This window comes from Zingiber officinale, chromosome 3A, assembly GCF_018446385.1.
Source record: "Zingiber officinale cultivar Zhangliang chromosome 3A, Zo_v1.1, whole genome shotgun sequence".
NCBI classification, from domain to species: Eukaryota; Viridiplantae; Streptophyta; class Magnoliopsida; order Zingiberales; family Zingiberaceae; genus Zingiber; species Zingiber officinale.
Window position 1 is genome coordinate 118,791,276 of NC_055990.1, and position 72,089 is coordinate 118,863,364.

General features: G+C 36.7%; 1 protein-coding gene across 3 annotated transcripts; it reads right to left on the bottom strand.

Moving 5' to 3' along the window:
* Positions 1-16,311: 16,311 nt before the first annotated feature.
* Positions 16,312-29,257, bottom strand: LOC122052356 (O-fucosyltransferase 6-like). Of its 3 annotated transcripts, none has more exons than XM_042613837.1 (11): positions 28,801-29,257; positions 28,668-28,733; positions 28,459-28,549; positions 28,287-28,360; positions 26,763-26,851; positions 26,411-26,594; positions 18,126-18,307; positions 17,852-17,954; positions 17,425-17,756; positions 16,770-17,344; positions 16,312-16,654 (listed from the first exon to the last, which is right to left on the bottom strand). In XM_042613837.1, exons 1-10 carry the CDS (start codon positions 29,005-29,007, stop codon positions 16,918-16,920), a joined length of 1,755 nt encoding a protein of 584 aa, XP_042469771.1. In that variant the 5' UTR covers positions 29,008-29,257; the 3' UTR covers positions 16,312-16,654; positions 16,770-16,917. The 3 variants fall into 3 exon arrangements, with proteins under 3 accessions (XP_042469771.1, XP_042469770.1, XP_042469769.1); XM_042613836.1 differs by having other exon boundaries at positions 28,287-28,363; positions 28,668-28,730; positions 28,801-29,256; XM_042613835.1 differs by having other exon boundaries at positions 28,287-28,363; positions 28,801-29,256.
* Positions 29,258-72,089: the final 42,832 nt, after the last annotated feature.

Here is a 72,089-nt window from a genome sequence, read left to right on the forward strand (position 1 = left end):
CAAAAACATTGCAAAACTAGCAAGAAATCTTGGAAATAGATGATTGAGAAGAGTTTAGATTATACCTCGGAGGCATAGCTAGGATTAAAGGAGGAAGAGATGGGTTGAAGGCACCTTGGTTGGGAAGAATCGGACGAAGTTATGTTTCGGCAGAACACGAACAAAAGGAAGAGGTTCTGTTCGTGACAAAAGGATGAGTGAAGGCGCCTTTGGAGGCGCCTTAATGATTCCTTAAGGCGCCTTAGATAGGCGGCGGGAAATTTCCCGCCGCTGTTGAGGACGCCTCCCACGTGTGGGAGGCGCCTTCATTCAGGCGCCACGTGTCCCTTTTTAATAATTTTTTTTTAATTAAGTTTAATTAGTTTTAAGTTAACACATATTTTAGGTTAATTAAATTTTGACAAAAATAATTTTAAGTTAATTTGTGAAAAATAATTTTAATTAAATTGATTTTAAAAAATAAGTTAATTAATTTTGAAATTAAGTTTTAAAATAATTTTGAAATTCAGTTTTAGAATAATTTTGAAATTAAGTTTTAAAATCATTTTGAAATTAAGTTTTAGAATAATTTTGAAATTAAGTTTTAAAATCATTTTGAAATTAAATTTTAAAATCATTTTGAAATTAAGTTTTAAAATCATTTTGAAATTAAGTTTTTGAAATTAAGTTTTAAAATCATTTTGAAATTAAGTTTTAAAATCATTTTGAAATTAAGTTTTAAAAATAATTTTAAGTTAATTAATTTTGAAAATAATTTTAAGTTAATTAATTTTGAAAATAATTTTAAGTTAATTAATTTTGAAAATAATTTTAAGTTAATTAATTTTGATTGGTTTAATTTAGTTGAATTAACTTGATTTAAGTTTAAGTCAATTTTAGTTTTAATTTCTTAGTCATCTCACCCGATCTAAATTTTCAATCAGGGAACCCTATAATTGTTGTGAGATAAATTATGGTTGAATTTTAGGATCTGGTTTAACTTTGTGTTAGATTCAGGTTTAGCTTTGGATTCAACAAGTAAGCATTCTTTGGATAAACTTCTGGGCTATGGTGAGTTACAAGGAACTCATTAAAGTAACCATACCTTCGAGGTTTCCCAAATAGTCCTACCCATTGAACTTAATACTAAACCTTGGTCTAACTAGTTAGGATCCATTTAAGGGTAGCTTCGGTCAGTTCCACTTGGCCAAATGCACCAGGTCGAAGCCATATCTTCCTAGACATGCAATGCCCAAACTTCCCTAACGTACTATCATCTAAAAACTTCACCAGTACTGTGGGTCAAGTTAAACCTAGCCCGTTTTAATCTAACCTTAATTACCTTGCCGAGTAATCTACTCTTGTTTTACCCATTCCGGATAGATTAAGTTCAGTTACCCAGTCGGGTAGTTCAGTTGGGGGTGCCAGCTATTCTGGATCCTCCATCTATATTTTATTTGATTTGAATTCGAATTATTTTGAATTTTTAAGTGAATTTTTAATTTGAATTTCTAATTCTAATTTTTGAATTTTGATTTAATTTCGAATTTTGAATTTATGATTTGAATTTTAATTTAATTTCGAATTTTGAATTTGTAATTTGAATTTTGAATTTTTGAATTTTAATTTCAAATTTTGAGTTTGTAATTTGAATTTTGAATTTTTTTTAATTTTAATTTTATTTCAAATTTTGAGTTTGTAATTTGAATTTTGAATTTTTTGAATTTTAATTTTATTTCGAATTTTGATTTTGTAATTTGAATTTTGAATTTTGAATTTTTGAATTTTAATTTTATTTCGAATTTTGAGTTTGTAATTTGAATTTTGAATTTTTGAATTTTAATTTTATTTCGAATTTTGAGTTTGTAATTTGAATTTTGAATTTTAATTTAATTTCGAATTTTGAGTTTGTAATTTGAATTTTGAATTTTAATTTTATGTCAAATTTTGATTTAAAATTTGAATTGTTTTCGTGTTTACTCCCCCTGGATCATAGCCTCGATATGGTCTATCGAGGTAGTGTATTTGATCCTTCGGGACCCAGTATTGGCCAAGTCCAACTTGATTGACCAATTTGGACTTAGGGACCCATGCTTGGTTTACCTTTCTATTTGGTTTGTTTATTAAGGATAAATAAGATTTATATTTCTTTTTAGTTTTATATCCTAGCTCAATTCTATTGTAAACAGCTCTTTGTGTCCCAAGAATTAGGTCAAGATTCTTGGAGCCTAAAGAAAACCGTTCTAAGGTATTTTTTAAATCCTTGACCTGATTTTTCAAACTTGAATTTTCTTCCTCAAATTTTTGAACATGAGTAGAATTTTCAGTCTGAACTTGATCAGGTAAGGATTTAGAGTTAGTCACTTCTTTAAGGACAGCTACTTCCTTTAGAAGTGACTTAATCTTAAGGTTTGACTTAGCTAACTTGCGTAATAAATAATTGACTAAATTATTAAGTCTAGGAATACTTACAGTGGAGTCTGGCCCTTCGAAAACGGATGCGGATCTGTGGCTTCGCTCGGACTCGGCCTCTGACTCACTCTCGCTCTCGGATTCATCGATCTGGTCCCGGGACATCAATGCGAGTAAACTCGTCTGATCGAGTTCGTCGTCGTCATCCTCCGAAGAAGATTCGTCCCACATCGCCTTCAGGGCCTTCTTTCTTCTTTGCTTTTTTGTTTCCTTTTGGTTGGGGCAGTTGGCTTTGATGTGCCCCTTCTGGTTGCATCCGTAGCAGGTTACTTCAAATTTTACCTTAGAACTCGGTTGGGCCTCCTTGGATTGTACTGCCTTCTTTAGGTCTTTCTTGTTGAAGCCCTTCTTCTTCTTGTAGAGCTTCTTCACGAGGTTCACGAGTTCGGTTGTCAGTTCGTCTTCTTCATCTTCTGAGTCAGGTTCATTTTTCGACTCCGGTTCAGTTCTTCGTCGTGATCTCGGATCGCGGGTTCGACTGGTACCTGCAACCAAAGCAATACCCTTCTCGGTTGGCTGTGCATTAGTCTGTTCATGAAGTTCAAATTCAATAAATAATTCATCTAACTTTAAAGAAGACAAATCCTTGGAGACTTTGTAAGCATCTACCATTGATGCCCACAATGTACTCCTTGGAAATGAGTTAAGAGCGTACCTTATTATATCCCTATTTTCTACCTTGTGCTCGATTCCGTGAAGGGAGCTAAGGATATCTTGAATTCGCGCGTGTAGCTGGCTTGCTGTCTCATTTTCCTGTATTTTTAAGTTATACAATTTATTGAATAGTAAATCACGCTTACTTACTTTGGTATCGGAGGTCCCTTCGTGAAGCTCGATCAACTTCTCCCATAGCTCCTTGGCACTTGAGAATGGACTGACACGGTTTAGCTCCTCCTTCGTTAGTCCGCACTGGAGGGTACAAGTTGCTCTGGCGTTTGCCTCCACCTTCTTGATTAATGCAGGCTCCCAATCTTCGCAGGGTGTAGGATTGCCATCTTTATCTGTTGGCAGATCCAAACCAGTCTTGACGATCATCCAGGTTTCGAACTGGATCTTCAGGAAGTTCTCCATTCTGCCCTTCCAGTAACCAAAGTCCTCTCCGGTGAAGAGCGGGGGACGGACAGTGCTATAACCCTCTTGTTGGGCCATTTTAGATTAACTACGAAGAAAATAAATGACAAGAAAATTCCAGGACTTGGTTGTGGATTAGTAGTGCGGGAAGTATTTAAAAATAGAACACGAACTCGGGTGGTGTTGCACCAACCTCGACCAAAAACCGATTCAAGAAAAGAATTAGAATATAGCTATAAAGCTAAATTCTAATTGACTCCGAAAATCTGAAACTGCCACGAAAAAATTGTTTTGAATGGTGGTTGCACCAATTCAAAACGATCCCGCTCTGATACCAATTGTTGGATCGAGAAGCGCTAGAGGGGGGGTGAATAGCGCTCACGGCTATTTCGTTCGATTATCAGAATCGTAAAACGTTTGTTGGGTAATTAAAGCAGCGGAATAAAAAACAAACACACAAGAACACGGTCGTTTACTTCGTTCGGAGCCTAGATCGACTCCTACTCGAAGGCCCGCGATCCTTGATCGCTTTCGGTGGGCAACAACTATAAGCACGATTATTACAAACTAAGTATTACAATAAGTGCAATAAATAAATCTATACCAACGACGGAAAATGAAATCTCGGAGCTCTAGGTCGTCGGGCACGAGTAGCAGCACTTCGAAGCGTCTTTTGGAGCAGCACGTGAATGAGAGAAGGCTTGGAATTGTTGATCTGAGGTGCTGCTCGAACCCTGCTTTTAAAGCATGCTGGAGGTGCCTCCAAGCTCGTCCGAGGCGCCTCCAATTCGCCCGAGTCGCATGCGTGGATCAGTGACGAACTGGTCGAAACCTATCTGCTAGAAGGCGCCTTCATGGGTCTACAAGGCGCCTTACAAGGCGCCTCCATAACCCTCCGAGGCGCCTTCAGCCCTGTTTCGCGGCCAGCTCAGCTTTTGCACCCGAGGCGCCTCCAAGCTCCATGGAGGCGCCTCGAACACTGTTCATCCAAGGGAAGACTTCATTATTTTGTACCTGCAAGACATGTTAGTCACAAACAATATCCTGAAACACAAAGTTAGCACATAAAGTCATAAATAAGGTAACAAAATATTATCGATAATCATCAGACTATCCGGGTTTGACTTTGGATTTTTATCCGAAAATCCTAGGTCGACCCGACGCCTACTGTTCCCTCTACGGGGAACGCGTCCTCACCTACTCCACTCAGGAGATTTACCTGTTGCCAGTGCGATCCTCCAGATCGACTGGACTTTTGCTCAACACTCGATGCTTCCGGACTTTCTGCTGGACATCCGCTTCCCGGTTAGTCCAGTCTTTCACCTGGTTCACGACACCAGGACTTTCCACCTAGGGTTACCATCCCCTAGGACTTTTGCCTGAAGCCATCGACCTACCAAGACTTGCCGCATAGGGTTACCACCCCCTAGGGTTTTCTCTTTGCCTAACCGCAGCTAGGACTTTCCTCAAATACTCAAGCAGACTTGTTAGATCACAAAACACCTTAACTTCGAATCATTTGCCATTATCAAAACACAAGTTCGATCGTCGGATGCTTCCCTCACCAACAGATACCATACCAACAAATGCAAGGACTGTATTATACTCCGGTGTACATAGAGCTTTCATAAGGAGGTAAAGATTAGAACTTTAGCTCATGGATATACTACCTCACTTAGCTAAGTCTTAAACCTTGTGTCAATCTTGAGATCTGGGACATATATATTTTTATATATATTTTCCCTCAGAAGACACTGCTAAGACACACCTCTCCACAAATTTTCATGATTTTTAGAGGTCTGTAGATTTCTTAGTGAGTTTCTGAGACTAATTCCAGAATAAGGCTAACAAGCGTACCAGTCGACTGGTTCAGATACCAGTCGACTGGAAACAGTAAGTTTTGTGAACAGAGATCTTCTGTGAGTTTATGTTTTGGGCACCAGTCGACTGATATATACATTAGTCGATTGGTAATCGTGTTTTTATAACTTTCCACGCGATAGGCGGCCCGACGGAAACCCTAGTTCCACCAGTCGCCTGTCATCGCCCGCATTCCAGAGGCATTCCTCACCACCTCCAGTCACCTCCGGTCTCCTAAAACTCGTCTCCTTCCTCGATCTACTCTCTCCTTCCCTCATTGTCGACTTTGGATTTCTTGGTTGCCTCTCGACGCCATTGGCGATCACTCAACTACGACTGTGCTTTCTTCGTTTCTCCTTTGATTTCGGTAGCTATGGAAGGAAGGTAACTCTTCTCCCACATATTTCTCAAGCTTAGTTGTGATTTACCCCTAATATTTCTTTGTTTGTGTCTCTTTTGTTACACGTCCCTGCTTGGCTGCCTATTTCCCACATATGCATTGCATTTCCATGATTAGGGTTAGGCAAAAACGTAGAGTTGGCGAGGGAACTTCCCGGTAGTCCACCCTGATTCCTTTAGTGGATCGGTTTCATTCCGAATCCGAACGGCAACGTTTCACCAATACTAACTTTTCTATGATCAATTGTCGATATCTTAACCAAACCTATTTTAATGAAATCGTTCCTGATATCATGGAGACCATTCTGTACTTTAGTTTAGATAGGTTGGTTTATTGCATGCATACCATAAATTTGGATCTGTGCAGGGAATTCTACAATAACCTGTATCCCAGTGCCAGCACAGGTCATGCATGGGTGTCTCACATTGGTGGGGTGGACATTAAGTTCACTCCTAGCATCCTTCAGTCGTCCTTAGGATGTAGGGGTTCTAATTGCATATTTACATGCTTTCCTACTGTCATTGAGCCTTTTACTGATTCATTTTCTCATCTGTTTGTCGAGATGATCCATCAGTATTACTTTAATGATCCTAGGTCTCCTCTAAGGCATATCTTTGATGCCACATGTATGTCTACCCGTAATAACTGTTAGAATGTATACTAAAAGTCTAGCTTTTGGTATAAATATTTATCTAGAAATAAGAATCACATTGGTCAAATGTCTACATTTATGATAAATGTAGTTGTTCAATTAATTTATATTATAGATAACATGGTGTGTGGTGTCACACACAAAGGATCATGTTATCAGTACCTTATAAATTATAAACAGTAGCTCACGACCAAGATGGAAAGGAACAAATCATTGGAAGGTCGTAGTGTAATTAGGTATTAGTTTATCTTAACTATATAATTACACTAGTACACTTAGAGTGTATTGAGTAGGACCATTAGAGGTCGTTTCTTTTTATATTGACTTTATAAAGGAACAAAGACCTCAGTTATTATGGAAGTGTGCGCTTTTAATCCTAATATAATAACAAGCACATATATTTGATATTTATTTCTTTAATTTATCAATGGGTGAGATTTAGTTGATTAATCAATAAGCCCGATAAGTTGGGAAATGATATCACTTATAGTGTGTGTTGTTGATTATAGAAGGAAACTGTGTCCTAGTAATCTAGGTTGAGAATGTCCCCAAGAGGAGCTCATAAGGATTGTCATGTTAAACCCTGCAGGTGGACTTAGTCCGACATGATGATGAAGTTGAGTGGTACTACTCTTGGAGCTAGATATTAATTAAGTGAGTTGTCAGTAACTTACTTAATTAGTGGACATTTGTTATCTTAAACACAGGGAGACTAACACACTCATAATAAGAAGGAGCCCAAAATGTAATTTGGGATTGGTGCGGTAGTTCAATAATAGTTCTTTAGTGGAATGAATTATTATTGATGAAATTAAGTTGTGTGTTCGGGGCGAACACGGGATGCTTAATTTCATCGGAAGACCAAAACCAATTCCTCCTCTCGGTCCCTATCGTAGCCTCATGTATATAGAGATTTATACCCACCACATACCCACCTTCTTACCCATCCAATGGGGCCGGCCAAGCTAGCTTGGAACCCAAGCTAGGGCCGGCCAAGACCAAGTGGATGAGCCAAGTTGGTGGCCGGCCAAAGCTTGGGTCCCAAGCTTAGGTGGCCGGCCACTAGAGTATTAAAAGGATTTTTATTAAAATTATTTCTTATGTGGATATCAAGGTTTTTAAAAGAGAGTTTAAAAATTAAAAATTTCCTTTTATAGCTTTCTACAAAAGATTAAGAGAAGAGATTAATATCTTTCCTTATTTGTAGATTAAAAGGATGATTTTAATTTTTGGTAAAAACTTTCCTTATTTGTAAATCATCTACATGTTTAAAAGAGAGTTTAAAATTTGAAATCTTTCCTTATTTGTTGATTAAAAGGTGGATTTTAAATTTTAAAAAAACTTTCCTTTTTAACTATATTCATGATTTAAAAGAGAGTTTAAAAATTAAATATTCTCTTTTATAAGTTTCTATAAAAGATTAAGAAAAGATTTGATATCTTTCCTTATTTGTAGATTAAAAGAGATTTTAATTTTTAGAAATAACTTTCTTTTTATCCACATGTTTAAAAGAAAGATTTTAATTTATTAAATTTCCTTTTTATAAACCAATCATGAAGGGATAAAAATTATTAGAGAAATTTAATTTTAAAATTTCCGGAAACAAATTAGGAAGATTTTAATTCTTGATTGAATTAAATTTTCTTTGCTTAGTTTATTGTGGCCGGCCATGTTGATTAATAAAAGAGAAATTGATTTTATATCAATTAAATTTATTTTTCATGGCAAAAGAATTAAGGAAGTTTTTATTAAAATTTCCTTATTTGCCAAGACCAAGGATTATAAAAGAGGAGGTAGAGGTGCCTTCAAGACAAGAACTCTATTCTATTTTTCTCCCTCTTTTTCTTCCTTGGTGTGGCCGGCCATCCTCTCCTCCTCTCTTCTCTTTGATGGCCGAACCTCATCCTTCTTGTGGAGATTTATATGGTGGCCGGTGATAACCATGATTTTACTGCATTATTTTGATTCATATATGCATGGTTTGATGTTGATTTCATAGGTTAAAATCATGGTTACATCACATTTTATGCATTATGTGTATTTTTGGACCTAATTACAAATTATCTTATTTTTTGTGTTATTTGATGCTAATATTTGATTCTTATTTTGTAGGAATCAAAGGATCTTGGATTTGGATCTATTTGGACCGAAATTGGGCTCGAATCGGAGTTCAAACGAGAAGATCAAGCTTTGAAGCATTATGGGTCGTTTATCAAGAATAGGAGAGATATGAACCATCCGTTGAAGATCTGGCCGATCCAACCTAATGGAGAGCAGATCTGAGCCATTGATGAAGATCCAGAAGTTTTGATCCAAATCTGAGTTCATCTAGCTATTGATCCAGCCCGAATTAATATGGACCGTTCATTGAAGACAGGGCAGATCTGGGCCATCCAGTGATGATCTGATCGATCCGACCTAAGGGAGAGTAGATCCAGATCCTAGATCAAGATCAGCACCTTCAGATCGGATTTTGGGCAAACTTTCACCGTTGATTTAGCTCCAAATTGATCCCAGCCGTCGGTTCAGATCTGGAACAGATTCAAAACACATAAGCTACAGTGTTTTCCAGTGTCGATCCTCCACAGCGCAGCTTCGTCCCGGCGCGCGTCTTCTTCCGGATTTCGGCCCCTTTCTCTTCTCCAATCAATCTCCCGAGCTTCTATCTTGGTGGTGAGCTTCTCGGCGGCGACATCCCGATCTTCTGGAGCCATCGGAGAGTGTTCTCTCCGGTGGAATTTGGCTCGCGGCATCTTCCTTTTCCAGCTCAATTTGGCGGTGGTCCTCCAAATCCAAGCTCCGATTCCCATCAGCAACATTCGGAGGTGGTCTTCTAGTGTTCCTGAGCTTCACTCGACGTTCATCCGCGTTCCACAGCCTTCCATCAGATCCAGAGGTAGATTTCCAGATTTTTGGCATTTTCTTGGGTTTAGGGTTGTTTCAGCTCGTCAAGGGTGGTCCGTCGACGTTTTTGAACCTTCCTTGAGCTGATACGCAGCTGAGATGCTCCACTGAGGTCCAAAGTTGGGTGGTCTCGACTTTGGCACTCTTGTGTGACGGCAAGAGTGTGAAGTTTGGTGAGATTGGTTGTGAGTTGGATTGGTTAGGGTTTAGTTCACTTTTATTATTGTTTTGTAACTTAGAACATATTTCTTTTAATGTTCGTTATATTTTTATGCAAGTAGTTAGCATTTCTTTCCTTGTTGAAGCTTAGTTTAAGTTTTATTTGTCCTTGGTTAATTGTTTAGTGTTTAAGTGCTAAATTAGGTTTACATCTTGCTTTAGATCAGATTTATTTGAGTCTCGTAATTTCATCCTTAGTTTGATGTGTGTTGATGGTTTTATCACAACGTAGTGTGACAATGCGTAATGATTTGTTCATTGGCACATAGTTATGTTTCACTCTTCCTTTAGATTAATTTCTTAATTGCTGTGTTTTTCCTTTGTTAGATTTAGATTTAAAGCTTTTAAACCCCCAACTCCATTTTTATATCGAAAACCCCAAAAAATAGGATTAAAAGACAATCTTAAATTACATTCTACCGTTGGTTCCTCGGATCGATCCTGGGCTCGTTACTACAACGTTACTGTGAAATTAAGGGGTTCAGTGGAATTATACATTTGTACAATTTGATTAGCGGATGTGACAGATTCACCTTCATCAGCCGGATCAAGTTTAGAGAAGAAGAAGAAGAAGAAGGAGAGAAAGAAAGCTTTGTTTCTAGCATCCCTTGGAGCATGGTGGTGGTGGCCGAACCTCTTCATCCTAGGAGAAGTTTTGATGGCCGAAACTTGCAAGGAAGAAGAAGGTGCTTGGTGGTTCTCATCTCGGAAGGTCGTTGCCCACACAACGTCCGAGGTTAGAAGAGGAATACGGTAGAAGATCAAGAGGTCTTTCTAAAAGGTATAACTAGTATTTTTCCTTTCCGCATCATACTAGTTATTTTTGGAAATAATACCAAATACAATAGGCATGCGATTCTAGTATTTCGAATTTATTTTCGATGTTGTGTTCTTTTGTTTTTCTTTTTCCTTGTGATTTGATTGTTCTTTTCGGTTGACCTAAAGTTATTTAAGGAAATTAAATATTAGTTTTCCTTAAAAGGCTTTGTCTAGTCGGTGGTGGTTGCTCCCATATCCAAGAAGGTCATGTGCCTCACCACGTCAATACTGGAAGCCAATTTTGAAAATTAATATTTAATAGAATTAATAACCTAGGTGATTTGGATCGAAAGTGTTAAGTTCCACAGGAGATCCAAGTCTAAACCTAAAAGAACAAATATATTAAACTTTGGATCAAACGTGTTAAGTTCTGTAGGCGATCCAAGTTTAATTTAAAAGAACACATGGTAGCTAGGAAAATGTTCAGACCTTTGTACAAAATTTTTGTACAGTGGAATCATTAGGTTTTCCGAGTAGCAACCAACAATAACATCCTATACAAAATTGTTATTGCATGTATCCTCCCTATTGTCACTAGAGGGCAAGCCAAGATTTGGCTACCTCATCTGGTCATGATGTATGCTTTAGAGCATCGAGTCGATATTGACATTGCTCTCCAGATCTTTGAGTCCATCTTAAATTTCTCTAACCCTATCCAGGGCTAGTTATGCATGCCATTCTATCACATCTTGACTTCATTCTTTGCATCTAGAGGTATAGATGTCACTAGAGGCCAGCAACATCAGTTATCTAAGGATTATGATCAGATTGGGTCCCGACAGCTATCTCTAGCAGGGATTGAGAGATGCTAAGGAGTGATGGTCTGGCGCGGTCAGGCTGCAGAGTACTCTGATGATGAGGAGGAGACGGACGTTCTTGCTCCAGCTCTGGCACCAGCTCCTGCTCCTATGACTGTTGAGGATCGGTTGACGCGGTTGGAGGAGACAGTACGTTAGGGCTTTCAGGAGTTTCATTGTTTTCGACAGGATTGGGCCACCTCTCAGCAGCGTCAGATAGAGATGTACGAGATGATGCAGCGCTGAGATCTGGCTTACCAGGCTCCTCCACCTCCTCCTTCTAGTGATGATCTTTAGGCACACTGCCTCAGTTCCAATTAGTGTCGAGATTTGTTTAGCTATTATCTCTCTCCTAGTTATCTCGAACACTATTGCTACTATTCTAGTCTACTATATTTCATGACTCTGCTAGTTGTATGATTGTTGTATGCTTCATATGACATTGTGTGGCTTCTATGCACTGCTGTGGTGCTTTTCATTTGTCTATGGTTATATTTGTCTTTCCTTCTTGATTGTTTTTGTTTGGTTCCTCTATTTCAGGATATGCCTTATTTGTTTGTTTTGAAATTGTTTGCTTTCTATACCTTTTGCTCTTGGAGGATATTTTGGTTTAAGGGGGAGTTTAGATTCTTATTGGCGTATACTTTCTCTATCTTTTTGTTCTGTGTCAAAGGGGGAGCATTATGTGGATGGTTTAAGTTAGATATATCATTATGTCTATGCTTCATGGATATTATCATATTACTATGATTTATAGTTGTTGCATATTTTAAGACCTAACTTAAATAAATTTGCCAAACATCAAAAAGGGGGAGATTGTTGGAGTAATTATGCTCTAGACATTGCTCATTATTGATGTTTGGTTAAGTAAGTTTAAGTTAGACATTATGTGTGATCTAACATAATTATTGAGTACGCATGTATGAAGAAAAGACCAAGTATGAAGACTTGGCAAGGAAAGTCCCGGAGGTGTGACCTCTTGGCAAAAGAAGACTTAGCATGACAAAGCCGAAGGTAGCACTTGAAGGCAAGTGCAAGGATGAGGAGTTGTGGAGACGAAAGCATCCTAAGGGCGCAAGGCTAATAGAAAATGCTTGGAGGCATAAAGTCTAAGCTAAGGAAATAATTTAAGTGTAAAAGTGATGTAAAACTCAAACTATAAAACTGTTGTAATTCTCAAAGCTATAAGGTACCAGTCGGCTGGTACCCACACCAGTCGACTGGTACCAGGTAAACAAAACATACAGAAAGAAAACAACAGGACTGCAACCGAGTACCAGTCGACTAGTACCTGTACCAGTCGACTGGTAAGTGACCGTTGCAGTGTGACGGTAGAAAATCTTACAAAATCTTAAGTGTCATTGAAGCATATCAGTCGACTGAAGTGCACATCAGTCGACTGATGCCGGGAAAACTATAAAAGCAATTCTTGGAGCTTGAAGAAAAGCAAAACTACTATGCTAACAAAAGTGCTCGAAAAGTGACTCCTAAGCTACCAGAATTTTAGTCTCCTCCTTCAAAGCTTAGCTCTCATCTTGTAAAAGAAAGAGACAATCGTGTAAAGGTTTCTCCACCTTCGCTCTTATTTCGAAAAGGAGAAAGTCTTAGTGAATCTTGATCGTGTGGGTGTGTACCTTGGATTAGTCACCTCAAGGAGGTGGAGACCAAGTAAATCAAGGAGCTAGCATTGTTTTCTTAGTATTTCATTATTTCTATTCTACTCTATTTGCTTCCACTAACAAATTGTAGGTGAAAATCAAAGAAAAGTTATTCCCCCCCCCCCCCCCCCCTCTAGCCAAACGCAAAGGTGCTATCAAAGTTGTGGTGTCCTTATAATTTTGTTTTCGTTTTGTCTATTAAACTTTGCCTCTGGGAAATAAGCTCGTCGTATAGTGATTCGGCTGAGTTAGTAGATGGAGTCTGTTGCATGTTGACTGGAATTATGAGCATGTTTTGTATATAAAGACATTTTCCAGGAACAAAACATATCTCAAATTCCTTGCCTGTTTTCCACATTTGTCTAGATAAGTTCTTGTCATTTTATCAATCCTGCCTATAACTCAGCAAGTCCACATCCTAAATCGATATTTGAATAGCTGATTTGTTATGACCTCCTGCAGGCTCCAGGTTTAGATGCATTTTTCGTAGGTTTCGATGATTTCTTATTGCCGCCATGAGTATCTTTTAAGAATGTTCTTGGCTGATTATTTATAAACTTAATGGAAAGGTCAATGAAATTCATTGATTGAATATAAACTATTCTGCGAATTTAAAGCTACATGCATAAGTTTTCCAATGGAAGTTACCAATGTTGGTGTGGTTAGCACTAATGTTCGAACTTAAGTTTTGATGAAATTCGATATTCACCCCCCCCCCTTCTATCGAACGCTTACGATCCAACAACCAAGACAACTCTAAGTTGGTTAAATTATTTGTATTGCATAAGTTTGTATTGCATAAGTTTTATTTCTTAGACTATAAGTTTGTATTACATAAGTTTGTATTGAATAAGTTTTTTCTCTTCCGTTTTGCAGACATTGAGTGTTGTCCTGGAATTCTGGAAATCCTTCTCTCATGTCCAGATATTAGAGTATGCGAAATATTTATTCTCTGGTTACAGTTCATGCAGTACTTACTACAATTCTCTTTTTTTCTTATATTTTATATTTTTCTTTGATAAGTTTTGTTTAATTTTTCTCTTGAAGGTACGTAACTTGGGCAATTCGTGAGGCTTGAGATTTTTTATGCAAGGAGTGAGCTTTGTTAGGTTCTAGATTGCCTTGCTAATGTGTAAAAGTCATATGGAGAACAGTAATGGAAAACATGTGATTTATGGTTTGATACTACTAAGTTTGATGAGTACAACTCATTTTGTATATTTTAGCTGGCATATTTTAGATTGAATGTAGTAAATATTTAGTTTTGTATTGATGGTTTGCTTATATTAAAAAAAGATTGGTTGTTTGTTATTATCATGTTACAACATGAACATTAAAGACAACGGTTAGAAACGTTATAAAAAGTACATAATCACAACGAAATTTTTTTGTGAAAAGTGATAAAAGACAACGATTTTATCCATTGTAAAACATATTAAAATTATATACCACAATGGTTTATAACTGTTGTAAAATTTAAAATCACAACGTTTTAAATTATCTACCACAATGGTTTATATCTATTGTAAAAAGAGTCTACCACAACAGTTTATATCTATTGTCGAAATTATCTACCACATGGTTTTAAAGCGTTGTCATATCGGGTAAAAAAATTTTGAGCATATAAACAACAATGAATAAAAAGCGTTGTTGAATGTCTACAAAGACAACGGATTCAAAATTGTTGTCGTAGGGCAATACATTTTACAACGCTGCCAGTTACAACGGCTTTTTAACCCTATAACAATGGATAATATCCGTTGTCGTTTGTAATTTTTGTTATAGTGTATAAAATTCACTCCTCTAGGTTTTCCAACCTTACCTAGCATTTTGACACCCTTTGACATGCCAAGTCATTCTTTGTTAAGTATTTAATCCTCCGTGACCTACTTGAACTTCATCTCTTACCAAGTATTCAATCTTCTTTGACCTACCTAAACCCTATCAAGACATCCCTTCAAATGTTTGACATTCATGATCTATAAGGACATTACTTCACATACCCAACATATTCTCTATGACTTTTCAAGACTTCCCTTCACATGTCTGGCATATGGTCCGTCATGATCTATCAGGATTTCGTTCAAATGTTCGACATCCTGTCCTCCTCCAAACTTCCACCTATAATGTTGCTTGAACTTCAATTGCTAGATGTATGTCAGTTGTGACTCATTTAGACTTCTTCCTTGTCAACTCCCTATTGTACTCCCAACTATCAAGTATGAAGGCAATCGTGACCCACTTGATCTTTTCTACTATCAAGTAGGTCAATCAACATTAACCTACTTGATATCTCGCTCATCCATCAAACATATTGATCAAATATCAAAATCCAATTTGCATTTGATCAACCTTGACCAAAATTCAATTTCACCAACACACTCATAGCGCGATTGCACTAACACAACCTTATTCCTCCAAGCAACCAAGCTCTTATTCCTCCAAGCATCAAATTCCCCACTCTATTAAGCCAATTTTGATTACATTGTTTTCTAGTTAGGTGAATCAAAGGCTCTTCTTGATGTAGGATCAACATCGGAGTACCCAATCTTCAATGAATCATAACTTTTGATTCAAGACTCAAAATCAAGCTCTGTCAATGCTCACTTGTGCAGAATTCAAAGATCTATAATTACTACCGAGGAACCTATAACGCCAAATTTGGGGCCCAAAAAGCACCGTTTAAACCTTTTTCGGAGCCTCTAGATATATTTTTTACTATTTTTTAGTAATTTTTATTTTTATGATATATAGGATATTTTTGGTTGTCGAGCATTATGGGTTAAGGTTTGACTATGTATGTAAGTGTCATGTTTTGATAATTTCTTTCTGTTATGATTTTTTCTGACAGAATTTCAATTTCTTTACAAGATAAGAATTGAGGTATATATATTAGGATTTTTTTTTTGAGTCTTCCGATCTAGAATTTATATAACACGTGTTTATCTATTTGAAAAATCATGCTCTATTATCAACAAAATATTTTGGGGGGGGGGGGGGGGGGCAAACGACGGATTTCTCTATTTTTAGTAATTTCTCTTCTTAACTTCTCCTCAATTCCATCTTCTCAGTAGTCCACAGGATAATCATTATCTTACCCAGCATCACTTCTTAAGTTATATAAGTCACGGAAAGATGGTCAATCTGATTATTTTTTTTTAATATCTAAAAAAATTTTGTTAGGCCACGATTTGCACACCAATTTTTCGGATAAATTAAGTGACAAGTTACCAAACACTTAGATATTAGTTATTGCTCTGAGTTTTTGAAGTCATCATTCACCCACTGATAATAAATTTCCAACAAAATTAACTATCCGAAACATAATTTTTCTAATAAAAAAAGAATTGATAGAATAATAGAAACGAATAGATATAAAATTTGTATAAGATTTACCCATTATCGATTTTCAACAAGAAAAAGATATTTTTTAAAATATTATTAATTATATACTCCCCAAACATAATACAGTAGAAGAGATATTGACAACAGCACCTTATTGATTGTTTACAAGCAGAAAAAACTGACTTGTGCCAACTAGTAAACACGCATGATTCACAATTACAAGCTTTATCCCTCAACCATCTTGGTAACACCGCCCAATTTCCCACATATTTACCAATAAAATTGTCAAACAAGCAACTATAAACAAAATGTCCCAACTTTAAATCAGATCTGCGGAACAAACAAAAAGAATGTACAAGTAGCTCTGACAATCTGGACAGCTGCAACCACTGTTGTGATTGATCAAGTAGATTAATGGAGTTGTGTAATTCAGACTATCCCGAGCCTTTATGTACAATCAAAATTTTTGTTGCATCTCCTGATAACAAATCATAAAGAACTTGTGTTTAACAAGACATTAAACAATGAGAAATCATGAAAAGGAAATTTAATACATACAAATTCTAGGCTTCAAGATTTTAAATTCTACTGACCTTTTGTCTATCATGAACTCCTTTAACAAGTATGATAAGTGAAATCTTAAAGCATTGCCACTGCAAAATTCTGATCAGAGAGCAAGAGTTAGGAGCAAAGAGAACTTGATAAAAAAGATGTTTCACTTTTGAGCTTCTGGAACCAATTCTAATCTGAAAGTATTTCTTCCAACTCTAGGTCCTCTTGCTTGATCATGGCATCATACTCAGATTCAATTTCGATGGGGGAAACTCTACCTAGAGGTGCATTTTCACCATAGTCAAAGTCTATCCAGTCTAAGTCCTCACTGATGCTTCTGTTCACAGTTCCCTTCCCGCTATAGTTCCCAGCCTCATTCTGAATATCAGAATTAGAATATGTTATTCTCTTGGATCTTTCACAAATGCATACTGAAGGATACTCATGAAATTCGCCTCTGCCAGGTCTAAGCTCGTCTGGCTCTCCCATGAATCCTTTCTGAAATGTGTGTACTTTTGAAGAGAATGTCTCCCAAGTCATTCCGGTTCTGTTTAGAAAGAGGGAATAGAGTTTCTTGGCATTTGGTCTAATGGTCCTCTTGTGACCAAAATATCTCCTGTTGTAAGATGGACATCGAATGTGATTACAAAGTAAAGTGTCCTTTCTGATCAAACCATACGACATAGAGAAATTTACCTTCTACCAGCCAATATCCTGGCCATGTTTCCATTGTTGTTGGTCACAAATACATCACTTCCATCACAGACGATAAAATCAAGTGCAGCCATACGTGATGAATATGATGAGAAAGGTGCCAATTCATCCTTGGTTGCCAAAGTTTCCTTTGAATGAAAATTAGGAAAGAGTGCCTTCAGAGGTGCTAATCTCTCTTCTCCTCCATATATCTCTCCAGAAGCCACATAAATATGCACATCTTTGCCAAAACCTAATGCCCTCAGCATAAGACCTATTTCTTCAGGTGTCAGGGGGCATTTACCATGTCGACGCTCCTTTTCTGGATTGCTTGTCTGCATCACATTTAGGGTGGAACAAGCTTGTACATGAGAATGAAGTAGAGGAATAAAAATTCTTGATAGTCACTATGCCAAAAACAATCACCAACATGTAAGGTTTTCCACCGTTTGCGAATTGCTCCTAACTCTGTTCTTTCCTTTTCTCCTCCACCATAATAACAACCAGAGAAAGCTAGCATATCAGTTTCAAACCTGTAGATCATATGCATGAGATGTGTCACATAATGTTTACATTTAATTTTCTGACACACTTAATGAAATGATCATGTCACTAGCTCCAGAGTTCAATAACATCCAAGAACAAAATGGAAGGATTAATGGCAAGGTAATAATCAAAAATCATATCAACAGGTTCAGTTTTACCTTAAGTGAAGGGCAATAAAGTGGTTGCTTTTTGCCTTCATTCTTTGAATCAGTGAATCACCCATCATTTGTATTTGATCTGTGAATTTTAGTCCGTGATAGTTTACTCTGCATCTCAATTTCTGAAGATCAGTCTCCAACTTGTTTGAGAGCCTGTAGTCGAACTTTGTAAGCCTAACAACCTGCATTTCACAAAAAAGAAGTTGGGCCAGAAAATATAGAAAAACCAAGAAATCACCAAGTTAATATTTAGTCCTGCATTTACTTCTGGGTTTATGTTTTTAACATGACAATATATATATGGTGGAGAGAGAGAGAGAGAGTAAAGATACGTTGATCACCCCCCCAAGGAAGCTGCCCACATGGCAAGCACCAGTCAACGATGCCACGTGGGAAACTGCCCTTAGGCGCGCACACCCAAAGGTGAGCAGCGTATCAAACTATATATACACACACACACACTCAAGTACACTTATATGTACGCTTATTTTATTATATAGGTGAATAGAACATTTAACTTCCACAAATTCCATATGGTATTGAGATCCTCTTTCAGAGTTAAGTTTTCTAAAAGAGGCACTCCCCTTTGAGGAGACCACTAGCCTCTCCTCATCGCTTGATTCTCTCTCTCTGACTTTCTTATACTTCTCTTCCACTCCAATCAAAGTTGTGATCACCTGCTCTCCTAGCCATAGCAGCCATGGGTCACATGCATAGTCATTGAAATGGCATCACCTTATCAACAGTACCATTTAAGAGGCTAGCATATCTTTCCTCCATCTGAATAGCATGACCCCTATGTCTAGTGATGCCAAGGCTGTGTGGTCGATGCCACCCTTTTAAAGAAAAAACTCCTACGGAGATCTTGTGGTCAATAATCAAAGTGTCTGTCCTCTCCCCAAATTTGCAATCCCCACTACACATAGCCCAATTTGATCACAACACAAGGGTCATCCTTTGCAAGCCCATGACCAATGTTAGTCCTCCACCACATGGAGAGGCAAGCTAATCCAACATTAGTCTCCAATGTTTTTACAATGTTGCAAACATGCCATTATACAATTATTGCTCCTTGCAGAAGACCAGAGCCAACTACCAATGGAAGAGGGGCTCCAAAATGAAACTATGGTCATTCTCCCTCTACTGCAGTAACCTCCACTAGGTTTCCAAAGCCTTGTGGAGATGACAAGCAATGCAGAACATCTTTTGCCAATCCAAACTTCTGATCCAAAATCACTACATTGAATATTGCACTAAGTATTTTAATTTAGATAATTTTATTTTCCTAAATGGAATAGATTGTCTAAATTATTATCCTCATGGTTAGCTTCATGTGTAGGACACTTAGTATGGCACAGTCCTTGGCAAATCGGGGGGAATTATGATGATGTGCCTAGGTTCTTGTTTTCCAGAATACTCAAGCCAACTACCCAAGTTTGCACTATTATAGTGAATTAGATAAGGAGGATACTTATAATGCATCGTGATCTCTGCTTGAAGGAGAGATTGTAATGATGCACCTACATCCTTCCTATTGTAATCGCCGACCCACCTAGTGGGATAAGGCTTGTTTGTTGTTGTTGGTAATATTTATTTCTTTATTACCCATAATATAGAATTGGTAGGAACCATTAAGTTGTTTATATCACAATAATCAAGCTACTATAAAACTTCTGACCACTAATGTACATAAAAGATGGAAAGAGAAATTTAATTTTTCCTTTAAGATAATCTAAGCCAACCAAAATAGTATTCATCTCTCTTAGAAGCCTAGGAATTATATGAAACAGGAAGTCAAATCGGTTCAGTCTCTATACTATTAGAAGGTTCCATACTTGAGCATATGCCTAAATAGGCTTCCTCTAATTTATTGTATAGACTCTTTATTGCATTGTAAAGACCATATTTATGTTTTCTAAGTTTGAGGTTGTTAACTTTATGTATGGATTAACCAAAAAAAATGTGATGATATGAGTCGTACAAGGGTTTTTATTGAAAAAATGGCCTCCATTCAGTCTAAACTCAATTTCCAAGGAACCCATATCTATTAGCATGTCTAGAGTACATAATTAGAAATAGAAAAGAGTAGGAGTTTCCTTTATTTCTCAAAGTTTATTATTCTATAATCAAACCCTTTTTTTTTTTAAATACCTATATCTCAAGGACAAAGGACAACAAACATAATCTTCATAGTCACACTGACAAGACAAAGGTCCTAATGGTGGTATAAGAAATATCATAAATTGATTATTTTGCCTATAGATATATGCTAAATAGTACCACCATAAACATAAGTCTTGGATAGCCAAGGAGTATAGTGATTCAAGTAATAGACTTGCTCTTGTCTATTATATTCAATTTGGCTAATGCCATACCTAACATGTGGATGCTTGATAGTGGTGCAACTGGCAATGCTTCTAAAGCATTACAACGATTCATTATCAATAGAAAGCCAAGTTTTGAAACTTGAGTTGATTACATTAGAGGTTATTTAACAAAGAAAACACCTAAAGATGAGAAGTAATGACCAAAATATTTGCTCTTTTAACATCTACGCATGATGCAACAACTATTTTATTTTATCCTTTAATGATTTTTTCTATGTGGTTATCTTAATCCAAATATAAATAAATAAATATTCTCTAAAGAACTTAGTGTTTTCAAACCAACCCCGAGCTACGGTGCAGCAGAAGAGTACTAAGTTGTCACCCAGGCACCCACGGTTTGATTACCAGCTACGACGCATTTGTAAGGATTTTTCCTCCAAATGGGGTGCACAACCACGAGATGTTGGGCTTTTGGCCACCCACCACGAGTGCTTCCCGATTTACCATAGCGGCCGATGGGAAACTTCCGTAGGGATGGGCCAATCGCCCCAGGTTCGGTGTTACCTAGTTCAACATTTTTTAGTGTTTTCAAACCAAAGTACAAAGACGCTAAGAAAGTCATTAGAATTGGACAATCTAATCATCGTGATGACTATTATAATAGAAATTATATAGTTGGGCCATAAATGGCCACTTTGCTAAGCAGTACTATTGTCCACTATATTATATTTGATAGTCTAACACAGGTATATGGCGAAAATGAAAATGAAAAATTGCATACTTAAGGATATCATAAGAACCATTATAAATCAAATCTTCCTCGTTTCCTTTGGGGTGATGCTTCAAATGCACATTCAAGATTGTTTTCCCATAAATTTGTACGGCAAACCCCTTTTGAGTTATGAATGGAAAAAAATAAAATTGAGTAGTTTGGGGGTTCAAGGTTGTCTAATGAAGGATAAGTTGTCATCTATGTCTCAAAGTGCTATGTATGACCTTGTTTACACTTTTGGTCTAGAGCTTCATAGATGAATTCAGTTGAGGTAGTGTTTATGGTACAACTGAAGACCTTTAGATACCTGAAAGTGAACATCTAATTTGTAAATGAAGTCCATCTATATAGATTTTAGCAGGAGCCAATGTTCCAAATAATGGCATATAAATCTTGATCCAAATATAACCATTATTGGTTTTGAAGATAAAACTAATCAATATTTCATGATATAAGTAAATGTGCAGATTTATCTTTCTTGTGTTTGTATGTTGATAATTTTTTATAGCAACGGCATGCAACTCTACATGATTGCAAACTTTTTATTAACACTTGACTCGAAATATTTGATTACACCTCCTTTTTTTTAGGAATTGAGAATCATAAAGATATTATGAAACACTAGGCCTCTTTGTAAAACTTACATTAAGGGTGTTATCGAACAGATCAACATGAAAAATATAAGGTTGGTTATGCATTTCCTATGAAATGCAGTAACTTTAGTCTAAGTCAATGTCCTAGTAATGACTTTGAAAATACTGTTATGAAAACATCCCATATTTCAGTGAGGTTGGAAGTTTAAGACCTAATATTACTTTTGTTGTAAGTTAACTTGGAGGACAAATGTCCACTCATAATACGGAGTTTTGGACTATAACAAATATAGAGTCCAAGTGTCTGAAGAAACTAAAGCTTTTTCATGCTTATTATAGAAAGGTAGAGCTTCAAGGAATGATTGGATACTCATATTCAAATGTCATGATAACATATATTATTCTTTAGATTATGCATATTTGTTAATAGGAGATCAAGTTTTATCAGAAAATGCATGGGAAGAACACAAGCCAAAATGGCTCAACAATATTGTTCCAAGGTTACCTTGTGAATAATTCCAACTCTAAACTACCAAAGCTTTATTGTCACAACAACTTTGTTGTCTTATTGAAAAAGAATATAGGAGATCAAATGGATCCAAATATATTAAAAGTCTTTTATACTTGGAGATTAGTAAAGAAAGAGAAAGAAGTTATTGATGATATAAATTGGTTGCCCAAATAACCAAAGACTGCCAAATGTTTTCTTGTGAGATATGTTTCGAATACAAGCATCAAGGAGTGTAATAAATTAGATACCTAGTGGGAGTTTATTTTAATAAAGCAATCAATAAGTTTTTTAGGATTTAGGAGAACCTTGGCGCAACGGTAAAGTTGATGTCGTGTGACCTGGTGGTAACAGGTTCAAGTCACAAAACAGCCTCTTGCAATGTAGGTAAGACTACGTATAATAGACCCTTCTCTAGGATCTTGTATTGGCGGGAACTTCATACACCAGACTCCCTTTAAATTAGTAAGTTTCTTGGAACCATTCTATGTAATTGTGATGATCTTTATATTTCTATAGGTGTATGTTAATATTTAACAACCATTAGAAATCTTAAGATTAAGAAATTTCACTTAAGCATAATTGGGAATGGCACCTTAGTTTTTAAAGATTTTTCATAAGGTTGTAGATAAATCATAAAGCTGACTTTTCATACAAGTGTAGAAAAATCACACAAGTTTAGAGAGTTGAAGTTTCCTTTGAAAGTTCTACATAAAAAAATAAGGTTGACTTTTAATTTGTTTATAGAAAAGTCATAAAGGTAAATTTGTCATATGTCTCATATACATGGTTTGAAATCTCATGCCAAGCCAAGTGGCACGGTTGAAACATATCCTTCTACTAAATTATCAAAAACCGATACTACTCGTAATGTCTCTTGTGTCATTGTATCAATTATGTCGATAAATATCATGTTATGCCAACACTCAACACCCCTTAGTATGTTATAACATAGGTCAAATAAATTAAGATTGTGTTGTTATATTTTTCTTATCTCCTTCCACCTTCAATTGGGCACTAGCACTACATTGAAATGTTAGCACAATCCCAAAATAATATGCTTCCCTACACATTAAGATTTTAAACCTTGCTCATATAGTTAAAAAGGTCTACAATTTTTTAATAAGATTTTGTTGAGGTTGCAAGGTTGCAAACATAGTCCCACATTGAAAAACACATGGGAAAGATCATGGGTTTATAAAAGAAAGATATCTCCATTGGCATGAGGCCTTTTGGGTAGAGCCCAAGAGCAAAACCATGAGGGCTTAGGCCCAAAGTGGACAATATCATGTAATTGTGGAGATATCTAAATTATTTTCGATCCTACAATTGGTATCAGAGCCCGGACTGCCAGAAGGTTTAACCGCCGACTGTGCACAAGAGCTATGGTCTGATTGAGCTATGTGGGTATAATATTGACCTCGAACAAAGAAAGTGGAGGCTCCTATGTTGGGATCAAGAGGACCAGACACCAGGCAGGAAGTCCTAGTTATGGCTAGGCATAGAAGTCCTAGTAGGTCGGATGGACCGAGGGGCAGGAAGACCTGGTGGGTCGAGGATCGGATGTAGGAAGTCTGTGGTCCTTTGTTTGAGGGGGGATTGTTGGGATTGCAAGCTTGCAAACATAGTCCCACATTGAAAAACACATGGGAAAGATCATGGATTTATAAAAGAAAGATATCTCCATTAGCATGAGGCCTTTTGGGTAGAGCCAAGAGAAAAACCATGAGGGCTTAGGCCCAAAGTGGACAATATCATGTAATTGTGGAGATATCTAAATTCTTTTCGATCTTACAGATTTTAGAGAAAACAAAGAAAAGTCATGAAAGAATCTCTTAAATAGTTGTAGAGAGATATCTAAACTTCTCAAAAAGTTCTAGATAGATTATAAAGTTGATTTTCAAAATAATTAATAAAAAGGCATAAAGATAAATCTATCATATTAGACTAAATTGTTAAGATGTTTCATATTAGTTATACATGTCTTTTTGATCACATAAGGTTTGTTTTTCAAACTAGCATGAGTATTCACTTATGTATGAGGTTATTAAGTAATATTGCACAAGTGGAAGAATGTTGAAAATTTTCCATCATTGTGTCTAATATTAGTTAATAATTGACTTTGGTTTTAACTAAAACAAAGCTAATAAATTGAACCCAAAGTGTTAAGGAATATATCATTGTGTACACAGCAACTTATAACCCTTTATCCAGGGAGTTGTTTAGGATTTTGTATGTACATGAAGGCTTGGTCCTCTCCCTCTCAATATGTTGTGTACTTGATCCATAAAAGGCAATCAAAGGAGAAAGGAGGAAGAAGAAAACCAAGATATGACGAAAAAGGTAAGGTACGTTTGTAGCTTTCATAAATTAATTCTTAGTCTAGATCTTATATGGTGATCTTTAGAAGAGAAATTTTTTCCTATAATTAGTTCCTAAGATCTACCTCAATCATTACCTCATGGTGTCGATTTGATGATTGTGTGTTGATCTGAGGTTCAAGGGAAGAACACTTGTTTTATCCATCAACTTTTTCTAGAGTTTTTCTTATCTATGGTCAAAGGAATTGTTGGTTGCACACTCAATGAACTCAAGTTTTTTTTTACTTACTTGTTAGTGTTCTTTTCTCTTCCATTAATATCATGTCTAATCCATGGTTTGAGCTATATGAGAGCTTTGATTGATGACTAGAACAATACAATTTTTATACCATATCGTGTATATGATTTTGATTTTTTAAAAAATATAAAATATATTAATTAAAAATATATTTAAAAATAAAAATTTTAACCTAAATATTAAAAAAATACAAAAATATATATTATTTTTAAAAAAAGAAAAATAACTATGGGATCGCGGTGCCCTCACGACCCCATGGAAATCTCAACAGGATTCTGATAGTCCCCACGACTTAGCGAAGGTCTTCATGGGATTGCTGCACCTCCGCGACCCCATAGAGGTTGTCGTGGGTTTGCGGCTACTTGTGGTATCAATGCTAGTGCCAAGCGGCAAACAGAACGACAAATTCCCTCTGTACCGCCCAGAACAGTATGAAATTTTAAAACATGGTCTAATCTATATTTTCTTTATCAAAGTCTATATTTCTAGTGTATGTAATGAGATACACATAAATAATACCTATCTTCTTATTTGAAGGGAAGTGTTGGTGGTATTAGATTAATAGGGATATTGGTCTACTGGGTTTAGTTTCACATTAGTACTTCTAACTTATTATTTTATCATAAGTGTATGACTTTATATATACCCATATCATAGCTATTTCATTATGAAGGCAATACAATAATTCCTTTCTCCAAATCCTATAATGATAAAAGCATTGATTAAATAATGCTTGTGTCAATATTAGTAAATCCATTTCTGATGTTGTACTTGTATCACATACTCCTGCTCAAATAATCAATAACAAGAGTCATGTGATAGCACAACTAATAATCTATGTGGTTCTGCATAGACTATATGATATTCCAAGTTCAACAAAACTAAAATAAGAAATAAGTTCTTGAAACCTAGGTAAATTGCATTCTAACTTAAGTTCCCTTCACACAACAATTCTGGTCTTTAAATCAACTAGAATCCATGAAAATTAGAGTGGTTGTCAAAGTTTCTTAGTTCTATAATAAACATTGGGATGATAGCGTTGCAGCATACTTCCTTTTTACATATATGCTCACTATTGTTTTAAATATTCTTAACAAGTTCTAATTGAAATTAAAGTGGTGTTATCTTGATGAATGTAACTGTTATTCAACTTTTCGTGCCTGGGAGGTCATATATGAGCGTCTTCCAATTAGCAATTCAATTAACAAGTTAAGAAAAGAGAATTGTAAAGTATAAATAAGACTTTATGTGTGAACACATCAATCTAGTTTAGTTTTGAGAATTTTGACTAGGAATCCTTCTAATTAATGCGAAGTTACCTTTCTAAGATCATAGTTATGTACCTGATTTTGTTTCTAAAAATTGATCATAGGTGAATGGTTAATTTAACAAAAAGGTAAATGAAATGCATGCATCAGTTCTTTAAAAAAACAAAAGGGGAAAACTCTTAACCAAAATTAACTCACATGCTTCTTCATAAGAACAGGCAGCACTCGATTCTCATAGCATCTTGCATTGCATTTTCTCGGAACACGCATGATCTGGGGTCGAGTGACTTTACCACCAATTTCAGGGAGCTCCTTGATGATCTTGACATCCTTGTCCAGAGACGCAATGAACCATTCAACATTAAAGATGTTACTAAAGTCACTGTAACATGAGATCACAGGAGAAAAAAATGTTTTAACATTTGGTTTCAAGGCACTTGATTGATTCATTTAATTAATATCTTGTGATCCTTAATTTATTAATAGCTAACCCTATGTAGAATAAAAGAGATAACATTTCCTTTTGGCAAAGAGATTATTTGATTCAAACCTAGCATCTTTCCAGAAAGATTTCTGATCAAGTACAGGAACAACAAGAGTAGCATTCAAAATTCGAGCTGCAACTACAGCATCAGTTATCTGCAAAAAGAACCACAGAAAATATCAACAATAATCTTATGCAATGATTTCACTATTGTGCATTGGAAACTAGAAAATCTAAGTCCATAGGAAAACTAGCAATCTAGGGACAAGAAAAGTATAACTAGAAACATTATAACTAGAACATCACATTTATCACACAATGGCAGTTGACAATCATTTATACCTACAACAACAACTAAGCTTTATCCTATTAAGTGAGGTTGGCTAATTGTCAACTATACCTACCTGAATAAAATTCTGAAAAAGACACCTATTTCAGATTTTGCTCTAAAAAGACCCCTTTTCAAAAATTACCACCTAGACCGCTTATTTCTAAAATGCCCTCCACCCTCCAACCCTTATACAAAACCAAGTTTTGACCAAAATTTGGTAGAATGCCAAAAAAAGGTAAAAAGATTTTTTAATAAAAAAATGATGCATCTTATAATGATTTAGAAACCTAATGTGATTTCCTAGAATTATACACTATGTTTTGGCATTCAAGAATTGATTTAAACTTGGTTAATGTCAAAATAGAGCTGCATATCGAAAAGTCGAGTAATGGTGCTTTTGAGATGATATTATTATAGCATTTGGCAAATATTTTTTGTCAAATCTAGAAAGAAAACCATACAAAAAACAATGCATTTAAAAAAATAATATAATTGGTACAACAGATGCTGAATTTACAAGTGCAAAGGGGAAAATCATGCATCCATCCAAAATCATTATTAGAGAGAAGGTAGAAAGTTTTGATATGCATCTAGAGCATAATTTCCTCTCATGAAATATAAGAATCATATGGATATAGCTGCTTCCTAGGAAACAATTATTCAACTGGAAGGACTCATATTGATAAAACAGAAAGGGGATTCTGAAACAGGCTAGTTACTAAGTAAATACCAGTTAGCATATGCATTAGATTATGTGAGATAGAGAAAGGTGGAGATTTAAGCCGGTCTAATTACATTCAATTTTATATACATTATTATTTGATTAGATATGAAAATAGACAATATCCTCAATAAAGCATTAAAAAAGATGATTAAGAGAGGGCACCAAACTTCAACATTAATGTGACAGGAGATCTTTCAAACCACACAGTAGAATATAGCCATCTCCAATATAAAATAAGTCAATATGATCATCCATTTCCTTCCACTTCAGTGTGATTGACTATTCAATCTCCTCATGAAGTTGTCCAGGGTTTCATAGATAATAGAGCTCAATTTGTTGTTAGTGAAGCTTTCCAATTTCCAATTTCTTTGACCCAAACAAAACATCATTTCTGCTAATATTTATGGATTCACGGCATTAAACTTCATCGGTACTAATAATAAACAACTCTACGAATGTAAAATGTACAGAAAAGATGAACCAATCAATAAAGACTCGAGAGCTGCTATAAAGAAAAGAGGTAATATTAGCTCACCCCAGTTCTTTGTTGATTTAACCCTCCGCTTGTTGCTATCATCAAATATCTATTTGGAACAGTATTGGCTTCAGCTGCTGCAGAAGTGGGGGGGGGATATTACAACTCCAGATTCAATTCATCAAGCTTATAGAAGTCAAAAAGGAATAATGAAAAAGAAACCAAATCATACTTGCAAACCCACTGCTCGCATGGCTGCATCCATAGAAATCTTTAGACAGCTTTGAACCCCAAAGATTGCCCACCGGGCTCTCTCCTCCACTCTAAAAATCCACATCATTCAAACAAGTAAAAAAAAATAGTATCTTGGGAGAAAACCAGTCATCCAATTCTCAATCAATAATCTTCAGGTTCAGGATAAGAAATACAAGAGAGACGCACTGGAATAAGAAAGACATCGACATCGCCGGCGTCGGTCCCTAGCATCTCCATCTTATCCTTTAGCTGCTGATCAATAAATAATCAGGAATACCAACGAGAAAGCCAACAAAATGACATCTTTAGACAGCGTTACCAAAATGGAGGAGGGCTTCCGGCGAGGCAGGAGGTGGCGGATGGGCACCGGGTCCGGCGAAGTTCGGTCGGCGAGGGGAGCCGACGAGAGGAAGGAGTGGAAGGAAAGGACGACGAGTAGCAGAAGAACCGCAGCAGAGAGCGCCGCCTGCACAGGCACCGCCGGCACCACCCGCCGCTCCTGCCGTCGCCGCCTTTGCAATCCCATTAGCTCTATTCTCTTCCTCTCTTTCCGATCACTCAATTCTGCCTCTTCTTCCACAAAAATCTCTTTCCATTCTCATCACGCAAGAGCATCGGACAATGCTTGGAAGAACGACGAAGCCAATAGAAAAAGGAGAAGGTAGAGGTGCTAAAACACTTAAAATTGAATTTTGAAATGTATTCGAGAATAAAAAAACGAATTTCCAAGCGGAGATTAGAATACTACTGCTTGCGAGCAAACTTTGAAGAAGACAAAAGAATATTTAAAACGAAGAAGAAGACGTGAGCAAGTACATTTCAAAGGTGCCATTTGTTTTTGTATTTATCAATTAAATGAGCTACTTAATTTTTTTTTTGTAGAACAGAAACAGTTAACTTTGCTACTTAATTTTTTTGTATTTATCAATTAGATGAGCTATTTCTTTTTGGGTGGCGAATTAAGGCTTTTCTTTTTTTCTGTTATTGATTTGGTTTTGAAAACTAATCTGCTGGCTTTAAACAAAGATCATTTGTTAATGTTGTCTTTGTTTAATTAGATTAGTTGGGAAGGATAAGATTAGGTGGGGAATTCATGTGGTCTTTATATCCCCTTGCTTATAATTAGGGAAAGAAATAAGAAAATGATAATTTACCATCATACCTCTCTTTTCTTCCCTTCTTCTAAAAAATGATTATATTCATCCTAGATATTCCTCAAGTCTATCTTAATATTATATAAATATAAATAAATTACGAGATCAACTTATAACCAATCGTTAAATAACTAGCAATTATAAAAAAATTTCCCGACAACATATACTCGAATTACTAGTGCTTTTTTTCTCCTAGTTTCTTGATTATAAGACTTAAATTATTTCACTAAACAAGAGCTTCCAATTATATTTTTATTAATATGAAGGTCAACATCATTGCTTCGACAGTCGCTGATTTGCAAATGAATATGTATTTTAAATATCAACATCAAATAGGTGTAAGTTGATTTATGAGATAGTTTGAGGCCAAATATTTTATTAAAATATTTTTTTTACTCAAGAAAGTAATAATATTTTACTTAGAAAAAAATATTGAAATAGATAATATCGAATCTAAGTGAGTAATCTGTCTAGTCTCATAAAAATTTTCTATAATTATCAGGATAAATCAGGAAGCAGAAATTCAATATCATCATAAATAGAAATCAAATTACGGAGGTATAAATGACAACTTAACGCTCTTTCTACTACATGATAGCATCAGGAGCAATAATATTTTACTTAATGAACTTATAAGCATATGGTTAAAATCTTTAATTTTAAAGTTGCAAGATGATTTAAAATAAGTTTCCACTTTGAAATTTAACACGGAAAAAAATAGATATAAGATAATTTTTAAGAATGTTTTGGCCAAATTTTTCATGGAAAGGAACTATTTTATATAAGAAAAAACAATGAATCTCCAATGCTTACAAGCTTACAATAATCAAAATTCTTGGACTTTAAAAAATGTAAATTTATCATTCAATTTGATTTTTTTTATTAAAATAAACCTTTTAGAAGTCTAATAAGTTCAATAATGTAAAAAATTCTTTCTTATCAATTCGCCTAATTAGTACCCTCTCCACATAATAATGTATGCGAGCGTGTCCACAGTCGATATATTTTAGAAATTAAAACAAAAGTAAATATAATAATGACAAGAGACCACATTTCCCTGTAACTTTATGTTTATTCCGTAAAGTTTCAGCAAACTTTGTTATTTCTCAACACGGTCCTTCGACTTCAGATATTGTAAGTCTTACTCCCCTCAGAGGACGTTAAGAATTTCATTTTTCAACATAATGTTTTGTTAAGAAAAATCAATGACTCCCTTAAATTGGAATATCAAAAGTCTGAGGGTTAAACAGAGATTTCTTTAAAAAGTCGTTGGCATGAAATCATAAACATCTACCTCTTCGCTGTCAGCATCATTTGCTCAATAATGCTCCCTTCTAAGTAAACGTGATGATGTGATTATGATGATAGATATTTTTAATAAATAAATAAATATATATATATATATATATAAATTGTATTATATTGATATTGTAGTTAGCACATGGCCATGCCCGATTCCCTAAATTTGTAGCGGTTTGGTCTGAGGGAGGCCTGGGATTGGGGTTTGAGTGTAATTAATGTTTTTGAGTTAGTATTAATTAATTAATTAAATTAATGGTTTTGGGCAGAAAAGTAGAAAGCCACAGGTGAATGGATCGGATGTGACCTAGAGATTTGTTGGGAAGTCCTTTTTCTATCTAAAGTAAATATTTTAAGCATGAGTTGGTGTGGGTATCAGATGCATGGGGCCCATGCTTGACCTAGACGTTAAGTTAGGAATCCAGACGGAAAAAGTAGTAATCAATTATATATTTTCATTGTTATAAAAATTAAAATAGTTTTTTTTTATTTTTTATAATACTTTTAATCAAATTTATTATAGGAATTTAAATTAATCTGGATGCTTAATAAATCATTACATTGTTGTTACACGACATCACGTAACGAGTAGGCATGTTGATTCCGTCAAAGACAATCAATGGAGAAATTAAAAGAAAGTTATCTTTTAGTATTTATTTGAATATACAGTGTGCTTTTAAGGATAATATTTTTTATTTTATTTTTTTACCATATTCGATAAATACGTAAGTTAGTCAAATTTTTTAATTCAGTTTTTTACTAAATCATAAGTTTCTAAAATTATTAAATGATAATTTTAAAATTATTAAATTATATATTTATTTTTCATTTTACCTATATCAATATATTGATATTTTAGAACAGTCGGATCGATTTTATTATGTGTTAAAATATTAAAATTGTATTTAAATCAGTCGATTGATTTTTTTCAAAGTCGATTTTAGATAAAATCGATTGATAGACTAAACGATCTCAGATTGATATGAAACTAGTTCTTATGTGTTCGACTATCTCTCCTGATTATAGTCATGCACTCCAATGTCAATTTGAAATTTGGTACATCAACCGATTTTACCTAAAATTGGTTGATTGACTAAACCTCGGATTGACATGAAATAAATTTCTATATGTTCGTCTACCTCTTTTGATTATATTCATATCTTTAAACGTCAATTTGACCTAATATTGAGAGTAATGATTTTTTTAATAAGAATATATTTAAAAAATTCAATTCATGTTTAAAAAAATCATTGTTCTCAATATATTGGGTCAAATTGATGTCTAAGGGCATGGATATAATCAAGAGAAATAGCCGAACACATAGAATCTAATTTCATGTTAATTCAAGATTGTTTGATCTATTAGTCAATTTTACCCAAAATCGGCTAATGGACCAAATAACCTTAGATTGACATAAAACTAGTTTCTAGGTGTTCATCTACCTCTCATAATTATATTCATATTCTCAAACCTTAATTTGACTCAATATATTAAGAACAATGATTTTTTGAACATAAAAATATTTTAAAAATTCTATTCATATTTAAAAAAATCTAGCTAATGGACAAAACAGCCTCAGATTGACATGAAACTAGTTCCTATGAGTTCGGCTAGTTCTCGTAATTATATCTATACCCTCAAATATTAATTTGACATAATATACTGAGAGCAATGATTTTTTAAACATGAATTAAATTTTTAATCATATTTACGTTCAAAAAAATATTGATCTCAATATATTGAGTCAAAATAATATTTAAGGGCATGTATATAACCAAGAGAACTAGCCGAATACATAGGATCTAGTTTCATGTTAATCAGAGGTCGTTTGGTCCATCAACCGATTTTGCTCAAAAACGATTGATGGATCAAATGACCTTGAATTGACATGAAACTAATTTTTATATGTTCGTCTACTTCTCCTAATTATATTCATGGTCTCAAACCTTAATTTAACTCAATATACTAAGAGCAATACTTTTTTTGAACACAAATTAAATTTTTTAAATACATCCATGTTCAAAAAATCATTGCTCTCAATATATTGAATCAAATTGATATGTTAAGGGCATGGATATAATCAAGAGAACTAGCCAAATACATAAATCTAGTTTCATATCAATTCAAGGTTGTTTGGTCCATCAACCACTTTTTTTATCAAAGTTAATTTTAGATAAAACTGGCTGATAGATCAAACGACCTCAGATTGATATGAAACTAGATTCTATATATTCGGCTAGTTCTTCTTATTCTACCATGCCCTCAAATATCAATTTGATCTAATATATTGAGAGCAATGATTTTTTAAATATAAATTAAATTTTTTAAATATATTCATGTTTAAAAATTATTACTCTCAATATATTGGGTTAACTTGACATTTGAGGGCATAGATATAATCAAAAGAACTAATTAAACACATAAAATCTAGTTTCATGTGAATCTGAAGTCATTTGATTCATTAGTCGATTTTGGACAAAATCGACCGATGGATTAAATAACCTTGGATTGATATGAAACTAGATCATATGAGTTTGGCTAATTCTCCTTATTATATTCATGCTCTTAAATATTAATTTAATCCAATATATTGAGAGCAATGATTTTTTAAACATGAATATATTTAAAAAAATTAGTTTGTATTCAAAAAATTATTACTTTTAATATATTTGGTCAAATTGATATTTAAGGGCATGGATATAATTAGGAGAACTAGCAGAACATATAAAATCTAGTTTCATGTCAAACTTAGGTTGTTTGATCCATCAGCTAGATTTTTTGAACATGAATTAAATTTATTCAAACATATTCGTGTTTAAAAAATAATTGCTCTTAATTTATTGAGTCAAATTGATGTTTGAGGGCATGGATATAATCAAGAGAGGTAGAGGAACATGTTAGAATTAGTTTCATGGTAATCCGAGGTTATTTGGTAAATCAGCTAGTTTTAGGCAAAATTGCTTGATGTACTAAACGTCAAATTGATGTTTGAGTGCATCGATATAATCAAGAGAGATAGACGAATATATAGGAACTAATTTCATGTCAATCTGAGGTTATTTAGTCTATAAATAAATTTTACCTAAAATTGACTTTGATTAAAAACAAAAAGTAGCAAATCAGTTGACTGATTTTAAAAATTAGTCGACTAATTTGCTTAAAATTTTGACATTTCGACATAGAGCCAAATTGAATTGATTGCTCTAAAATATCAGTTGAGTAATAAGGGTAAAATAGGAAATAGGTACATGATTTGGTAATTTTAAAATTACCCTATACGATTTGATAATTTTGAAAACTTACGTACGTGATTTAGCTTGATTTTCTTTTTATAAACTTGAGCTTGAGTCATGTATAAGGATGATAATTTCCTCCTAACCCGACAGAGGATACAATATTTGATCCTAATGGAGGAGGGTAAGGACGGACTATCGATATCCAATATCTGACCCGATATATATATATATATATATATATATATATATATATGATATCCTGGTCGCCCTCATAGGTCTGGGCGCCTGGAGGCCCCACCGAGGTGCCCCAATTCATTTTTGAAGGTCTGGGCACCCGAGCACCTGGACCTATGAGGGTCATCCAGGAGTATGCAAGGTAACTTTTTCTTTATATATATATATATATATATATATATATATATATATATATATATATATATATATATGGAAATTTTATTTTCCCAAAACTTACTAACTATTTTTCTTTTACGTTAAGAGTAGACTATATAGATGTTTAATTTATTTTTTAAATTAAATATATATTTTTTAATATGATGTTAATTCTAATATGCTTTTGTTAAATGATGATAGTTGGATGGAAATAAAAAAATTATTAGTATGGAAGATATCCGATCATTTTATGGGTATGAGTATGAGGATGAATATTTGATACTCGATACATACGGAGACGGAGGATATGAAATCCAATCTGAACTCGATTCATTGTCATCCCTATTCATTTATAAGTTAATTATCGAGCTTTCAATTCAAGTTTGTTCGATTATTTGAAATGTTTACATTTTAAGTTTGTTTGATTGGTTATTGAACTTGATAATATAATTTTTTTTGTTCATTTTAAAAGTTTCTTTGTTTATTTAGCATGTTGACAAGAATTTTATTGATGAACATGATTCACAAATAGTATTTACAAATATTGTTCATGAATATTATTTAAAAATATTATTCACAAATGTTATTCACAAACATGAACGAGTTGAACACATAGGTATTCAAACTTGTTCATTTTTTAATAAGTTGTTCAAGTTTATTTATTTAATTAATCTTGTGCATATTGAATTAACATAAATAAGCTCATACCAAGCGGAACATTAAGTTTGTTCATGAATGTTCAGTTTATTTACAACCCTATATATTATGGTTATATTTGTTGGTGTAATTGTCTCTAGGGTTTTGATGGTTTAGTTTGAACAATATGTTTAAGGTAATTTGATCAAGGGTGACCAAATAACTTGATCATGGTTGATCAAGTCAAGTGAAGAGTGTAAGATCGTTGTGCTGGGGTTGAATAGCGCTCATAACTTTTCATGTTCATTTAAACTTGGAGTAAAACGTAGGGAAAATAGAAAGTAAAAGCAAACACAACACTAACACAACCAAGTTTTACTTGGTTTGGAGCGGCTGATATTGTGACTCGTCTAGATATTACATTTTTAATCAGTATTGCAAATCAGTATATGGATTTCTAGCAATTAATCAATGGGTTGCTATAGGATAAATTTTATACTATTTGAAAGGAGCGGCTGGATGAGGTAGCTTGTATAACAATCATGACCATATTAACATTGAGTGTTTTTCAAATGTTGATAGGGTAAGATCCAAGGATGATCAAAGATCCACATTTGGTTATTACGTCTTTGTTAGAGAAAATCTAGTTTTTTGAAAAATTAAGAAGAAGAATATTATCTTACATTCGAGTGCAAAATCAAAATATAAATCTATGACAAAAGTTGTGTGAGATAATGTGGATATGTCAACTTTTAACTAAAATAGGTCTTAAAACTTCACTACTAACCAAATTATGGTGTGATAGCCAAGTGATTCGGCATATTTCTTCCAACCTCACATTTCATGAGTGAACAAAGCATATTGAAACTGATTGTCATTTTGTTTGTGAAAAGTTTCAAGAAAATTTGATCTCTATAGGGTATGTGAAAAATAGGAGAATAGTGGGGAGATATTTTCATAAAAGCTTTAAATGATGTTAAGGTCAATTATCTTTGTAATAAGTTGTTAGGATGTATACTAAAAGCCTAGCTTTTGGTATAAACATTTATCTAGAAATAAGAATTACATTGGTCAAATGTCTATATTTATGATAAATGTAGTTGTTCAATTAATTTATATTGTAGATAACATGGTGTGTGGTGTCACACACAGAGGATCATGTTATCAGTACCTTATAAATTATAAACAGTAGCTCACGACCAAGATGGAAAGGAACAAACCATTGGAAGGTTGTAGTGTAATTAGGTATTAGTTTATCTTAACTATATAATTACACTAGTACACTTAGAGTGTATTGAGTAGAACCATTAGAGGTCGTTTCTTTTATACTGACTTTATAAAGGAACAAAGACCTCAGTTATTATGGAAGTGTGTGCTCTTAATCCTAATATAATAGCAAGCACATATATTTGATATTTATTTCTTTAATTTATCAATGGGTGAGATTTAGTTCGATAAATCAATAAGCTCGATAAGTTAGGAAATGATATCACTTATAGTGTATGTTGTTGATTATAGAAGGAAATTGTGTCCTAATAATCTAGGTTGAGAATGTCCCCAAGAGGAGCTTATAAGGATTGTCATGTTAAACCCTGCAGGTGGACTTAGTCCGACATGACGATAAGGTTGAGTGGTACTACTCTTGGACTAAGATATTATTAAATGAGTTGTCAGTAACTCACTTAATTAGTGGACATTCGATATCTTAAACACAGGGAGACTAACACACTCATAATAAGAAGGAGCCCAAAATGTAATTTGTGATTGGTGCAGTAGTTCAATAATAGTTCTCTAGTGGAATGAATTATTATTGATAAAATTAAGTTGTGTGTTCGGGGCGAACACGGGAAGCTTAATTTTATCAGGAGACCAAAACCAATTCCTCCTCTCGGTCCCTATCGTAGCCTCTTGTATATAGAGATTTATACCCACCACATACCCACCTTCTTACCCATCCAATGGGGCCGGCCAAGCTAGCTTGGAACCCAAGCTAGGGTCGGCCAAGACCAAGTGGATGAGCCAAGTTGGTGGCCAGCCAAAGCTTGGGTCCCAAGCTTAGGTGGCCGACCACTAAAAAAATTAAAAAGGATTTTAATTAAAATTATTTCTTATGTAGATATCATGGTTTTAAAAGAGAGTTTAAAAATTAAAAATTTTCTTTTATAGCTTTCTACAAAAGATTAAGAGAAGAGATTAATCTCTTTCCTTATTTGTAGATTAAAAGGATGGTTTTAATTTTTGGTAAAAACTTTCCTTATTTATAAATCATCTACATGTTTAAAAGAGAGTTTAAAATTTGAAATCTTTCCTTATTTGTTGATTAAAAGGTGGATTTTAAATTTTAAGAAAACTTTCCTTTTTAACCATGTTCATGATTTGAAAGAGAGTTTAAAAATTAAATATTCTCTTTTATAAGTTTCTACAAGAGATTAAGAAAAGATTTGATATCTTTCCTTATTTGTAGATTAAAAGAGATTTTAATTTTTAGAGATAACTTTCTTTTTATCCACATGTTTAAAAGAAAGATTTTAATTTATTAAATTTCCTTTTTATTAACCAATCATAAAGGGATAAAAATTATTGGAGTAATTTTTATAAATTTCCGGAAGCAAATAAGGAAGTTTTAATTTGTGTTTAAAATTTTATTTGCTTGGAGATTTTATGGTGTGGTCGGCCATTGTAAATTGAAAAAAAAATATTTTTAATTAAATAAATTTTCCTTTTCAATGGCAAAAGAATTAAGGAAGTTTTTATTAAATTTTCCTTATTTGCCAAGACCAAGGATTATAAAAGAGAGGGTAGAGGAAGCTTCATGGTTAACAACTCTATTATTTTTCTCCCTCTTTTCTTCCTTGGTGTGGCCGACCCTTCCCTTTCTCTTCTCTCCATCTTTGTGGCCGAAACCTTCTTTTCTCTTGGAGATCAACTGGTGGCCGAATCTTAGCTTGGAGAAGAAGGAGAGAAAGCTTGCATCCCTTGGAGCTTGGTTGGTGGAAAAGGATCTTCTTCCTTTGAAAGTCTTGCTTGGCCGAAACTTGAAGGAAAGAAGAAGAAGGTGGTTTGGTGGTTCTCGTCTCGGAAGATCGTTGCCCACATAATGTCCGGGATTAGAAGATGAATACGGTAGAAGATCAAGAGGTCTTTCTAAAAGGTATAACTAGTATTTTTCCTTTCCGCATCATACTAGTTATTTTTGGAAATAATACCAAATACAAGAGGCATGCGATTCTAGTATTTCGAATTTGTTTTCGATGTTGTGTTCTTTGTTTTTTCTTTTCCTTGTGATTTGATTGTTCCTTTTGGTTAACCTAAAGTTATTTTAGGAAATTAAATATTAGCTTTCCTTAAAAGGTTTTGTCTAGTCGGTGGTGGTTGCTCCCATATCTAAGAAGGCCATGTGCCTCGCCACGTCAGTACTGGGAACCAATTATGAAAATTAATATTTAATGGAATTAATAACTTAGGTGATTTGGATCGAACGTGTTAAGTTCCGCAGGAGATCCAAGTCAAAACCTAAAAGAACAAATAGATTAAACTTTGGATCAAACGTGTTAAGTTCCGCAGGATATCCAAGTTTAATTTAAAAGAACACATGGTAGCTAGGAAAAGGTTCAGACCTTTGTACAAAAATTTTTGTACAGTGGAACCATTAGGTTTTCCGAGTAGCAACCAACATAAGTTGGACATGATCAATATCTATGCTCTAGCTTGAGGGAGAGTGTTACACATTATATAAATAGAAAATAGAAAATAAAAAATAGAAAAATATAGGGATATATTTTACCTTGATTGAAGGATTGAAGGATATGATTTACCTTGATCATAGAGATTTGTTTAAGTCTAGATACTTTATATATATGTATGAAATTGTTGAATAAAAAATAATATAATATATTTAATTACTCTAAAATTTCTTAATAGGGGAGAATGGAAGGTAGAGAACCTTCACTCTGAGTTTAACATAAATTTAGAGAATCTTTTTGATATATGATAAAGGGGAAGAATAAAGGTATTAAGTTAGATTATCTTTGTTTATATTGACATAGGATATGAAGTAGTTGGGCTATACTCCTGACTTAAATATATTGTCAAAAATAAAAAAGAAGAGATTATTCGTGCAATCGACCTCTTATTATGGTTGATCAAATTTGGATTCACAACAAAAAAAGTCACGAATAACGACTGAATCTTCCGTCGGTAAATGCGTTTTCCGACGAAATACCGACGGAGTTTTATCTATCAGAAAGAATTGGGTCGGTGGTCAATTTACCGACGGAAACTATATTTAGTCGGAACTTACCGACGGAATTATAAATTCCGTCGGTAAGTATTACCGACAGAAAAGTTTCCCGTCGGAGAAAGGGCAAACGGCGAGTAACGGAGTTTACCGACGGATTCTTATTCCGTCGGCAATCACCGACGGAATTCATAATTCCGTCGGCAATCACCGACGGAATTCATAATTCCGTCGGTATATTTCCGATGGAATTCATAATTCCGTCGGTGATTGCCGACGAAATTATGAATTCCGTCGGTGATTGCCGACGAAATTATGAATTCTGTCGGTGATGTATCGTAATGCCTATTACAAATTCGATAGGTTACCGACGGAATAGTAAATTCCGTCGGCAATCACCGACGGAATTTAATATTCTGTCAGTAATGTATCGTAAACACCTATTGCAATTCGATAGATTGCCGACGGAATGAAGATTTCCGTCGGTAAATACCGACGGAATATTAAATTCCGTCGGTAATATCCAGTAAAAGTTTTGAAATGCCTGCTCTGCATTTCCTAATTATCATATATACAAATTTTATACAATAAAAATCATCACAAACGATGGTAACACAAACTCAAATCATATATAATAACAATCCATACAATAAACAACCAACACAACATACAATATGCTCACAAACAAATAATAAAACTGTCTAAAAAACAATACAAAACATAGTAACAAGTGGTCATATCTCCAAAATTCAAAATATCCAAAACATACTGACAATCAAAAATATCCAAAAGTACTGACAAGTTAACATCAAATACAAAATATCCAAACTTACAATGATACATCACATACACATATATCCAAATATAATCCTGTAAAAGTCAAATATAAAAGATTATAATCAGACTGAATCGATATAAATGTAATATATACCTCAAGAATTGTAATATATAAGTAATTTTGCATGTAATAAAATACCTGGATTATATTGTAGATATCCAATGATAGTACGGTGCTGATTGTATCAATACAGACTCCTGCAAAATGTAATACAATTTAAGATAAATATCTAAATTTGTTAAGAATCTAAAACCTAATAAGAATATGAAATTGTTATGACTACTCTATCTTATAAGAGATAAGGAAACAATTAATCATATTCAAGCATTAGTGGAAAGCAAGATGTATGCAACATGCTCATGGTAGTGTCAGATTTATTTTCAGCATGCATTTGGTATTTGAAATTTGAAAATACACAAGACATAGCAAAAACTTAGAAGTATGTATCTTGATACAATAGTGCTATCGTTAATGAGTAATAATAGCTTTGTTAGCAACTATTATATATACCATAAAGCAATTGAATAAGCTTACTATAAGTTTTAATAGTTGTGTTATAATAAGAGCAATTTAACTTTACAGCTATTTTAGTCAGAGGTGATGGGATTTTCATATCCTTCCTTTACAACAATATGCAAAACTGAAAGTGATATAAATTAAACTCATATGTAAAGTAATAAAAATTTAGGATCGAGATATACATATTCCATATTATACCTATTGTATTTAGAATCTAGCATGAATTTAGTTCTAAATTAAACTCATGCTTTAACTAAAAATGAAACTTAAGTTGTACACTGCACATTAGAGGAACATGAGAAGAAAAATTAAAAATACAATAAATAAACATTAGAATAAGACAAATGACAGAAAAAATACTATGATTTAAAAATATAAACAATTAATCTAAATGGTTATTCAATGGCTATGAGAAATTTTATGATGGAGAAAGTAAACCATATGTTCGGTTCACAATCAAACAACACTAATATTGAATTAATAACAACTAGAATGATTGCACTAAGAAAAAAAGTTAGTTGTAATTGATTGAACATACCTCAGAAAAATATAATCATCAGCAGGGTCTAATGGGTCTCGAGTCTCCTGTGACTTAATACCATGCTCTGACTGGGGATCCTGTGACTGGGGCGGCTGTGATCGGTCCCATCTAGTAATGACTGCTCGCATCTGGGACAATGCCTGCTCCTGAGCAGCCCATCTCTCCTCCCACCTCTGATCCATGGTAGTCATCTGAGTCTTCAATTCTTTATTTTCTTTTCTTAATGACTCCACCTCAGAAGAAGAAGAAGAAGAAGAAGAAGAAGAGGAACTGGCACGACCCCTAGGAGTCCTCAAGCGATCAAATACCACCTTGGCCTGGGAGCCAAGACCGTAGAGGGAGGAGTTCTTTGTCCTTCCACCCACAACATCATAATAAATTTCATTTATTTGCTGGGTGGATAGATCTTGTGACTCCCCTCCCTCTGCTGGTAGCTGAGATGCCTGAGCAACCCTACTTGTCATTTCCTCCTGTGTAGGAAAAAATATACAATTTATATATTGTACACAATTACTAGAGTTAATTAATAATGAATAACGATTAATTATAATAAAGTTAAAAATTCAAACCCCAATGTTCTTCGATCGAAGATCTATGTATGTGCCATCCTTTCTCTTGTGAGTCTTAAGAAAGACCTCCAGGCAAGAGGGTTGTCTTTCTAAAGAACGCTCCTGCATGCACAAATAAGTTGGTTCACAAATATACAAGCTTATTAATAAATAAAAATATAATTTATAAAATATTAAATTCAATTCACCAGATCCATGGCGTGCTCAACAATAGATCGAGATCCTGATGTATGGCGAGCAGATCCAGTACTCGGGTCACATGGCTCTGTATTCCTATTTTCTCGAGCTTTTAGAGCCTTTGACTGCCATCTTTCTGCAGACCAAGTGGTCGTCCATGCACTCTAAATCTCCTCGGATACATAAGCTGGTCTAGTGCCATCCTTTCTCATATAATATAAAAGGTCCTTGTATAACTTGGCACAGTAAATATTCCAAGTCCCTACAAATTTTCCCTCCTGTCCTTCCTCCCATGTATATTTTTTCTGCAAATAGAAGTTAAAAATTTAGTATATTAAAGATTAAATATATTGTACATATTCAACTTACTTACCAGAAATTCATTAAAATAAAAATCTTTAGTCGCATTATCTACATGTCTCCATGTCTCCATGTAGTACCAGCAATGCAGACTCTTTCTTTAAATTTTTTTGTAATATATGTGGATACTCGATGGCCGTCAGGAGTAAATCTGCATAAAAACAATTTTAAAACATAAGCTATATGTTTAAAAAAAGAAAATGAATTAATAATAATTAAAAAATACTTACGTCTCTCCAACAACCCTAAGAACTGTAGATCCACGAAGTGGTGGTGCTGGATGATCTGCCATGAGTATCTACAAAATAGCATACAATAAAGTGAACAAACATGGTAATCAGGCAATAAAACAGGATTGAATCATAACTTACTTAAAGATCAATAATGCTAAAATTTAATCAATGTCAGTCTCTGGAAATAGTTCTACTCAACATCAACAGTTTGTAAGTCGTCGTCGCTATACTCTGTTATGTGAGCAAAATCATCACTGCTAGATGTCTCTACATCATCTAGCTCCTCGCCACTGGCATTAACATCTACAAGTAATTGTGATGTAGAAGGGAGTTGTGAATCAACTGAATGTCTCTCTACTTCATCATTCTGAAATGCATCATGGTTTTGAGCAGTAATGGTGTTCGGCATTTCTATGATCGAACGAGGCTTCATTCGACAAACAGACAATCATTCACTAGCTCTTCTTCTCTTCGTAGGATATTCAAGATAAAAAACTTGACCCGCTTGTATTGTAAAAATAAAAGGTTCAAACTTATTGAACCTTCTATTTGCATTAACCTCAACTAAATTATAATTTGGATGTATTCTGGTACCTGTTCTTGGGGTCGGATCATACCATGAACATTTGAATAACACACACCTTTTTATAGGTAATGCTGGATATTCAATCTCTATAATTTTCTCAAGTCTACCATAGTAATCAAACTCAGTGTTATTTGTGTCGATAGATCCCTTTACACAAACACCAGAATTATAAGTTAATCTCCGTGAATCTCATTGTGTCACATGGAATTTTAGACCATTAACATAGTAACCAGAGTAGACCATTATTTGGCGAAGGGGTCCTAATGCAAGATTCAATATTCTATCATCTTGCACATTTGATATTATGCTGTCTTTCACTTATCAAAAGATGTATGATATAAATTAGCTAGGATCGATCTTAATTTTATGAAGAATTATGAAAATTTTTCTAACTTACATAAATTTGAAATCATAATGCAAATTCAGTCTCTAACTTGTCAGCAACTTGACTTGCACTCATTGATGGATTTTGTAGATATAATTGTTGTTCATACAAGCTGTGAACAACAATGGTTAATTTGAGGCATTTTGGATATTAAGAAAACAAATACAGCAAGATTAAAGTTTGAGTGGGTAAGTTAACTTACTTGATGTATGGTTTGACTTCATCACAATTTAAGAGTATGTATGTTCTTGCAGCATGATATTCTTGTTGAGTTAACCATCTAGAAACAGATGCACCCATTGGTTTACCAACAAATTTGAAAATAGAAAGCATCGATGGGTCAATATTCCGAGTATCATCGGAATTTCTAGGACATTTGTTCCTTCTGGTTTTAACATGATCAGTAAAATAATATGAGCAGAAGGAAGATGCTTCCTCAACCAGATAAGCATTACTTATTGACCCTTCAACTTTTGCTTTATTACCAACATTATTCTTTAATTTTCTCAAAAACCGTTCAAATGGATACATCCATCTGTATTGAACAGGACCTGCTATTCGTGCCTCATATGGTAAATGTACTGACAGATGTTCCATTGAATCAAAAAAACTAGGTGGGAATATGCACTCCAGCTTATTAAATATGAGAGGAATTTCTGTTTCTAGCCGAAGCATATCGGTCATCATAATACACCTCGCTGTCAAATCTCTGAAAAACAGACTTAACTCCGTAAGTGCTTGCCAAACATTATTGGGAAGTAAATCATGAAAAGCTATTGGAATAAGTCTTTGCATGAACACGTGGCAGTCATGACTCTTCATTCCAAACATTTTTAACTTGTTCATATCAACACATCGAGCCATATTCGAAGCATATCCATCTGGAAATTTAATTTCTTTTAACCAACTACATAAAGCTTGTTTACTATCTTTGTCCAATGTATAACACGCTTTCGGAAACTTATTGGTTGTTTCATTCTGATGTAACTCTGGTATGTTGACTAGTTCTTTTAATTCCTCACGTGATTTTGCAGTGTCCTTAGTTCTTCCAGGTACATTCATCATAGTGTTGAAGATATTATCAAAGAAATTTTTCTCAACATGCATCACATCTATATTGTGTCGAATGAGTAGATACTTCCAATAAGGCAACTCCCAGAATATGCTCCTTTTTTTCCAACCACACTTGCACATCCTAACAAGATATTTATTTATCTCATTAGAATTAGGCTGAGATACTGGGAGAAATCCATAACTATCTATTTGTTCAATGATTTCTTCACCTGAAGCATGGACTGCTGGGGGAGGTTTTCTGACTACAACATTCTTTAGAAAATTTTTCTTATTTCGCCTAAAAGGGTGATACAGTGGTAGAAATTTACGATGATTATCAAACCAAGATACCTTCCCACTGCAAGGTAATGAAAATGCATCGGACTCTGTCATGCAATGTGGGCATGCTAATTTACCCGCCATGCTCCATCTCGACAACATTGAGTATGCTGGAAAATCACTGATCGTCCATAATAAGGCAACATGCAATGTAAAATTAGTTTTACTTGCAATATCATAAGTCACCGACCCTACATTCCATAATTCATTCAGCTCAGCAATTAGAGGTTGTATGAAAACATCTATCTTATCTTTTGGATTAGCTGGACCCGGAATAAGCACGGTAAGGAACATAAATTCATCTTTCATGCACATCCATGGCGGTAAGTTGTACGGTGTTAATATAACTGGCCAAGATGAATATTGTTGTTTCGACTGGCCAAATGGTTGAAATCCATCTACAGAAAGTCTCAATCTCACATTACGTGGTTCCATTGCAAAAGAGGGAAACACAGTATCAAGATGTTTCCATGCAGGAGAATCACAGGGATGACACATTATACCTCCATCGTGCTCATGCTCATGCTCATGATGCCACAACATGTGGCCAGCTGTAGCTGCAGATGCATACAAGCATTGCAGTCTAGCAGTTAATGGAAAATAATACATCACTTTCCAAGCAATATTTTTCTTTTTCTTCCCTGGTATGCGAGTACGATGCTTAAAACGCGGGTGAGTACATATTTTACATTCATTCAAATCACTATCTTCATTCCAAAATATCATGCAGTTGTTTATACAACAATCAATCTTCTGTACAGGCAAACCTAAACCTCTGATCAATTTCTTTGTATCATAGAAGCTATCAGTCATTATGTTATCAGCAGGAAGCAACTCTGACATCAATTGACAAATGTCATCGTAACACCTTTCTGAGAAATGATGTTCTGCTTTCATATTCATAACCTTGCAGTAGCTGATAGTTGAGAATGACCAGAAGGAATACCTTCTCACACTTCTCTTTCACTAGCCTGTAACATTTCATATAGTTGCTGATATTCAGGGGTTGGTATTTCATCTATATTTGAATAATCAACTGCATTCATCGCATCTTGAACCATTGATTGCATTGAAATATCAATATTATTTGATGCTTCAGGAGCGGTAACAGTAGTCCCAGAAGACGAACCAGCAGAAGGCCCAATTGGTTCATATAAATAAGCCTCTCCATGACAGTACCAATTGTAGTAATTTGGCACAAAACTATTTCTACATATGCGCATTTTTACAGTATCCTCATCACGAAATGCTCTATTTTGACATTTTTTATGATTGCAGGGGCACCGTAACTCAGCACCATTCATACATTCTGGATGACTTTTAGCAAAGGTCACAAACTGGTCAACTTCAGCAATAAAATCCTCTCTAATAAAACCATTGTCTAATCGATTGTACATCCAAGCTTTGTTCATAGACATTGTTATAACCTAAAGAGAATATAATTTGAAATATTATTAAACTTATATCACTTGAAATAATTTTAAATGCGCACAATTTCATCTCACAATCATCGTATCATATTACAATAAATCTCCTCTACACTAAAGCAAATAAATGAAACTAATATATCTCCGAAATGCAAACTATAAAGTAATGCCTGTTTCGTTCAAAACCAATAGGAAGGGACTTCTTATTGTTGTTGAACAACTAACATATCATATAGCCGAATTCAAAGTGAAAGTTTAAGCATCAATTTCTTTCCAAGCATTAGAACTTTATACAACTAAAGAAAGAAATAAGGGCAGGTTACAATAAAACACTAGAACCAAGGAAGAGAGCTAGTGATCCAGTGATCCATTACATAAGCAGAATCAAATGATATATCGTAGTGCAGTTGAAGATTTGCTACAAGACAACTTTTTGTAATTATAACATTAAAAGAGAATACAAGCTTTTGTGTACATATCAAGTTTGCATCAACTTCACTTGGTTTGTTCAATAGCAGGATAATTTAGATATGGAGGAGAATGAACAAAGTGCTTAACACTTAACACTAACTTTATCAACTTCACTTGGCTTGCCCGATTAGGCAGCGAGCAGGTGCCTGGGACCGCTGGGATGCCGCAAACAAGGGAAGCTGGGTTGCCGCGAGGACCTGCCTGCGGTGGGTGGCCTGTCGCAAGCCACCTGCCTGCGGTGGGTGTCCTGCCGCGAGCTACCCGCGCCTGCCAGCTGGCCACGACCCAGCCACGTCGGCACGCTGGCCCCGAGCCGGCCGTGGCGCCCCGCTCGCCGCGAGCAGGCCGCGGCGGCCACCAACTGTGTGAAAACGAAGAGAGAGAGGGGCACGGAGCATACCTGACTCGCTAGTTGCAGATGCCGGTGAACGGGAGGAGAGGACGCTGGAAAGATCGCGCTGGGAAATCGCCGAGTCGCGCTGGGAAATCGCCGAGAGAGATCGAGGAGAAAGCAGATCACACGAAGAGGAAAGGAGTCGATTTGGTGCCCTAATACTGAATTACCGACGGAATTATAATTCCGTCGGTAGTTACCGACGGAATAATGACTTCCGTCAGTAATTACCGACGGAAACCTAATTCCGACGGTAAGCAGTAAAGCTTATCGGTATAAAATTTTAACGGGTTTAAAATTAGCGGGTGCGGGCGAAAACTCACCGACGGAAATATAATTCAGTCGGTGTTTCCCGACTGAATCCTAGGTCCGTCGGTAATGCACGAAGATCGCTAACCCGGATCTTCCAGATCCGTTGCCTATCGTTCGTATTCCCAACTGAATTGAATTCTGTCGGTAATTGCCGACTGATTATTTATATCAGTCGGTAATCACCGACGGAATCTATATTCCGTGGATAATTACCGACGGAGATATATTCCGTCGGTAGATGCCGACAGAATTAAATTCTGTCGGAAAACACTGACGGAATATAAATTCCGTCGCTACGCCCGTCGTTAATTACGGGTATTTTTGTAGTGATTGGTTTCAAGGTTTCATCAATATTTTTGATGGTTGAGTGATATATCATTAAGCTTGATCGGGCATTTGACAATTGAAAGTTGAATAGAAAGTTGACAAGAAAGAAGTTCAAATGAGTCATAGTTGACTAAAAATATGAAAATCAAAGTCCAACTAGTGTTGGTCATAGAAGTTCTAATAAGTCATGGAGGATCAAATATTAGATACATGATAGGAAGTTTTAGCCTGTCATGGAGGAATGGATGTCAAGTAGGTTATGGGAAGTCCTAATAAGTCATTAAAAATTGGATGTTAGACAATCAATGGGAAGTCTTAATAGATCATGAAGAACTAGATATCAAATAGTTGATGGGAAACTTAGGTAAATCACCAAGGACTAAAGGTTGGGTAAGGGGAAGTTCTAATAAGTTGATGACGGTTGAATACTAGACAATGGGTGATGTGCTAGACAATAGGAGTCTCTAGGTAAGGGAAATCTTAGTAAGTTTAGGACACTAGGCAAGCATAAAGTTTTGGTAAGTCAGGGCTGACTTTAACTAGGCAAACTACTAAGTTCTAGAGACAAAGAGTCTCTTGGCATGACATAGATCCAACCTAATTGGTGTGATTGGAACCAAAATATTAGTCAAGTGATGAACTCAAATCTATGAAGTTGTGGTATGGTCAAGCTTAGGGCTACAATAGTTGATTGGAATTGAGTACTAGTCAATTGATAGAGTAGTCAATCAATACGTTTATAGTAGTTGATTAATGAATCCGAAAGAAAAAGTTGTAGTTTGGACAAATTCATGATTTGTGCAATCAACTAGTGTTGATATAGTCAATTGACGGTTGACTCTACCGGCAGTCTACTTAAGTTTAAATGAAAATGAACAGAAGATTTTGTAGTCTACTGAAATAGTCAACTGTGCATTGCATTCAACTGAGTCAATCAACTAATGTTCAATAGGAATCTGCTGATAACTTGGGATACAAATAAAGCTTCAACATTGGTTAAATTTTAGTATGCTACAGAGGGAGTAGTTGACTAGAAGGAAGATATCAACTAACTGATCAGCAAAAAGTTGGAGGACAACAGGGAGTGAACAAATAGTGGATTCAAACTCTATAAAGAGTGTTTTGTGTAGTTTTCATGATTAAGTTTCTAAGATTTGTTCAAGAGGGATCTTGGGTGCGTACTGCTCAATTCTAGATCCTTCCAAGAGCAAACTAAAGCAAGTAGAGCAAAGATGTCTGTGTTGTAATTCTTTATTGTACTTTTGTAAATATTGCTTGTATTTATGTATTATTTGTGTGTTGTAAGAACAGGATTCATAAGAGATTTCTCTGCTTCCGAAAGACATTCGAAGAAGAGAAAGATAATAGTGTCACTGGGAGTTATCCACTAACGGATCATGGGCAATGAAGTATGAATTAGGGTTTCAAACCATGTAAATGACTATAATTTGTATGTTTGTCTATTCTATTTAAGGTTGATTTATATTTCCATTGCATACTAACATATCATAGAGACAAGCACAATCAATCAAAATAATGAAAAAGCATATGCAACTCTTCGCCTCCCACTCGAACTACGACAATCCGTTCAACATTAGATATATGTCTGTTAACTCACCTCCCCCTCTAAACCTTTGTGACTCCACCACAAAGTTGTCTCCTGTCAGACTTCTCATCACTTAGATACACTTGAGCATGTGGCTCGCTCCATGTGTCATCCTCCATACTCCTCCAATGTAGTTCACTACCAGACACAACTACAATCCAATGATCCTCATCTTGCATTTCGTCGAATGTCCCATGTTATCCTTCTCTCATCTCCATGGGTCTCAAGTCACCAAGAATTCACTAATTAACCTTAGCTGCGTCAAGTGATCTCCATGTGTATTGCTTTTAAATTTGCACAACTCAAGTATACATATCCAATCTAATATATATCATAACTTAAACTCTTTACCACCACATCAAAACCTATGATTTATCCTAATCACTTATGTCCATATTGCACTAACAATCTTTTCATTTTTTTTTTAATGTTTGGTAACGTCGTCTTTAAGTTTGGTAAATCAGGAAATGGAATTTGGAAGCTAAACTAAGCTCCCTCTACACCTCTACTTACATGAAGCTAGAAATTTTACATTTGTCAATAAGAGGACAAATTAAGATTTCTAACTTAATTTTTTATCCGAGATTGCACTAAGTGATTCCTATTCATGAAGTCCATCCAAATCATGAATTTTACACCAACATGATGTTCTAAATCCCTTACATGGATCTAAATGACATCTAAAGTTTATTCCAACAAAATCAAGTTAAAAGTTTCAGTCCTGAAACTTCTTGTCTTAATATAATTGACTTATCAAATATGCCAACCGTTCATTTGACTTTGTGAACTATAAATCTATATCAAATTTAGAAATATAATAACAAATAATAATCAAATCTTATCCCACTATATATATCAAATTTAGAAATATATAAAAAAATTTACAAAGTTCAATTTTTAAAAATGATATAAATACATCTGTTTAAAGCGAACTTATCATTGAAAATTTTATTTTCTTAAAATTTATCTTAATTTTTGAAATTGATCCAAATTTTAAAAACTTCAAAAACCGTTGATCAATCATTCTCTATCAACTTTAAAGCAAATTTGTTTTGAATTCTTACAAAATAGTGGTTGGAGGATGAGTTGGTGAGTCGTGATCATAGAAACAAGGATAGCGAGTTGAGAACAACCATCAAATTAAATGCCCATTCTTGTCTTTTGCATGACACATTGTAAAATTACTTATAACACATGCTTTATTACTATTTTTTTAAAAATTATTTTTAACCATCAAATTAAATGCCAATTATCTTCTTCTCCAGATCACATAGGAAAAATACAAATAACACATGTTTTTAATTATTTATTTGTAACCATCGTAATGCTAAATACAAAGTCGATCGGTAGCGATTTGATTTTTTCTAAAAAAAAGTGAGGCAAAATAATGCACCAATATGGACATACACGTACTGCTCTCAATCAAACATCAAAGTAGATGACTAATGTTCGTGTCCATATATATATTAAGAGATATTAAATTGTATGAAAAGTCTTTTTCAATTACGAGAAATCCATCATTCCTGGAAAACAAAATTAGTCAGAGAGATTAATTACTCAGTCTTATATGATAATTAACTCGACTATATCAGTGATTGAATTTTTTTTTCAAGTACTTTATATTGTGTGGTTATTTTCATATTACTTTTATACTTATTTAAAAATTATTTTACTCATAATTTGTCACTTCTCAAATTGCCCCATCCTTTCGTGCTTATCATTTGATCCAGGTAACATTGTAATCTTTTATACTGTGCATTGATAGTCATGCACCATCTAGCTAACAAACTATAATCTAAGCTTAGCAGTAGGATGGCCATCTAATCTCCCAAATATTTATAGTTCAATTCCTATGTGTAGTATATTCTAGGATATTTTTCTTCTATGGAATAATAAATTTATGTTAATTTTATTGATATGTTTACTATGATTATTAATTATGGTTAATATATGATAATTGATCCTATCCGAATCAAGAGTCAGTGGACGCTGGGCACGCGGCGCTCTCTGCTGGATCCTCAAGTGCTCCGGCAAACCTGCAACAAAACCGAGCCGGGAGGGGTGTCCCGACGACGGTCCTCCGACGCTCAAGTCAGGTAAGTGGTGGAGAAAGTGGCTGCCAAATTCGTATTCTGCGTACCTTCGGCGAAGTAATAGTCTCTTTATATAAGACGGAGAAGGAACTGATGCACGCCCACCGAGGTGCGTACGTGTCAGCAACCCATACCAAGGTATGCACTTGTCAGAGAGCTTACTTGACACCATGCTGCCACAGTCCGAGCATGTTCTTTGATGGGACGGCAGGACCACCCGTTGTCAGACTAGAAGTATGGCACAGCCATACGACTTGACGGCTGTCACCAACCGTCTGACTGGGGTACCTGGCCCGCCGAGCTGGCGATGGACGTCGTCCGGATGGCCTTGATTCTTTGCGCCGTCCGGGCGGCACCTCCTTCCGCTCGGTTATTACGCACTGCTTTATTTGAGCGTCGGACCCCTGGTCCCTACCAGGGTGCCTTTTACTACCAGATTTCCCTTTCTTCTGAGTCCGGTCGGCTCGCCCTTTTCCGGCGAGCCACTGGACCCTTTGACCTCCCCTCAGCGTTGACTTCTTATGGGGTTCCGGATTTTTACCGCCGGATCACTTGCCTTCCTCTCGAGTCTAGTCGAAGGAGGCAAAGTCCGACTGACTGGACTGCCGATCTGTCGAACAATGATCATTGCCTTAGGCCGCTCGGCCAGGCATAAAGATGCTCCTCCGTGCGGCGATATCTGTCTGTCCGGCGACACTTTGTCCATGCCTTGTTTTTTCTGGGAATCGATGTCCGTTGTTCTCCCACACTACCCCTCACGTGCTCTGCGCACGGTAAGGCGAGCTCATTAAATGCGGCTAGTAACCGGCAAACACGTGGCGACCGTGCATTTGTCAGAGTATGGCGGTTACGTCACTTCCGATGGGACAGCCGCCGTTTGAAACGGACGATCCGATGACAACCTCGAGATTGACGACCTGGATCGGACGGTGGAGGTTGCTTCCGGGCGGCAATATAAAGCCTGCGGCTCCGCTTCCGCCGCCGCCTCGCTGCTTCATTCTCCTCCGGCATTCTCGCCCCTCAACTCTTCGGCAAACCTCGGCCCTTCGTCGATCATCTTCTTTGTTTGTAAGGCCTTCTCTCTTGTTCCCAGCGCTTTCTTCTTTTTGTTACCTGTTTCCTTCAATCGGCTTCTGCTCCATTCTTTGCTCATCCCTTCCCTCGGCATCCTATATTCTCGTCCCTTGACCATGACTAGCACTTCACAGTCGACTGGCGGCGCTCCAGGTCTGTGGTACACGACCATGGAGAGCCGTTTTGATGAGGAAGACGCCTTGCGCCTCGTCCGGACTTATGACCTGCCGACCGACCACCAAATAGTGTTAGCCACACCAGCCGCTCGGCCTCATGAACCGCCGTCCGGCACAGTGCTTTTCTTCCGAGACCAATTTCTGGCCGGACTGCGTTTTCCACCTCACAAATTTTTCTTAGAAGTCTGCAACTATTTCCGCATTCCGCTCGGCCAGGTAGTTCCCAACTCTATTAGGCTGCTGAGCGGAGTGATAGTTTTGTTTAAGCTGAACAACATCCCCTTGGACCCAAAAATATTCCACTACTTTTACTACCCCAAGCAAGCCGAGTGGGGTACCTTTGTTTTCCAGTCTAGGATAGGCTTCGTGCTTTTTGATCATATGCCGAGCTCCAACAAACATTGGAAGGAGCATTTTTTCTATATACGTTTTCCCGAGCGGCCGACTTTCCGCACCAAGTGGCAGACGGCTATGCCCGCGCAACCGGAGCTCGGCAAGTTTAGAGGTGACGCGGACTATCTCCATGCAGCCGAGCGGCTAGTCGGTCAGCGCTATCATATTGACGAGATGCTCCTTCCGGGAGTAATGTATATATTCGGCTTGTCTTCTATCCCCGCCGATCTGCCCTACAGCATGAGTAAGTTTCCTTATCTTCTCATTTGTTTTGTTCTAACTGATTTATTTTTTGCTTCTGCAGCTGAAGTCATGTGGCGTGCCAAGGCTACCGAGAAGCTCAAACTGAAAGCTGCTCAGATTGAGGAGGTGACGAACAAGGAGGCCGCCGAGCGGGGCCTTGCTCCATCCGATCCGACCGGTGGAGAAAGTGAGGGGGCGCCAACTGTCCCCGAAGCCTCAGATGTCCCTGCCTTTCACAATGAGGCCGCGGGTGACCTGGAACCTCCTCCCGAGGCTGAGGTAGGGGGCCGTTCGGCCGATGATGTGCCGCTACGCACTCGGAAGCGCCGAAGACCAGAATCTGCCCCTGCCTCTGCCCCTGCCTCTAACCTTGATGAGCCACTGCCCGAGCGGAGCGCTAACCTTGATGAGCCACTGCCCGAGCGGAGCGCGGGCGCACCGGTGCTATCCGGGACGGTTTCGCTCGAGAGTACCCCAACTCCTCAGGGCTCTCCGAGGGCCAGCTCGGAGGTGCCGCCGTCCAGCCCTTCCAGAACTTTGCGCCGTATCAGGCGTATGGGTGAGCTTCCCTCCTCTTCTGCCGGTGGGCCGTCCGATAAGGTCGCTGCTTCTCAGAGCGAGCCGAGCGGCCAAAACTTGATAAAGACCGTTCTGCGCCTCCCCTCAGAGGCGTACATGGCTGCTGCTGATCGGCCAGTGGTCCCCGAGCAGCAGATTACTCTGACGGGCCCTCTTGCCCAAGCTTGGATAGATGCTCAGCGTCGCATAGCCACGATGACTCCCGGGCAGCTCGGCGATAGCAACCTTCAACAGGCCACCGGGGTATGCTCTCCTTTTCTTTATTTGCATATTCGAATTAGGTTTCTAACCTGTGGACATTTGTTGGTAGAACTGGGTGGAGCAGATCGCTATTAGCAATCGATTGGCCGAGCTGGAGGACGAGTTGAAAAAACAAAAAACCGTTGGGGGTAACGGGCAGTCGGCTGCCGCTCTGGCGAAGGCCAAAAAATCGCTGGATGCCGAACGGAAAAGGGCTAACGATTTGGCGAGCAAAGTCGTTCGGCTCGAAACGATGATCAAGCAACGAGAGAAGGAGCTCAAAACGGCGACCACTCGGAAGCAACAGGCCATCAATGATATGGACCGTATGAAGGTGGAGATCAGGGGGTTGGAACAACGCATCAAAGACTTGGACGCCCTGTTGGCCGCCGAGAAGGAGGGCCGCTCGGCGGATCTCCAAAGATTCGACGGAGATTTGGCCGCGCTCCAAGCCACCAGCGATGCCGCCCATGCCGCGCTCAAGGAATACCAGGAGGGGGAGTCGGCCCGCTCTGACGAGGTGAGGAAAGCGTTCCTTTGTTCGGAGGACTTCGGAGAGAAGTTCACTGACAAGATATCCCTCACGTTTGAGGAGGCGATCAAGGCGGCGGTGGGATATCTGAAGAACAAAGGTCACCTGTCTGCCGAGTTGACCATCCCCCCCGAAGATATAGCGAGCGTGATGGACACCATCCCCGACGCTCTCTTTGATTTTGATGTCTGAGGAGCGTTTTTATAAACTTTTTTGTATTCCAGCCGTTCGGCCCGGACTATCTCTGTAATGACTTTTTTAGCTTGCGTAGTAGATGATCTTCTGTTCCTTTCACTTTTATTGTGGCAAGAACTTACTAAGTATTCTTTATAACCATTCCACTCGGCACCTCGCTATGCCAGACAAGCGAATTATCTTTAATGTCTCATTACGAGCTTGATCAGCCGCTCAGCGCGCAAACTTGTTTGCCTCTTTAATTCCGATTAACCATCCTTTGCTCGTCTCTTGATATTTATCGACGGTACTCGTCGGCGCGGATATTTATAGCCGGTCGGCGCGGCTCTCGATCTTTAACGACGGTGCTCGTCGGTCTTCCGCTCGGAGGGTTTATAGACACCGGCTCGTCTCTACGGTTTAACGTCTGGGCTAGACGGCGCGGATATTTATAGCCGATCGGCGCGGCTCTCGATCTTTAACGACGGTGCTCGTCGGTCTTCCGCTCGGAGGGTTTATAGACGCCGGCTCGTCTCTACGGTTTAACGTCTGGGCTAGACGGCGCGGATATTTATAGCCGATCGGCGCGGCTCTCGGTCTCGGACGCCGGCGCGCGCCGCTCTCCCGCCCGGAGCGTCTCTCGTCCGAGGTTCGTCTCTACGGTTTAACGTCTGGGCTAGACGGCGCGGATATTTATAGCCGATCGGCGCGGCTCTCGATCTTTAACGGCGGTGCTCGTCGGTCTTCCGCTCGGAGGGTTTATAGACGCCGGCTCGTCTCTACGGTTTAACGTCTGGGCTAGACGGCGGATATTTATAGCCGATCGGCGCGGCTCTCGATCTTTAACGACGGTGCTCGTCGGTCTTCCGCTCGGAGGGTTTATAGACGCCGGCTCGTCTCTACGGTTTAACGTCTGGGCTAGACGGCGCGGATATTTATAGCCGATCGGCGCGGCTCTCGATCTTTAACGACGGTGCTCGTCGGTCTTCCGCTCGGAGGGTTTATAGACGCCGGCTCGTCTCTACGGTTTAACGTCTGGGCTAGACGGCGCGGATATTTATAGCCGATCGGCGCGGCTCTCGATCTTTAACGGCGGTGCTCGTCGGTCTTCCGCTCGTAGGGTTTGTAGAGGCTCGTCTCTACGGTTTAACGTCTGGGCTAGACGGCGCGGATATTTATAGCCGATCGGCGCGGCTCTCGATCTTTAACGACGGTGCTCGTCGGTCTTCCGCTCGGAGGGTTTATAGACGCCGGCTCGTCTCTACGGTTTAACGTCTGGGCTAGACGGCGCGGATATTTATAGCCGATCGGCGCGGCTCTCATCTCGACCAGAGCCTCGAGTTCTTCTGTTGAAAGCGTCATCGTGTGTTGTCGTCCAGCCTCGTCCATTGTCTCCGATCGGATGCAGGAGCGTTCCCACAGACGGCGCCAATTTGATCCTGTCCGAATCAAGAGTCAGTGGACGCTGGGCACGCGGCGCTCTCTGCTGGATCCTCAAGTGCTCCGGCGAACCTGCAACAAAACCGAGCCGGGAGGGGTGTCCCGACGACGGTCCTCCGACGCTCAAGTCAGGTAAGTGGTGGAGAAAGTGGCTGCCAAATTCGTATTCTGCGTACCTTCGGCGAAGTAATAGCCTCTTTATATAAGACGGAGAAGGAACTGATGCACGCCCACCGAGGTGCGTACGTGTCAGCAACCCATACCAAGGTATGCACTTGTCAGAGAGCTTACTTGACACCATGCTGCCACAGTCCGAGCATGTTCTTTGATGGGACGGCAGGACCACCCGTTGTCAGACTAGAAGTATGGCACAGCCATACGACTTGACGGCTGTCAGAAGATGTCCCCGTCTTTTACCCACCGTCTGACTGGGGTACCTGGCCCGCCGAGCTGGCGATGGACGTCGTCCGGACGGCCTTGATTCTTTGCGCCGTCCGGGCGGCACCTCCTTCCGCTCGGTTATTACGCACTGCTTTATTTGAGCGTCGGACCCCTGGTCCCTACCAGGGTGCCTTTTACTACCAGATTTCCCTTTCTTCTGAGTCCGGTCGGCTCGCCCTTTTCCGGCGAGCCACTGGACCCTTTGACCTCCCCTCAGCGTTGACTTCTTATGGGGTTCCGGATTTTTACCGCCGGATCAATAATCAATTTTGATTATAAAACTGACAAAATAAATAATATTTTAGATTTTATATATTACTTTATTTCTATTTTTAAATGACATTATATTTTATAATCTTTATTCGATGAAATAATAAATAATAAAATAAAATATATAATTTTTAAGTACGGTTTGGTTTAATTAGTTAAGACACTTTTATCCCTTCGCTGTGTTCACTCAATAAAAACGAAATAACTTATCCCTATTTTATTAAAACCCCAGGTGGAGGCTCGAGCTGATGTAGTGGTCGAGGCAGAGTCAGCGTATTCTTCGTTTCGATTAAGCTTCGACATTCTTCATTTCGGCTAAGCTTCGGATCACATACGGAGGAGGAGGAGGTGATCGAAACATGTTCAGATCTGTACTTAAGGTACAATTTAAGCACGGGAAAAATGATAGTATATTATCATTTTGGTGAAGTCGAGGTTAGAGTTAGACTTCATCTTTTTAAGATGAATTGCCCACATACGGTGTTCACGGAACACGATAATCGTCTTCCAAGATACAATGACTTTATCTTGCGATAGTAGCAATGCAAATCGTAAGACCTCTGAACCGAAGAAACTTCTCGAACTCTCCAATGCAAGTGTGGAATGCAATGCTTATTTTGCTTGGAATGAATTGAGTGAGTGAAATGAGAATGTGAGAGACCTTATTTATATTAAATGAAGGGGCATAAGAACTTCTTGGTTCAATTATATCTCATCCGTCCATTTTAAATTGGATGATGTATATCGCATCTTTTCCTAAGAGATACAATATCTCTTCATTAGATGTCATCCTTTAGAAATCAATGAATGAGATTAAGTTATCCAAAGGCACTTAAACCTTTTAAGTTGGATGAACAAGATTTGTCAATCTTGATCCAACGATTTAGATTTAATTTCTCATTCAATTTAAATTTCCAACAATCCCCCATATGAATGGAAATTAATGCATGCATGTTATCACCTAAGGAGAGTTCAATCGGAAAAATTATTACATTGGAAGAGGTAACTTGTAGCTTTGAAACTTTCGTAGTAGAGTACCATCAGATTTGTAGGACCGTTGTGGCCGGCTAGGAGGGGGTTGTTGGATAGTCCTGTAGAATAAAAATAAAAACAACATTCCTCGAACTCTTTAAGCTAACACTTGCATAAATAGATTAAGCAGTAAATTAAAAAACATAAAATAAGAGGCACGAGTGTTTACTTGGTTACAACCAATGTGGTTGTTAATACAAGGAAGATTAAGCCCAATATCAATCTCCTTCAGGCGGAAAAGCCTCTTACAGCGTTGGCGTACAAAAAGAAAGAAGCTCAACTAAAACTCTAAAGCGCACAAGCGTTGGATTTACTATTCTGAGTTCGTTGAAAAGCTTCTGGACCAAGGCTATATTTATAGCCTTGGTCGGGGCACCCCGAGGGGGTTCCGAGCGCCCTGAGGGGGATAAACTTTATCCTCCAATGATCAGATCGAGTTAAATCTTGATCCTGGTCAAAACTCTGGTCCGGGCGCCCGGAACCTTCCGGGCGCCCCGGAGCCCAAAGTCAATAGATGTTGACTTTTTCGTCCGGGACTTCTTCTCTGATTCAGTCCCGCCTCGGTCCGGTTCTTCTCCTCCGGATCCGCTCGCTTGGGTGATCTCTACCATCCGGAAAAGGGCTCACCCGAACCCAAGTTCCGGTCTTCTCGAGCAGCCTTCCGCTCCGGCTTCTCGTCCCTCAGAATCGCCGCGTGTTTCCTTCTCGTCCACCAGCGTACGCATTTGCAGTTTTCGTCCCTCGGTCGCACCCCATGCCGACCTTCTTGCTAGCTGCGTCTCTTGCTCCCCGAGCAATCTTCCGCTCCGGCTTTCGTCCCTCGGAACCACCGCACGCTTCCTTCTCGTCTACCGGGGTACTCTTCCGCAGCACCTCGTCCCTCGGACGCACCGCATGCCGTCCTTCTCGCTAGCTGTGTCTTCCGCTCGAGTACCTGTGCTCCTAAGCTTCTGCACACTTAGACACAAGGTTAGAACAACACAGGACCTAACTTAACTTGTTGATCATACCAAAACAACTTTGGGGTTCCAACAATCTCTCCCTTTTTGATGTGATCAACCCAAGTTAAGCTAAGGTAAAAAAAAAATAGATATGAAAATTAAACAATTTTCAATTTTCAATTTTTCAATAACGTGCAACAAGATAGAAACATTAAATTTCAAAAATTTTAATTTTCTACCTCCCCTAGACTTATATTTTTTCTTCTCCCCCTTTAATCACATAAAAAATTGGGGTTGCAAGAAAAGTCTAAAGGTTGACACTTAGAAACTTATAAAAATCTATCTCAATGATTTTCAGAAAAAATATTTCCAAGTCAAGGAAAAATTTCTAAGTCAAAAATAACTTGTGAAAACATTTCTTAGTTTTCGCTATCAAAAAAATCTTTAGCCCAAAACTTTATGCAAGAAAAACTTTAAGAAAATTGATAACATTTTTTAAAAAAATCCTATGCATTTATTTATTTTATTCTAATGTTTTTATCAAAAAATTTTAAATTTCCATTTTAATTTATCATAGCTTCTTAAATCACACTTTTTCAGATTTAAAGCAACCATAATTAAACATGCAAAGATTTGTATCATGTTAATCTCTATTTCACAATAATATTTTGATAATCTAAATTATAATTTGATAAAGTTTTTCGACAACATATCCAATTTGCAAAATTTGTTCGATAAAATATTTTGTTATTTGTAAAAATATTTTGACAACATAAATTTTAATTTGAACAAATCTGTTGATAATCTTAAAAACTCTTTCGATAATGTCTCTAATTTACAAAATTCGTTCGAAAAAATATTTCATATTTTGCAAAATTTATTCGTCAGAAGATTTTCTAATTCGAAAAATTCTTTCAACGATTCAATTTTTAATTCGTAAAATTCTTTCGGCGACATTTTGATTGATTTAACTAATTGTTCAGAAGTTAGAGTACATACCTGACTTACCTTTTCGGCCGTTGGTTCTCCCCTATCGAATTGTTTTCTTCTGACGTTACTCCCCCTTTATTGATGCTCTCGATGTTTATTGAGGAAGAGTTGATTGCGTCTTCTGGTAGATGCTCGGTGGTGAGAGATGTTTCGGCAATTTCCTTGATCTCTAACTCTTCTGTCGGTGACTCGATGTCTATTGAGGAGTTGGATTCGACTGCAGGTGGTTCTTCGTAAAGCTTCAAGAACCTTTCCCAAAGCTCCTTTACGCTTTTGTATGTTCCGACTCTATCGAGATCCTTAGCAGGTAACACGCTCAAAAGACTGGATTCAGCCTTACCGTTTGCCATGAATTTGTCGCGCTGCTCGTCAGTCCATTGATGCTCCTTAAGTTCTTCTCCTTCTTCGCTTTTGGGCATTATAAAACCAGTCTTCATTATTAATAACATATGGAAATCTATTTTAAAGTAAACCTCCATTCGTCGCTTCCAGAATGCGAACTCCCCCTCGAATGTTGGTGGACAGATGTTAGCTCTGGCCATATCGTTGCTTCGATCGACGGTTAGTCCTCCTGAAGCGCCTCTGCTCTGATACCACTTGTAGGACCGTTACGGCCGGCTAGGAGGGGGTTGTTAGATAGTCCTGTAGAATAAAAACAAAAACAACCTTCCTCGAACTCTTTAAGCTAACACTTGTATAAATAGATTAAGCAGTAAATTAAAAAGCATAAAATAAGAGGCACGAGTGTTTATTTGGTTATAACCGATGTGGTTGTTAATCCAAGGAAGATTAAGCACAATATCAATCTCCTTCAGACGGACAAGCCTCTTATAGCGTTGACCTACAAAAAGAAAGAAGCTCAACTAAAACTCTAAAGCGCACAAGCATTGGATTTACTGTTCTGAGTTCGTTGAAAAGCTTCTGTACCAAGGCTATATTTATAGCCTTGGTCGGGGCGCCCCGAGGGGGTTCCGGGCGCCCTGGGGGGATAAACTTTATCCCCCAACGATCAGATCGAGTCAAATCTCGATCCTGATCAAAACTCTGGTCCGAGCGCCCGGAATTGACTTTTTCATCCGGGACCTCTTCTCTGGTTCAGTCCCGCCTCGGTCCGGTTCTTCTCCTCTGGATCCGCTCGCTTGGGTGATCTCTGCCATCCGGAAAAGGGCTCACCCGAACCCAAGTTCCGGTCTTCTCGAGCAGCCTTCCGCTCCGGCTTCTCGTCCCTCGGATTCGCCACGTGTTTCCTTCTCGTCCACCAGCGTACTCATCGGCAGTCTTCGTCCCTCGGTCGCACCCCGTGCCAACCTTCTCGCTAGCTGCGTCTCTTGCTCCCCGAGCAATCTTTCGCTCCGGCTTTCGTCCCTTGGAACCACCGCACGCTTCCTTCTCGTCCACCGAGGTACTCTTCCGCAGCACCTCGTCCCTCGGACGCACCGCATGCCGTCCTTCTCGCTAGCTGCGTCTTCCGCTCGAGTATCTGTGCTCCTAAGCTTCTGCACACTTAGACACAAGGTTAGAACAACACAGGACCTAACTTAACTTGTTGATCATACCAAAACAACCTTGGGGTTCCAACAAGATTTACTAGGCTGCTTAGTGAATATGATGTCTTGAATTACTCAGCCGTTCATGTAAACCAAGACAATGATACCTACACAATAACATTTCTCACTTCTTTATAGTTCTCATTATTTTGTCTATTTTGGTCATGGACAACATCTTGGATTCATAAGTATTTCATTGAAGTAGTCTATCTTCATACTTATATAGGTGACCTCCTATAAAGAGTATCCTACCATATTCTACTTTTTCAAGTATAGGAGTTATTAAAAGTTCATAACTTAACCTCACTACATATCATAGTTAGCACTTTTCCATCCTAGGAATGAGAGGGGAACTAGTCCAAGTGCTCACACGAACTTTCATAATTTCATTGTCCCATTGAACCAAGATCTTGGGATCTCCAGTCAACAAGGTTGGGTTATCACTATGAATGTTCTTGTTTGTAGATTTTTAATCTCATTCCTCTTGATGTGTGGTATATTTGATCTCTATTTAACCCTTTTGTAAATGGATCCATCAAGTTATCTTTTGATTTGATATAATCAACAAAGATAACTCCGCTAGAGATCAACTTCCTAATGATATTGTGTCGTCGACAAATATGTCGTGACTTACCATTATACAAATTATTTTGTGCCCTTGCAATTGCCAATTGATTATCGCAATGTATCATCACAGCAGGCGTTGGTTTTTCCCAACATGAGATATCTTCTAAGAGATTACGAAGCCATTCAACATCCTCTGTGGCTTTATCTAAGGCTATCAACTCAGATTCCTCTGTGGATTTACACGACACTGCTCCACCACCAATGGTAAATATATATCCACTGGTAAATTTAGAGTCTTTTGTATCAAATATCTAATTTGCATCACAATAGCTTTCTAGTACCATGGGGTATCTTATATAATGTAATACATACTTTAAGGTATATCTTAAATATTTAAGAACCCTTATTAATGTCTTCCAATGGTCATCATTTTGATTACTTGTAAATCTACTTAATTTGTTGACCGCATATACAATATCCGGACGTGTGCAGTTAGTGATATACATCAAACTGCCAATTATCCTCGAATATTCCAATTGGGATACAAGTTCACCATGGTTCTTAACCAAATGCAAGCTTAAGTCCATCGGTGTTTTCATAGGGGAAAGATTATATACATTAAATTTCCTTAACACTGCCTCAATATAATAAGACTGTGAAAGGATAATTCCATCTAATGTCTTATTGATCTTAATCTCGAGTATAACATCCGATATATCCATATTTTTCATATCAAAAGTTTTGGTCAACATCTTCTTAATAGTCATGATTATATCATGATTACTACCCATGATAAGCATATTGTTTACATATAGGTAGATAATGACAAACGAGTCAGGTGTGCTTTTGATATATATGCATTTATCACACTCATTTATTTTAAATTTATTTGACAATATAGTTTTGTCAAATTTCTTATGTCACTGTTTCGGTGCTTGTTTTAGCCCATATAGTGACTTCAAGAGTCTACACATCTTATTTTCTTGTCTTGGAGCCATAAACCCTTCACGAGTCCATTAAGTTGGCTTCAAATACAATGGAAGTCAGGTCTAATTCTGACATATTTATTGACACTGATTTATCTTCAGTCATGTGCACTTGAGTGGCTTTCTTTGACGTCAGCAATTTTTGGCCTTGTGATTCGGTTTGCTATAGTTGTGGCATGTTCCTTGGAACCTCTTAGCCTTCCCTTGGCTCTGTCCTTTGCTAGGATACTTTCTTTTTTGCCAGTATTTGGTTCAAGCAGATTCGCATTTACAAATATAGGCATTTTTTATTGATTTTGATTGCTTGCGATTGTGTTATTCAATCCACAGTCTTACAATTAGATCCTCAAGTCCCATCAGCTTTCGTTTGTGCTTTAGATAATTTTGGAATTCCCTCCACGAAGGTGGGAGTTTCTCGATTATCGCGGCAACTTAAAAGGACTCATTCATTGTCATGCCCTCAGTATGTAAATTATGTAGGATCAACTGCAACTCTTGAACTTGAGTTGTTATAATTTTGGATTCAATCATCTTAAAGTCTAAGAATTTACCGACGATAAACTTCTTTAATCCGACATCTTCTGTTTTGTACTTCCTTTCGAGAAATTCTCATAACTCCTTTGCAGTTGTCATTGAAATATACACGTTGTATAACGTGTTATCCAATTCATTGAGGATATAGTTTTGACATAAGAAGTCACTATGTCCCCAAACATCATATGCATTGCTCTTTCCTTTATCATCTTGTCTTGAGATATAGAGGGGGCATCTTCATGTAAGAACCTAGCAACGTTCAACGTGGTTAGGTAAAACAACATCTTTTGCTGTCATCTCTTAAAATCCATACTTGTAAACTTCTCTGGCTTCTCACCATGCGCCGGTGGAACAGGAGACGTCGATGATGAATCCATTAATTCCACAGATAAATTCATCTTAAACTTGTTGAGATCTTCACGTAAGATGCAATCTGAGCACGGACAAAATGATGGTATACCACCATTTTGGCGAAGTCGAGACAAGAGTTAGACTCTATCTCTTTAAGACAAATTTGCCCCGCACATAGTGCTAACGGAACACGACAATCGTCTCTTAAGATACAATGACTTTATCTTGCGATAGAAGCACTGTAAATCGCAAGACCTCCGAACCGAAGAAGTTTCTCGACATCTTCCATGCAAGTATGGAATGTAATGCTTGCTTTGTTGGGAAGGAATTGAGTGAGTGAAATGAGGATGTGAGAGACTTTATTTATACTAAATGAAAGGGTATAAGATCTCTTGGTTCAATTAGATCTCATCTATCCATTTTAAATTGGATGATGTAGATCGCATCATTTCCTAAGAGACACAATATCTTTTCATTAGATGTCACCCTTTAGAAATCAATGAATGAGATTAAGCCATCTAAAGGGCACTTAAACCTTTTAAATTGGATAAATAAGATTTATCAATCTTGATCCAACAATCTAGATTTAATTTCTCATTCAATTTAAATTTCTAACAAAAAAAAAATCTGTCACTCCGGTGGCCACAATTTGGAGGATGAGAAAAAAAAATCTGTCACTCCGACAGCCACAATTTGGAGGATGAGAAGGAGGGATAAGGAAGGGGAAGAACGCTCATTCGTTACAGCTTAGGGAGCGACAAAGGCTGGAAGTTCTAGAGTGGACCATATCATCTGCTACGTGGGCCTACAAGGAGGACGAGGGCGTATTGGGCTTGTTCCGCTCCAACTGCGTTGTATGTCTCTCTGAGTTCTAAGACGGGGAGCTTCTACGCCTCCTCACTAACGGTCTATTTGGGAGGAGGTGAGGGAAGGGGAAGGAAGGGGAAATAAGGGGAATGGGAACTTTGAACTTTGTTTCGGAAGGAGTGAGGAAAGGGAAGGAAAGGTAAGGAAGGGTAAGCTTTAACCTTCATTACTTATGGAAAGAGAGATTTTCTTACACCCCGAATTGGGGTGTAAGGAAGGGGAAGGAAAAATAAAAGATTTTTTATTCCAATTTTATCCCTGTTCTTAATAGTTTAAGAAATGTTCCAATTTCTAATTTTGCTATGTCGCCGAAGTCCAATTTCCTCGCCTTCTTCACAGCTCGCTTGCTGCCAAATTATTAAAGAAGGAGATCTGACACATCTTCTAACTGAATTGAAAGGAGAAACCATTTTTGTCCTCAAAATTTAAGAGGATATCTACTATTTTTTAATTTTTCCATCAAAATTTAATAAGTTTTTAAAGAATAGGAATTCTCGTTATCAGTGTTATCTTGTTTTGTTATGAATAGTATAAAAAGATTAATTTTTTATTAAAAAAATAACTAATTTAAATGATAATATAAAATTTTAATTTTATTATTAAAATATCTAATTTATATTTATAAAATAAATATTAATATTATGAAAATGTCTAATTTTAAAAGTAATGGTATTTTTGTAACTTTATCTATTTAACCTTCATTTCACTTCCTTTCCTCCCAAACAAAGTAACACATGTTACGTTAATGAACCTTCTCTCCCTCCCAAACAAGGAGAAGTTAAATATTTTACTTCCCCTCACTTCCCCTCCCTTCCCCTCCCTTCCCCTCCCTTCCCCTTTCGTTAATGAACCTTCCCTCACTCCATCCAAACAGAGGGTAAGTGTGACTACACCTTCCACACAGGGTGTGTTGATACTTGGCTCCGACCCCATGTCAATTGCCCTCTCTACCGTGTGCCCGTCATGGCCCTAGTCTCAGCCACCAGTGATGGCGTTCATGGGACAAGACTTCTTTTCCCTCTACTTTATCCTCCCTTGGTTCTGTTAGAGTGTATACTAAAAGCCTAGCTTTTGGTATAAACATTTATCTAGAAATAAGAATCATATTGGTCAAATGTCTACGTTTATGATAAATGTAGTTGTTCAATTAATTTATATTGTAGATAACATGGTGTGTGGTGTCACACACAGAGGATCATGTTATCAGTACCTTATAAATTATAAACAGTAGCTCACGATCATAATGGAAAGGAACAAACCATTGGAAGGTCGTAGTGTAATTAGGTATTAGTTTATCTTAATTATATAATTACACTAGTACACTTAGAGTGTATTGAGTATGACCATTAGAGGTCGTTTCTTTTATACTGACTTTATAAAGAAACAAAGACCTCAGTTATTATGGAAGTGTGTGCTCTTAATCCTAATATAATAACAAGCACATATATTTGATATTTATTTCTTTAATTTATCAATGGGTGAGATTTAGTTCGATGAATCAATAAGCCCGATAAGTTGGGAAATGATATTACTTATAGTGTATGTTGTTGATTATAGAAGGAAATTGTGTCCTAGTGATCTAGGTTGAGAATGCCCCCAAGAGGAGCTCATAAGGATTGTCATGTTAAACCCTGCAGGTGGACTTAGTCCGACATGACGATGAAGTTGAGTGGTACTACTCTTGGAGCTAGATATTAATTAAGTGAGTTGTCAGTAACTTACTTAATTAGTGGATATTTGTTATCTTAAACACAGGGAGACTAACACACTCATAATAAGAAGGAGCCCAAAATGTAATTTGGGATTGGTGCGGTAGTTCAATAATAGTTCTTTAGTGGAATGAATTATTATTGATGAAATTAAGTTGTGTGTTCGGGGCGAACACGGGATGCTTAATTTCATCGAGAGACCAAAACCAATTCCTCCTCCCGGTCCCTATCGTAGCCTCAAGTATATAGAGATTTATACCCACCGCATACCCACCTTCTTACCCATCCAATGGGGCCGGCCAAGCTAGCTTGGAACCCAAGCTAGGGTCGGCCATGACCAAATGGATGAGCCAAGTTAGTGGCCGGCCAAAGCTTGGGTCCCAAGCTTAGGTGGCCGGCCACTAGATTATTAAAAGGGATTTTTATTAAAATTATTTCTTATGTGGATATCAAGGTTTTTAAAAGAGAGTTTAAAAATTAAAAATTTCCTTTTATAGCTTTCTACAAAAGATTAAGAGAAGAGATTAATCTCTTTCCTTATTTGTAGATTAAAAGGATGGTTTTAATTTTTGGTAAAAACTTTCCTTATTTGTAAATCATCTACATGTTTAAAAGAGAGTTTAAAATTTGAAATCTTTCCTTATTTGTTGATTAAAAAGGTGGATTTTAAATTTTAAGAAAACTTTCCTTTTTAATCATGTTCATGATTTAAAAGAAAGTTTAAAAATTAAATATTCTCTTTTATAAGTTTCTACAAAAGATTAAGAAAAGATTTGATATCTTTCCTTATTTGTAGATTAAAAGAGATTTTAATTTTTAGAGATAACTTTCTTTTTATCCACATGTTTAAAAGAAAGATTTTAATTTATTAAATTTCCTTTTTATAAACCAATCATGAAGGGATAAAAATTATTGGAGAAATTTTTATAAATTTCTAGAAACAAATTAGGAAGTTTTAATTTTTGTTTAAATTAAAACTCTCCTTGTTTTGGGGAAAGAGGTGGCCGGCCATTGCAATTGAAAAAAGAAAATTGTTTTAATTAAAATAATTTTTCTTTTTCATGGCAAAAGAATTAAGGAAATTTTTATTTAAATTTCCTTATTTGCCAAGACCAAGGATTATAAAAGAGGGGGTAGAGGAGGCTTGAAAAAGAACGACTCTATTCTATTTTTCTTCCTCTTTTCCTTGGTGGTGTGGCCGGCCCTTCCTTCTTCTCTTCTTCTTCTCTTTGTGGCCGAACCTCTTCATGCTCATGGAGTTTTAATTGGTGGCCGGATCTAGCTTGAGGAAGAAGGAGAGAAAGCCTACATCCCTTGGAGCTTGGTTGGTGGAAAAGATCTTCATCTTTTGGAAGCTTTGTGCTTGGCCGAAATTTGAAGAAAGGAGAAGGTGCTATGGTGGTTTCTCATCTCGAAAGATCGTTGCCCACACAACGTCCGAGGTTAGAAGAGGAATACGGTAGAAGATCAAGAGGTTTTTCTAAAAGGTATAACTAGTATTTTTTCTTTCCGCATCATACTAGTTATTTTTAGAAATAATACTAAATACAAGAGGCATACGATTCTAGTGTTTCGAATTTTTTTTCGATATAGTGTTCTTTTGTTTTTCTTTTCCTTGTGATTTGATTGTTCTTTTCGGTTGACCTAAAGTTATTTTAGGAAATTAAATATTAGCTTTCCTTAAAAGGTTTTGTCTAGTCGGTGGTGGTTGCTCCCATATCCAAGAAGGTCATGTGCCTCGTCACGTCAGTACTGGGAACCAATTTTGGAAATTAATATTTAATGGAATTAATAACTTAGGTGATTTGGATCAAACGTGTTAAGTTCCGCAGGAGATCCAAGTCAAAACCTAAAAGAACAAATAGATTAAGTTTTGGATCAAACGTGTTAAGTTCCGCAGGCGATCCAAAATTTAATTTAAAAGAACACATGGTAGCTAGGAAAAGGTTCAGACCTTTGTACAAAATTTTTGTATAATGGAACCTTTAGGTTTTCCGAGTAGCAACCAACAATTGGTATCAGAGCTAGGGTTTTGCCTCTGTGTATTTGGTATTAGTTTAATTATGCACATGTCATACATAATTTAGGCAGGATAATAGTAGGATGTGCTAACTTTGTGGATGCAGGATCCAACTATTATGGCTTTTAGTTATTATGTGTGTGATTGGACCCTTGGACATGTCAAGGGCATTTATATGTGTGTGCATGATTATATTGTAAAATACAGCAGGAGCTGTATTTAGTTTTATTAGGATTTTATTTTTGATCTAGATACATGTACATTCCTTTTATGGAATATAGGATCAAAAATGTAAAATTCTATTTATGTCGCGGATCGAATCTTACAAAGCGTGGAACCTTCTAAGGACTAGAGGCACAGCGGAACTAGGAGCAAGATGGATGCGACAGCTAGACCCGGTGGCGGTGGCCAAATATGGCAGCAGCTTGGGATGACAACACACGGAGGACAACTAGAGATAAAAGCCATAATAGTTGAAAATTAGATTTTCTATTTATTGCTTTTATATTGTGATGTGTGTGCATGTTGGTTTGCATATTTAGTAGGCTAGCATAGTTAAAATTTCTCATTTATAAATAACTAAGTGGGAGAGGGATTTTTAAGTAAATCCCATGGTCTCCATTACTGGTTTGTAAGTGATGCAAACAAGCTTGCGCGTTGGCTCTGAGTGCCTTCCTCCATAATGGATGAGCTTGTATGTGGATCACTAGAACAGACTTCCATTTTTGGATGACTATAGGAAGTTAATTAAGAGCATGTGATCTTCCCCAACGGAAGGGGCATAATCTTATTAATGGACTTAGTGTCAAGTAATGGTATACACTTAGACACATTTAATAGTATCCTCCCCAACGGAGTCACTACTATCACTTGTGTGACCAAAGGGAAACCAACTATTAATTTGTCATAAAACTAGATTGGCAATATAATAAAATTAATAAACCCCTCTTATAAATGTTTGAATTTGTATACGTCCACACTAACGTGGCATACAAGATTCATGGTGTTTAAGGTAATTTTATTTGTCAAAAAGTTATATTGACAAGATAGTCAATGGGTAAAACCCTCCTCTTACAAATGATGAATTTGTATACGTTCACACTAACGTGGCATGCAAAATTCACGATGTTTGAGGTGTTGGTGAATTTAAATAATATTGTTTGAGGAATCAATGTTATTTTAAATTCAAAGAGTTTTGACCAAATATTTGATCAAAGACATATCAACTATTAATTTTATTCATCATAAAGTAAAGTTGACGAGATAATAAAATTAATGAATAAAATCTCCTCTTCAATTTTGAATACACAAAATTCATGGAGTTTTTAAGGAGTTGATCTTGACCAAATATTTTTGTGATTCTTAGGATGTTTGTCAATCCCTAGTAGTCATACTATAGAAAAAGACTTAGTAGTCCCAATTGTAATGATTGGAAATAGGACTTGGACATTAAGGTAGACTGTCTTCTTAAAACTAAGAACAATTTAGGTGTATTTAATTCATTAGTTGAAACATGTCTAGTGGTGTTATCTACCAGAACCTGGAGTGTAGATACAAGATGCCATTAATCATGTCTGCAATTCATTGTAGGGTTCCAGGAAACCCGACAACTAAATGAAAGGTAAATCACCGTCCACATGGGCACTACTGTAAAAGTGGTAGCTGTTGCAGTGGGAGGTGTTTATCCTTTGAAAAGAATAAAATATGGATTTTAAGAAATTGTCTTTACGTACCAAGTTTAGAAAGAACCTGATTTCAGTTTCTAAACTATTATAAATATTGTGTCTATTTTGATAACAAAGTTGTTATCAAGAAAAATAGGGAAGTTATCTATTCTGGTATGATGGTTGACAATTTATAATCCAATAACTTCCACGATGCAACAAATGGAAATTAGTAACACATCTTCTAATTTTAAGAGAAAGCAACCTTCGGAAATGAACCAATTATATCTTTGGCATCTAAAGCTAGGTTATACTTGAGTAGGATTCATTGGTAGCTGATGAACTTTTGGGTTCATTGGTAGTGGAAATCTTTCCAACCTGCGAGTCTTACTTGGAAGGAAAATAACCAAGAAGCTTTTAAGTCCAAGGGGTATGGAGTCAAAGATATGTTGAAATCGGTTCATTCTGATTTGTGTGATCCTATGACTATCCAGACAAGAGGTAATATTGAATATTTTGTCTAATTTATAGACAACTATTCAAAATACAAATAAATTTACTTAATGTACCGCAAGACTAAGTACTTTGATTAGTTCAAAGAGTACAAGGTTGATGCGGAGAAATGTTAAAGTAAAAAGTCACTATGGAAGATCGTAGTGGCAAGTACCTCTTGAGAGATTTTAGGAGTCACTTATCAGAAGTTGGATTTCAATCCCAACTAACTGCATCTGGTACACCCCAACAGAATGGTGTAGTAGAAAGAAGGTAAAGGACTCTTATGGAATAATTAGATAGATGATGAGTTATTCAGAAAATTACCAAATTTGTTTTAAGGATAAACTCTGAAAACGAAAGTGAACATAGTACCTTCCAAGTTAGAACTTTCTACTCATATAGAATTGCTGAATAGGTGAAAACCTATTTTGAAGCATATTCGGATTCGGGTAATCCAGCACATATGTTAAAGAGAGACAATGATAAGTTGGATAGGAGTTCACTTGTTTGTAAGTTATCCTAGATAAACAAAAGTAGGTTTATAGTCTTAAAAATCAGAAGGTCATTGTTAGCATCAATGACTGTTTTTTAGAAAAGGACTATATAATGAACCACGTGCTCATAAGTAAATTTGTTCTTAAGGAAATAATAAAGGACATGTCTAACCTAGTACCAACTGTACAAGATGAGATACCACAAGAAAACTGCAACACGTATCACAAATGATACACAATTGCAGAAAGTGCCTTGTCGTAGTGGGAGGGTTGTTAGGCAACCTAAATAGGTTCATGTTTTGGGAGAGGTTTTGGATTCGATCCCTGGAGGACATGAACCTGATCTCCGGTCATATGATAAAGTACTCCAAGATAAAGATGCAAGCATCTTGGCAAAGAGTAATGAATAACAGAATTAGAATATATGTATTCTAATAAAATCTGGAAGCTTGTAGAATCACCAAATGGTGTAAAAGCCTTTGGGTGTAAAAAGGTCAATAATAGGAAAAGAGGGATAGAAAGGAAGGTAGTAACTTTCAAAGCAAGGCTTGATGAAAAAGGAAACTTTTTCACTGGTAGCCATGCTTAAGTCTATCCGGATTCTTTTATCTATTTGGCAAGTGGATGTCAAGACAGCATTCCTTAATGGAAGTCTTGAAGAAAACAT

What these genes read in the sequence shown, in the direction of transcription:
- LOC122052356 (XM_042613835.1), bottom strand. Translation starts at nt 29,007, where the DNA reads ATGGGATTGCAAAGGCGGCGACGGCAGGAGCGGCGGGTGGTGCCGGCG. An exon ending in TCGATGTCTTTCTTATTCCA is followed by an intron (nt 28,550 to 28,667) that starts GTGCGTCTCTCT and finishes GTGGATTTTTAG; the next exon opens with AGTGGAGGAGAGAGCCCGGT. An exon ending in CTGTTCTTATGAAGAAGCAT is followed by an intron (nt 18,308 to 26,410) that starts GTGAGTTAATTT and finishes TGTGAAATGCAG; the next exon opens with GTTGTTAGGCTTACAAAGTT.